At 38.4% G+C, this 59198-nt stretch overlaps 4 protein-coding genes, 2 long non-coding RNA genes and 2 other non-coding genes across 8 annotated transcripts; all 8 read right to left on the bottom strand.

Moving 5' to 3' along the window:
- Positions 1-11036: 11036 nt before the first annotated feature.
- Positions 11037-11404, bottom strand: LOC121992170. The gene is made up of 3 exons (XR_006114816.1): positions 11374-11404; positions 11239-11280; positions 11037-11166 (listed from the first exon to the last, which is right to left on the bottom strand). It is a non-coding gene; the product is annotated as an uncharacterized LOC121992170 (long non-coding RNA).
- Positions 11405-12930: 1526 nt separating this feature from the next.
- Positions 12931-13356, bottom strand: LOC121992166. Its single transcript, XR_006114815.1, has 3 exons — positions 13336-13356; positions 13142-13205; positions 12931-13065 (listed from the first exon to the last, which is right to left on the bottom strand). It is a non-coding gene; the product is annotated as an uncharacterized LOC121992166 (long non-coding RNA).
- A 12248-nt stretch (positions 13357-25604) lies between these two features.
- On the bottom strand, positions 25605-27561 carry LOC121992065 (transcription initiation factor IIF subunit beta-like). Its single transcript, XM_042546203.1, has 7 exons — positions 27346-27561; positions 27043-27148; positions 26789-26913; positions 26593-26670; positions 26325-26474; positions 26022-26147; positions 25605-25917 (listed from the first exon to the last, which is right to left on the bottom strand). Exons 1-6 carry the CDS (start codon positions 27535-27537, stop codon positions 26031-26033), a joined length of 768 nt encoding a protein of 255 aa, XP_042402137.1. The 5' UTR covers positions 27538-27561; the 3' UTR covers positions 25605-25917; positions 26022-26030.
- A 977-nt stretch (positions 27562-28538) lies between these two features.
- On the bottom strand, positions 28539-28612 carry TRNAN-GUU. Its single transcript has one exon. It is a non-coding gene; the product is annotated as a tRNA-Asn (tRNA).
- A 587-nt stretch (positions 28613-29199) lies between these two features.
- On the bottom strand, positions 29200-30006 carry LOC121992150 (cysteine-rich and transmembrane domain-containing protein WIH2-like). The gene is made up of 3 exons (XM_042546322.1): positions 29848-30006; positions 29579-29747; positions 29200-29415 (listed from the first exon to the last, which is right to left on the bottom strand). The coding sequence occupies exons 1-3, from the start codon at positions 29882-29884 to the stop codon at positions 29370-29372; spliced, it is 252 nt and encodes an 83-aa protein (XP_042402256.1). The 5' UTR covers positions 29885-30006; the 3' UTR covers positions 29200-29369.
- Positions 30007-32661: 2655 nt separating this feature from the next.
- On the bottom strand, positions 32662-34448 carry LOC121992074 (transcription initiation factor IIF subunit beta-like). The gene is made up of 7 exons (XM_042546214.1): positions 34257-34448; positions 33954-34059; positions 33688-33812; positions 33506-33571; positions 33240-33389; positions 32936-33062; positions 32662-32831 (listed from the first exon to the last, which is right to left on the bottom strand). The coding sequence occupies exons 1-6, from the start codon at positions 34446-34448 to the stop codon at positions 32949-32951; spliced, it is 753 nt and encodes a 250-aa protein (XP_042402148.1). The 3' UTR covers positions 32662-32831; positions 32936-32948.
- Positions 34449-38758: 4310 nt separating this feature from the next.
- Positions 38759-38832, bottom strand: TRNAN-GUU. Its single transcript has one exon. It is a non-coding gene; the product is annotated as a tRNA-Asn (tRNA).
- Positions 38833-39398: 566 nt separating this feature from the next.
- On the bottom strand, positions 39399-40201 carry LOC121992157 (cysteine-rich and transmembrane domain-containing protein WIH1-like). The gene is made up of 3 exons (XM_042546334.1): positions 40070-40201; positions 39795-39963; positions 39399-39622 (listed from the first exon to the last, which is right to left on the bottom strand). The coding sequence occupies exons 1-3, from the start codon at positions 40104-40106 to the stop codon at positions 39577-39579; spliced, it is 252 nt and encodes an 83-aa protein (XP_042402268.1). The 5' UTR covers positions 40107-40201; the 3' UTR covers positions 39399-39576.
- Between the last annotated feature and the right edge of the window lie 18997 nt (positions 40202-59198).

The following is a 59198-nucleotide window of genomic DNA, read 5'->3' as shown; positions in this document are numbered from 1 at the left end:
AATTACAAAAATTACTCGATATAATCGTAGAGGTCCCTCGGAATGTTGCTCAGAAGCTCCACCTGATCGCCGGCCGGAATATTGGTGGACTCCAGAAAAAGGCCCTTCAACTTCAGATAGGTCATAGTGGCAGTAATGGCCAAGTCAAAAGCGGAGTACATCCGCTCGCAAATTTTCTCCGAGAATTCGGGCGATCGGATGTGGCTTTGTCGTAGAGCGGCGACTCGGCTCGGCTCGGCATCCTGATATTCTTTGAAAGCCGCCTGGGAGCTTGTGAGGGCCTCATTCAGATGCTCAATCTTCTCCGCGTCGGCCGAGCGGCCCGCCTTCTCCCGGTCGAGCTGCTCCGTCAGCTCCTTTATCTTCAACTCCAGGCCCCGAGCCTCAACGTTCTTTTTCTCCAGATCGGAGATAGCTGTATTCTTCCGAGTGGTGGCCAGAGTTATTTTTGTGTCAAGCGACTTGACTTGTCGCTCGGACTCGGCCAGGGCGTGGGCCTGGTCAGCTGTCTTCTTCTGCTCGGCAGCCAGCAGAGTTTGAGCTTTCTTCAGCTCTTTTTGCAGCTCGGAATAGGAAGGGCCTTGAGAGCCGCTCGGACCACCTGCCGCCTGCAGTTGCCTTATCTCCTCGTCCGTCATAGCCAGGCGGTTGGAAACTGCTATCTCTTCCACCCATCTCTGAAGCAAAAAGGCGCAGTTGTTAAAAGCCGAGCGGAAAAAATACAAGCGAAAGTTCAGAAAAAACGAACTTACCCCCGTAGCCTCCTGCATGTGGCTATTGGCTAAGTTCCGGAGGGGGATCATTGCAGTGCGCGCCCGAGCGTCGGCCCACATCTCGGCTAGGGGCCCTTTCAAAGTAATGGTGTGCTCGGGCACGGTTGGTCGATCGGCTTCTGGTAGCAACTCTTCAGTCGGGAGATGAAGAGTGACCCGTATTGTGCGGCCGAGCGGAGGGACCGGCTAAGCGAACTTCGAAATCCTCGGGGATTTCGAAATTGTCTGTCAAGATATCGAAATCCCGCTGTTCGAATCGGGACCGCATGGTAGTGTACCATGGGCCGAGGGATTGTTCTTCGGGATGGGAAGAACTGGCCATGAGCTGGACGGAAGAAATCAAAAAAGGGCAAAAAGGCCAGAGGAAAACAACTGACAACGAAAAGAAGTTTCAAGGATTGAAGCTAGGGAAAGAAATGCGAATGAGACACTAGAAAAAAGGAGGGAAAGTGATAAAGCCTTACAGAAAGGAAAGGGATCGAGGAATGGGCACCGGAGAGCAGAAACAGGATCGCCGGAGCTCCAAAAGCGCAGGACGCAGTGGTGGAAATCGCGGAGGCGAGTGAGGGAGAGAAGGAAACGAAGAATTTATAGAGTGGAGGCCGGCCGGCCTCCACCGTCGGATTCAGGTCACGGGAATCAAAGCATGCATCTAGTCGTCCATTTCAAATTGCTTCGATCACATCAAAATACCATGTCACTACCACCGTACGTTGATGACAGCGCTCCACGTGGCATTCAATCATTCGGAGCATTTAATGAAAGCATGCTCAACCTTAATGTCGAAGATTGGTGCAGAACACGAGGGGATCCGGTGAATGCCGTTGTTGGTTCGCTCAAGGTTATCTCTATGGTTGACCGAGCGGAGGGTACTTGCACGAAGGAGCCGTTCGGCCATACTCGCAGTCCAGTCAGTCAGACTAATCGCCTCCTTCGACTAGACTTGAAGGGGAGGCAAGTGATCCGGCGATAAGAACAGGGGACCCTCGTCGTAAGGGGTCAACACCACGTGGAAGTTAAAGAGTCGGGCGGTCCATCGAAGAAGGTCAGACCAGCTAGGCTGACCGACCGGACGGCCAGATTGGACGACCGGAGAAAGGGGCTGACCGTCCAGGCGGCCGGACTGGAGAAAGGGGGCTGACCGTCCAGGCGGCCACCCGGTGTTTAGCTAGGTAAAAGGCACCCCTATGGAAGGGGTTCCGACGCTCATTGGGTAAGATCGTAGGGCCGAGCGTACAACACGCTCAGCCGAAGACATTAAGCATACTGCTAACAGTCACCACAAAATACTACCGATAGTTTCTCAAGTGCACTATCATACACGACCGGTCGGACAAAAGATGGACATGGGCCGGCCGGACTATCGGAGGTCGTCCGACCGAACGCTCGACGAGCGGCTGGTCGACGTCCGCTAGTTCAGGAATCGAGTGGAAAAGGACAAGGGATACCTTTTTCTGACAGCAGGTAAGTTTCACGTGTAGACCATGCTCCAAATCTTATGACAGGGGATTCTGCTGTCCCATCGAGGACATGCTGGGACTGTAGCAGTATGGGGTCAGGTAAGCTCACTGACAGGCCTTTACTATGGTATGGGCAGAGGACACATGTACACCTCGGTATGTGTGCACCTGCTTCTCCACAGCCCTATATAAAGCCTCTCATCTTTCACCGGAGGTACGTTTTTCTACGTATTCTGAGACTTTGGGAGCCACCTTTTTCATCGTTGCTTACCTGACTTGAGCGTCAGAGGGTCGCCGCCGGGAACCCCCTTCTCGGCCCGGCTTCTGTGCAGGTTCGCCGGAGCTTCGTTCCAGCAGTTGAAGATCCACGTCAGCAGTCGAAGAACGCCCGTGCCCAGCGTCCATTGATTCGGCCTTCGGACAGGATCAGTAGTACATTCTTTCAAGTTTCAAGTTCAGTAACACCAAATGATTCAATGAATACACTATAGCATCTTTATCTAAAATATTTTCACAGATACCATAGCAGTGTTCACAATGCTCTACTGCAGCAAGTTGTATATAAGACCTAAAATCTTATAATAAGATTTAAGCTAGTTGTATATAAAGAAATAACTTATAGTTCAGTATACCAACTATAATTCACTATGTTCATACTACTGCAGATTTTATCATTTTAATGAATTATAAGCTATTTTTGCAGCAAGTAATGCAAGAATCATTAGAAGCAGAAACAAAGTCAATTAAATCATTAGCTTGAGAATGAGACCTTGAGTAAAGAAAAACAACACCTTGAGAGTTGAGAAGCTCATTGCTCACAATTAAATCGTTAGCTTAGCTGCATACAACCAAGAGCAATTCTTCAATTTTTTCACAACGACAAATCGACAATAGACAACCAAAGCTCACAATTCACAATGAACATTCTAATTCAATGGGCTACTGTATTTATCATCTCTGTGGATACAAAAATAATAGTAAAAAAAAAAATCTTGAGAAGTGACATAGATGTGAAAGAAGAAGAAGAGATGTGACAGATAGTCGTTGAAGACGAGCCATGAGCGAAAGAAGAAGAAAATATACGATAGGGACATAAAATTTCAAATAGAAAAGGAGGAGAAGACATATCTTTGAGAGTTTGAGTCCTCTTTCTTGTAGGCGTGCAGGAAGCAGGCGGTGCCGGTGCCACAGCAAGTATTTCATTGCACAGGTGCAGGCGGCGGCAGAAGCAAAGCCCTAAATCTGATATTCATTCTTTCATTATAGATTTACACCTATTAATTATTAAACATAATATTTTAAAAAAAAAATTGGGGCCCCTTAAAAATCTGGGTCCAGGGCCATCGCCCAAGATGGCCCTCCTCCAGGGTTGGGCCTGTTTGCAAGGCAGCTTCCTCGCAGACAATGTTGATGCTTTCGCCGGTGTCGGCCGTTGAAGAGCGTTGTAAGAAGTCGATGCTGTCCTCCACGACCTTGCTCTAGACATAGTCAAAAGTCGACTGAAGAGCTGACGAGCAAGCGCCTCCTCTTGCGGCTCCTGCCATAGAAGCTTCCACGAGTTAGATTTATTGGACAATCTTTATTGCTATATTGAAATAGCTACATTGAAGATTGGATTGCCTTATATGCCGAGTGTCGAGTCAATCCAGTGTCGAGTCAATCGAGTGCCGAGTCGATGAGTCAGCCGAATGTTGAGTCAGTCAAGTCCGCCAAGTGTCGAGTCAACCAAGTGCTCTGATTAGAAGCCAAATAGTCCAGGTCCATGCAGCCTAAAACTACAATCAATTATTCTTTCCACTCAGTAAAATTTGAACCAGTTAGTGTGGAGATATTATTAATACTGATAGTAACAGATTGCACCAAAATTAAAAAGTTTTAATTATATATGTTTACGATTTAATTAAAGCCAAGAACATGAATAAAATTATACAAATAAAATAAATTTTTAAATTTACATAAATGGACTCTTTGTGAGATACCAAATACAACATTGTATTTTACTCTCTTGATTAGAAAATAATTTGTTGGCGAATTATCTAATATAACTCAAAATTGGATTGGTCACGTAATGAACCTTACTTTGGATTGACCAATTATGTGCGTAATTTGACACTCTATATGAGTTCAAAGTTGTTAAACGATTAGAAAAATTCTCAATCGATTGATATCATCAATCGATTAGGTTGATCGATTCCAATCAATTTTATCACAATTTTCTTCTGTTAATCAATTGGATAAAATTTTAATCAATTCTGATAATTTTAATTGATTGACCGATCGATTTCAATAGTTTCTTTGTTTGATTTTAAAATTTTAAATTAATTGGTAAAAATCATCAATCAATTAGGCAATTATGATCAAACATGTAATCAATTATGATCAAACAAAAATAACTTGGTACTTTTTTGGTGACATCTATTCTTGGAATTCACTACAAAATTACAAAGTCATTCTTTACCAATACATCTGAACTAATTTTTCTTTTCTTTACCAAACAACATGAGACCTACAGTATAATATATAGAAAATGTATATTAACTTTGAATTAATTTTAGGATGTATCATAATTAATAACATCAGATTACATATGATTAAGTGATTAAGATCAAATGATAGGTTAGCGATGTAAAAATTTATTGGTTGTAATGTAAAAATTTGCCAGCTTGATTGATTAATGTAATAACTTGTTTAATTGATATGAATTGCATGCATCACATAATCACATGTTTTGAAGAATGGATAAAAGTTGGATAATGGAGCGAAATAGAATTAGTCAAAGGTATAAGAATGGAGTTAAAGAATTTTTAAATTAAGGAGGGGTCATTAATTATTAGATGTCCTTGTATTTTATGTGGAAATTTAAAGTTTGAATATCTTGAAATGGGTAAGAGTCGTATTCATTTGCATGGATTTGATCAAACTTATTTGATATGGAATCTAGATGTAAGAATTAATGTTGAAAATGATAATGAGATAAATGATGTTGATAATGGAGCGTCATCATTCTCTATAATGATATGAAAATCTCATTTTATTTTATTTATTTTTTGTCCTTTTATGGTGATGTGGTGGTTAAAATATGAGGTGTTGTCATATTAGATTTTAGGGTCAAAACTCAACGTGTCCGTGCATGTCTTCTCCCATGCTTTGCTACTTGTATTAATAATTAATGACTAGTAGTCACCCGTAATTTAGCTCCATCATGTTAACCTATAGACGGGTTGGCGGGAGTACTGGAGGTGAGCGAATCATCTTTTGCAAAAAAAAAACCCTCATTTTTGACTAGAACGATAGAAGATGTTATTTCTCCACTCACCTCCGATGATTTTAAGAATTTAACATTTGAAAGCCCATGACATATAACTAGTAGCAAGTCTATTATATTTGTGAATTAGGATTGGGACCTAAACCATCACTAAAGACATACAAAATTTTGACATATGATTTTCCTACATCATCTAGTAAGAGATGGATTAGTAAGAGATAGATCAAATAAGAGAAGAAATTATTACAAATGAGGTATAAATATCTCAATTGAGATATGAAATAAAGATGGTGCAAGATAAGGATGTAAATGAACTAAATGGTTCGTGTGTTATTCGGAGCTTGATTCGATAAAAAGTTTGTTCGAGTTCATTCGTTTATCTTATCGAGCCGAACTAGAACTCGATTTCAAGCTCGACAGTTTTATCGAGTCAAGCTCGAGCTTAAGAATATTCGACTCGTGAGCTCGCGAACATGTTCATTTTTAGGTTCGCGAGCCAAAAAAAAAGTCTTAAACCGAGCCAAAAAATGAACTCTAAAATGAGTCAAAAAAACGAACTCTAAAATGAGAAGAAAAAAATGAGCTCTAAAACGAGCCTTAAAATGAGCCAAAAAATGAGCTCTAAAACGAGTCAAAAACGAGCTCTAAATAAGTCCGAAAACGAGCCAGAACTCGCTTAACGAGTTAGGCTTGTTAACTTTGATAATCGAGCTAACAACGAGTCGAGCTCGAACTATTCGCGAACTTGATAATTCTAAAACGAGCCGAGCTCAAGCATTGTGATAAAAGTCAAGACACATGCAAGAAACATGCGACGTCCGCCTAATAGATTACTTCAACAATTTGTACGTACCCTATTTAGATATTTTATTTCATTGTAGCACCCTTTTATTAACTATTTGATGCTTCCTTTTATATAACATGATATATATTTTGTCATTTTTGATAATTCACTATGTTTAAAATTTATTTTTTATCAGTTATTTAAATAGTTTTTTAAAATTTATCAACTAATATTTTATAGAAATAACTGATGAATTGATAAAAAAATACTTCGATATTTTTTTAAAAAAAAAATAGCACCCAAATGTATTTTGATTGGAAACTTAGTTTAAAATTTTATTGATCATTAATTTTTTTAAAAAAAAACTCATCAGTTAAATATATACTTTATTATTTTTTTAAAAAATAATATTAGTCATTTGTTTGGTCGGTTTTTTAAAACATACTGGTCAAATCTTGTGAAATTTTTTTTTTTGATAATCTCTAGCATGCCACTTGAGCCAAAAGTTCTTAGTACAATAAGAAAAGTTATAGCGCCAATGTTTTTTTGGTAATTCAATTCGGTTATATTAATCACAGAAATAATAGGTCCGATTTCATAAAAATTTGTCATCGGTCACAAAGTAAATTAAAAAAAATACAAACATCTCCTCATACCTAAGTGAGATTACAATCCTAATTACTCATTAAGTTTTGGTACGATGGAAGTAAGTAATGTTAAATTTCGCTATCAAAATGTACAAATCAATTCCACACATGAACTAATGCATAGAGATACAAGCATCACTATCAAAAGAATGATGATGCTGAGACGACCCACTTTTGTTCGATGGTGTTGTTGATCTTCTAGAGCAAATGCAGTATATCAGGTGCAATCAGTGCCTATGATGACAGTGGAGAGAGTCATACACCGATCAAATTGGGGTGAACCTCGACACGAGAGGGAATCAATCAAACGCAAAGAACACGAAGAACAGAACTTTTACATGTGGCATTCATTCATTGTTGGATCCCCCAAAATTCTTGTATTCCGCTTTGAGCTCATGGGTTGCTTGGTTTGGTCCTCTCTTGTTGTACACGCAAATCTCGCTCAATATCTGAAAACCTGAGAAAAACAAATCACCGAGAACAGCAAAATTCAGGCTATCTAGTTAGCATACTAAATAACTTTGAGCGAGGTATAAGGCAAACGATAGACATTAGCTATCGATTCATTTGTAGGTCTAGACTTAATTTTATCAATAATAGTTCATTCCACTAGAGAACTATTATTAAACTACCGCATCAATCCCAAATTACATTTTTGGGCTCCTTCTTATCATGAGTGTGTTAGTCTCCCTGTGTTTAAGATGTCGAATGTCCACTAATTAAGTGAGTTACTGACAACTCATTTAATTAATATCTTAGTCCAAGAATAGTACCACTCAACCTTATCGTCATGTCGGACTAAGTCCACCTGCAGGGTTTAACATGACAATCCTTATGAGCTCTTCTTGGGGACATTATCAACCTAGATCATTAGGACACAGTTTCCTTCTATAATCAACAACACACACTATAAGTGATATCATTTCCCAACTTATCGGATTTATTGATTTATCAAACTAAATCTCACCCATTGATAAATTAAAGAAATAAATATCAAATATATGTGTTTGTTATTATATTAGGATTAAGAGCACACACTTCCATAATAACTGATGTCTTTGTTCCTTTATAAAGTCAGTATAAAAGAAACGACCTCTGATGGTCCTACTCAATACACTCTAAGTGTACTAGTATAATTATATAGTTAAGATAAACTAATACCTAATTACACTATGACCTTCCAATGGTTTGTTCCTTTCCATTTTTGTCGTGAGCTACTATTTATAATTTATAAGGTACTGATAACATTATCTTCTGTATGTGACACCACATACTATGTTATCTACAATATAAATTAATTGAACAACTACAAACAAATATAGATAATTTGACCAAATGTGATTCTTTATTCAAAATAAATATTTACAAAAGCTTAGGCTTTCAGTATACACTCTAACATACCAATGCCGGAGCAGCGGGACCACTGCTGGCAAACAAAATTTTCCAAGTGCTAGCCCGTGTCGCACCGATTAGCATCACCCGCTTGCGCAATCCCCGATCGGATAGACACTAACATCGGTAGTCGAACGGCAGGCGTGTTGCCAAGCCAACGGTCCAGTCAGTCGGACTTGTCGCCTCCTTCGACTAGACTTGAAGAGAAGGCACGTGATCCGGTGGTAAGGAGGGGGCCCACGGAGGAAGGGGTCAACGACACGGGAGAGTCAAAAGTTCGGCTGAGTGGGGAGGAAGTCTCCTGGCCGACCGGCCTGAGTAGATCCCGGGCCGGCACGAAGACAGCTCGACCTTGGGTCAAGCTTCCGACGCTCACAAGCTCCCTTATAGAGGAACCTCTAGGCCGAGTAGTCAAGCTGCTCGGCCGAACTGCAGAACAACTAGCTGGTGCCCCATCCGAGTATGTGACCGAGCGGCCGTCTCGCCCGGTCCAAGGTGCGTGTATACCCGAGCGCCCGGGAGGCCGAGCGATCAGCCCGTCCGACCTAATTAGAGGCAAAGGGCTTAGAAGAGGACAAAAGGGGCAGCTAGTGATATCATTCTCGAGACACCTGTCGCCGACAAGCAGCATGGTCGACGGTCGGACCATACCAAGGATCGTACGGAAGAAGTTTCCGCTGCCGTGGCAGAGATATGCTCTGACAATTACGGTATAGCGTCAGGCATGCTTTTCTGACACAACCATTCTGAGGTATGATTTAAGGAATGTGCATGCCTTGGGAAGCGTGCACGCGCCTCTCCGGGGTCTTATATAAAGACCCTCGGACTTCGACAGAGGTATGATTTTTCTCCTCATTTACTGTAGCCACAGTCTCTATTCTGCCTCTGTTTCTTCTCGCCATCGCCTGACTTGAGCGTCGGAGGGTCGTCGCCGGGAACCCCTCCCCGACCCGGCTTTGTTGCAGGTTCATCGGAGGCTTATGTCGTTGCGGAGATCACCCGGGAACAGCAGAGGGCACCACGCCCCCGGTTTCTATCGACTCAGCGCACGGACAAGATCAATAGGGATGTAAATGAATCAAACGGTTCGCGAGCTATTCGGAGCTCGATTCGGTAAAAAGCTTATTTGAGTTCGTTTGTTTATCTAATCGAGCCGAGCTAGAGCTTGATTTCGAGCTCGACAGTTTTATCGAGTCGAGCTCGAGCTTAAGAATATTCGGCTCGTGAACTCGCGAACATGTTCGTTTATAAGCTCGCGAGCCAAAAAAAACGAGCCTTAAACTGAGCCAAAAAATAAGCTCTAAAATGAGCAAAAAAAACGAGCTCTAAAACGAGTCTTAAAATGAGCCAAACACTACAAAAAAACTGTCACTTAGGGACAAAATTTGCAACAAATTTTAGAAAAAAATTCGTTGGAAATTGGATTTGGGACGAAAAATGCAACAAAAAAAATTCGTTGGAAATCTGCCGTCCCAAAACTTTGCGACGAAAAATTAAGATTTCGTTGGAAATTTTGCAACGAAAATCATATTCGTTGCAAAATTCGTTAGAAACTTTGCGACAAAATTAAAATTCGTTGCAAAAATCGTTGGAAAACTGCAACGAAAATAAATATTCGTTGGAAATGTCAGCAGAAAAAATCTCCAACGAACCCTAAATTTGTTGCAAATTAGCAACTAAAAAACGTATTCGTTGCAAACAGATTTGCGACGAATAATTATTTGTTGGAAAAGTTTAAAAATGTAATATTACCAACGAAAATGTACATTCGTTGGCAATTGCCAACGATAATACAATTTCGTTGGAAATTTCCAACGAATCCATATTTTCGTTGGAAGTTTCCAACGAATCCATATTTTCGTTGGAAATATCCAACGAAATTTATATTAGTTGGAAATTTCCAACGAATTCATATTTTCGTTGGAAATTTCCAACGAAATTCATATTCGTTGGAAATCACCAACAAAATATAAATTCGTTGGAAATTTCCAACGAATTCATATTGTCGTTGGAAGTTTCCAACGAATTATAAATTCGTTGGAAACTTCCAACGAATCCATATTTTCGTTGGAAATTTACAACAAAAATCATAGTCGTTGAAAATTTCCAACGAATTTAGAATTCGTTGGAAACTTCCAACGAATTTATAATTCGTTGGAAACTTCCAACGAATTTATAATTCGTTGGAAACTTCCAACGAATTTATATTTCGTTGGAAATTTCCAACGAATTTATGGATTCGTTGGAAATTTCCAACGAATTTATATTTTTCGTTGCAGTATTCTGATAAAATACGATATTTCCAACGAATCTAAATTCGTTGCAAAATTTGTCCCAAAAATAAAAAAAAAAATATCCAGCCCTATTTAATTTCAATATTTTTTCCTATTACAATTTTTTTCAAACAGATTCAACATATATAACACACTAAACAGATTCAAACAGATTCAACATATCCAGCACTATAAACACATTAACAGATTCAACATATTCACCACTAAACACAATAACACAAATATAAATCATAAATCAACAAACATATTAGTGTACAACAAAATAAATTCAAACATCAATAATATAAACCCAAACACATGCACCATTAAAACATGTTGTTCCATATACAACCTAAACTAAGAGCATAAAACTAACAATACAACACATCATCATCCAACAATACAAACTACAACAATATACAACTACAACTAACACCCTAAACCAAACACTACAATAAAGTTATAACAAACATGTCATAGTATCCAAATTCCAATATCATACAAGAACATGAAAAAGATAGAGTTGAAGATAATCTTATGGAGATCCTTCTCAGTCCAAATCCTTCTTCTACCTACATCAAAAGATAAACAAAGAAAAAGAAAATCTTATAAACCAACACAAAAGTAAATAGGTAAAGACTTACATATTTTTACATCAATACCACCATCATCTTCACCTACCAACCCTGTTTGAAACAAAAATAAGAATACTAATCACAATACAAAAATTAAGAATTTATAAAAGCGATAAAATAAAAGAAGTAAAAAATTCTAATTACAAACACTCATGCATCATCATCAACATCATCGACGGCATCATCATCGACATCATCATCGTCATTAGCATCATCACCAATACCAGGAGGAATATAGCTTGAACCCGATCTAAATTGTTGAAATTGTTGTAAAAGAAAGGCTTGCTGTTTACGCATTTCAACCATATCTAGATCTCTTTGTGAATTTTGTTTTTGAATTTCTAAAATTTGCTGATCCCTTTGAGATATTATGTCTTTCAAATTGTCAACCTCTTCAGTTAAGCTATGAATCTGTGCTGTTACTGCGGGTCGGGTAGAAGAACATAAAGATCTTCGAGGAACATTATGGATTCTACTCATAGAACCCATACCTATTATCCTTCCCCCTTTGACTCCCCCACTGGCCTCTAACCATAAATCTAAATTATTAGTAACAGACGGCTCAGATCCCTCAGTATTATCACCATCACCTGAACTTCTTTGAGATAATGATAGCTCATCATATCTCTCCTATGAAAAATTAAAACCTTAATTAGAGCAAATAGATAAGTAATAAAATCTAAGTTAAAATTATGATTAAAGATTAAATCAAACCTTAATTATTCTAGCTCTATCTCCACTCCAAGTCTTGTCTTTTTTTTGAAAAGTGTGGACGAAAGTGTCTATAAAATCGGGCTCTTTTCCCAAATCCCTAGACTAAAAATAATACGATTAGAAATAATATAATAACAACAAATATATTAAAAATCTAATTGTAGAGTTGAAAATTTACCAATCTACGTGAATGCTCCTCGATATTTATAGATCCTCCTGCATATATTGCACGTGCGTCTCCAGAATTATAAGCTTGATTTATTTTATTCCGCAAACTCCTTTCTTTGCACTCATCAGTTTGCCAAAAATTGCAGATCCTAACCCAATTGTCCGTCGTGATAAAGGGAGGCTTTTTTCCAGTACTTTTGGCATGGTTTAATACATGCCGAATGTGATCACCACATTTCTTTTTGAAAATTCTTTTAACTTCCATCTCAAAATAAGGGTCCCAACTAAATAATCGCTGAAATGAAAAAAACAATAGATTATACATGAACGTAATTGTTTTATATATAAAATAAATTAACTATACCTTAAACTCGCACCACCAGAGTTCTTTTGTGGGTGCTGGAGTGCTTGAGTATGACATTGAGTCTCCTTTCCAAAAGTTATTCACAATTTGATTAATCTCACGAACAACAGTTACTGAATTTTCAAATCTATCATAAAATTACAATAAACAACGTTAAATAATTAAGATAGTTAAAATATAATAAATTTTAATACTTACGAGTCTCCAAGAGGGACTATATGCAGTCGAGCGTCGGCAATATCAACGGTTGAGTGTCTGGCAGGTATCGGCGACTCAAGTGGGGAAGGTGAATGGCCATGTGAAGGTCCTGCCGGTGACTGGCCACATGAAGGTCCTGCCGGTGACTGGCCATGTGAAGGTCCTGCCGGTGATTGGCCACATGAAGGTCCTGCCGGTGACTGGCCACATGAAGGTCCTGCCGGGGACGGTCCACGTGAGGGTCCTGTCGGCGACTAGCCATGAGAAGGTTCTGCTGGCGACTGCCCACGAGAAGGTCCTGCCTGAGGGGAGGGCGTAGGTACCATCCTATCAGATGGTGAATCAATCTGGCCAATGCTTGAATGGTGTCGTCTATGGCGTGCCCGTCGAAACTGTCAACCAAAAATCAAAATTAGAATAAAAGAAATAAAAAACTTAATGCTTGTTAAAGAAATATGAAAAACTTACAATATCCATAATATAAAAGTCAGAGAGCGAGAATCTGCAGTGATAATGTCTCACCTCTAATGACCTATAGAACAAAAAACAGCACAAATATAACATATATAAATTTAACAATGAGATATTATGTAGACAATTAATTAAACTATGAATTTTATAAATTTACAAATTAAAATTAAATATAAAAAAACTTATCGTACATGTTAAAAATCAAAGTTGTCTTCGTCCTCCTCGTCCTCGTCCTCGTCCTCGTCCTCGTCCTCTTCCTCCTCCTCCTCCTCCTCCTCCTCATCATCATCATCATCATCATCTTCATCATTATCATCAACCTCATGAAATTCACTGGCATCCACATTTATCACTACTCCGCTAGGATCTCGTAATGTTGGAATAATATATTCCTCGGTCTGAAATGTATTTACAACCTCCTCTTGTTGATATGCAATGTCTTCCCAATGTTCCTCTATTTTTTTCCTTGCTTTAGTTTTACAAACAGCCCACCAATCCATTTTATCACGTTTCAAGCTAGGGTATGAAGCATAAAACACTTGAATCGCTTGTTGTGCCAAAACAAAAGGTTCATATCTCTTATATAATCTTTTATGATTTATTTCAACCAAATTATAACATGGATGCACCTTCATCCCTCTGATAGGATCAAACCAGCGACACATAAATAAGATAACTCGCATTTCTGGACCAGGGTATTCTATCTCTATAATTTCATCCAGTAGACCATAAAAATCAGTACTTACACCTCCATCATTGGATGACTGAACACATACCCCACTATTCATTGTAGTCTTCCCTTTTCCATATTCTTGAGTATGAAAATTATATCCATTTATAAAATATGCTGGCCAAGTGCGTACCATTGCTTTTGGACCCCAAGATAGATGAAATAACATTTGATGTTCGAGATGAGCTTGATTATCATAAACCTAAACTCAAATGAATATGTTATTCAGTTAAAATATACTATACCAATACGGTAAATTAGAATACAAGGTAAAAATTACTTACATATGATTTGAACCAAGGTGCAAATTCTTGATCGCAGAAACGATCAAACTCTAGTGTTGGCATATCAGAATACAAGTTTTGAAAAATCCTATCATAAAAAATTGAATTATAATAACAAAAGTTTACGATAAAAAAATAGGAAAGATATACTAACTCGAAATATGGTGATACTTCGGACAATTAAGTAAAACATATGTCCGGGCTGCTCGCCATTCTTGATCAGTTAAATATCTTTGCTTACATTGTCCACTCGGTCGACCAAGATAATTAAAAATTGAGAATATGTTCGTATTGGGATCAATAGGACCTTCATCATTTCTTCCAGGTCTTCGTCTTTTGGTCTGAATGTGAGGCTCAAAATAATACGATGCAAAAGTTGTTACTTCCTCCACAATGTATGCATTAACAATAGAGGCTTCAACATGTGCCTTATTTTTTACTTTTTTCTTCAAATGATATAAAAATCTGATTGAAATATAACAATTTGTATTAGAGGAATATATATAAAAAAGTTATAAATTTACAATGCATTAATAACGAAGTATATAAGATAAAACAAAATATACCTTTCAAATGGATACATCCATCGAAAATGGACTGGTCCTCCAACTTTGGCCTCGTATGGCAAGTGAACCAAAAGATGTTCCATTGAATCAAAAAATGAAGGTGGAAAGATTCTTTCTAAATTACACAAAATAATTGGAATGTCTCTTTCTAACTTCTCCATCTGTGAATATCTCAAAACTGTTGAGGAAATATCATGAAGGAAAATGCTTAACTCCGTAATTGTATCCCATACAAAATTTGGTAAGAGTTCCTTAAAAGCAATTGGAATAAGTCTTTCCATAAATATATGACAATCATGACTTTTCAAACCAATCAATTTGAATTCCTTCATATCGACGCATCTCCCAAGATTAGAGACATACCCATCAGGAAATCTCAATGATTTCAACCATTCACAAACAACACGTCTCTGTTCTTTATTCAATGTATAAATTGCCTTTGGCTTTGGTCCCCTACTACTTTCATCCACATCAAGAGTGGGTCGTTTACAAATTAGTCGCATATCTTTTCTTGCATTCAAATTATCTTTTGTTTTTCCGGCGATATCCATCACTGTATTTATGAGATTATCAAAAACATTTTTCTCAATATGCATTACATCCAGATTATGATGAATTAAATTACTATACCAATAAGGTAAATCCCAAAATATACTCCGCTTAGTCCATTTATGAGTGCTTCCATATTCATATGTTGTACCATGTGGTTCTTCAATAACAGATGGAAAGTGACACACTCTATACCAAATATCTTGACCTGTCAATCTTAATGGCGGAGGTGTTCTTTCAATTCTATTCCTAGTGAACTCATCTTTATTCCTTCTGAAATTATGATTTAATGGTAAAAATTGCCTATGACAATCAAAATAACTCGGCTTTCTTCCATATTTCAATCTGATCGACTTTGATCTCTCCATACATATTGGGCAACCTAAGATTCCCGCAGTACTCCAACCAGATAGCATTCCATAAGCTGGAAAGTCATTAATGGTCCAAAGAAGAGCAGCCTTCATAACAAACATCTGATTAGTATGGACGTCATATGTAGGAAACCCTTCATCCCATAGTTGTTTTAGCTCTGCAATCAGTGGTTGCATATAAACATCTATTAACTTCTTTGGATTTTGCGGGCCAGGCACAACTAATGTTAAAAACATATACGGTGTTTTCATGCACATCCCAGGTGGAAGATTATATGGAGTTAATATAACTGGCCAACAAGAATACTGTCTTCCTGATTTACTAAATGGAGCAAAACCATCAGCACAAAGACCTAACCGAATGTTTCGAGTCTCCTTCGCAAATTCAGGATATGTTCTATCAAAATTTTTCCATGCCTCTGCATCTGATGGATGACACATTAATCCCTCCTCTGTTCGATGATTTGCATGCCAAGTCATGTGTTGAGCAGTGGTCTTTGATGCATAAAGTCTTTGTAACCTAGGAGTTAATGGCAAATAAAATAACTGACTGTATGATTTACGTCGTTGTTGACTCCTTCTAGAGATCTTGTACCTATCTTGATTACAGAATCTACAAACATTTGCATCTGCATCATCTCCCCAATATAGCATACAACCGTCTCTGCAAACGTCAATTCTTTCCACCGGAAGACCTAATTCTTTCGTAAGTTTTTTCATACTGTAAAAATCATTAGGCAGTATATTATCTTGGGGCAATGCCTCTTCAATAGCTTGAACAACCTTATTGAAATTATCTTCCGACAAATTGGACTCTGCCTTGATATTCAACAGTCTTGCAGTGAATGATAATTTAGTATGCTTGTCACAACCAGTCCATAAAGGTTCATCTGCAGCACTTAACACTTCCTGAAATTTAAGATATGTTTCATTATTCACAATTTCATCAACACCTGGCACTTGTACCTCTTCTAATGGTGATGCATATGTTGTAAACATTTGCTCAACTGTTGGAGGGCAGCTAGAACTGGCACCATGTGGTTCAGGAATTAAATTCGGAGCCGCTGCATCAAATATCATTCTTTGATATGGATTTAATTGATTATAATAACTTTGATCCCTAGAGACTTGTATGTTGTGTCCATAACAATCCTCATCAGATATGAATGGTTCACCATGACATGTCCAATTATAGTAATTCGGAGTAAAATCAAATCTACAAAGATGCTCTGAAACTTTATTAGATGGTAAAAATTTTCCATTATGACACTTTCTGCATGGACATCGTATCTGATTACCATCCATAAACTCAACATTACTAGATGCAAAATTTAAAAACTGTCTCAACCCAGTAATAAACTCATCAGTTAAACCCCCACGGTCAGGTAAATTTTTATTATACATCCAACTTCTTTCATTCTGCATGTTGCCTGTTTCAAATAAAATATAGTAATAAAAACTCCTAGAACACAAATACTAATGGTCAATATTATTTAGCTCAGATACAACTGCAAATAACATATAATAGAGGAAAATAAAAACATGCAATCATTATTAAAATATCATGTGTAAAAAAATATACCTAACAAAGGTAAATAAAATCGAACGTCTCTCCCAGCCATGTCAAATCCAAACCTGCACAAACAATAATATTAAATTTACAATAAAATAAAAAAGTCTAGAAATTATCAAATATAATCTTGGCCCCAACGGCAAGGCACTGACCCCCGGACAGCTGTGCCGCTGTAAGGCACAGACAGCCCACGACCAACTAAGGTCGAGAACAACTAGTCGACATCAAACAATGACCTGCCGATTTACAAACAGAGGTCACCCAATGTTGTCAGAGGCCAGCCTACGCTGCCAGCTGCCAGCATCAGTCGCCAGTGGCCAGCCTACGCCGCCAGCGGGATCACCAACGCTAAACAGCAGCTAGGCGAGGCCACCATCAGCCATCCTATGCCGTCAGTGGACAGGGGAGGCTGCCAGTGGCCAACCTCGGCGCCGTTGAGAGCAGCCAGGAAGCTGCGAGGTCGCGGCCGGTCGCGGTCAGGCGCGGCCGGTCGCGGCCAGGCGCGGCAGGTCGCGGCCGGTCGCGGTCAGGCGCGGCCGGTCGCGGTCAGGCGCGGCCGATCGCGGCCAGGCGCGGCCGGTCGCGGCCAGGCGCGGCCGGTCGCGGCCAGGCGCGGCTGCTCGCGGCCAGTAGCTGCCGCTCGCGTCCAAGCGCGGCCGCTCGCGTCCAGGCGCGGCCGCTCGCGACCAGTAGCGGCCGCTCGCGTCCAGGCGCGACTGCGACCGGCCACGCGACGCCGCGAGCCGCCACGCGACGCCGCGAGCCGCAAGGCGACGCCGTGAGATCGGGAAAAAAGGAGACGCCGGGAGAACGGGAAAAAAAGAAGGGCAAGAACGAGAGTGGCTTACCAGTCCAGAGAAGGTGAAAAAATTGCCGCAGCCGCCGTAAGGAAAATTAGGTCAAGAGAAGATGTGAGGAGAAGAAATCGGGCCGGGTAAGGATATGTAATTAGGGATCTTCCAATAAATTTCCATCAAAAATATTATTTGTTGGATATTCGCAACGAATCCACAATTCGTTGGAGATTTCCAACGAATTGGCAGATTCGTTGGAAACGTTTCCAACGAATCTGCCATTTTGTTGGAAATCTCCAACGAATTTCAGATTCGTTGGAAACTCTTCCTATTCTTAAAATCACGGTTGACTGACCTAGAGACCTCCGAATTGGATGAAACCGGTTCCTGTGTGCTCCTCTATTTATCCTGACTTCATATGTGCCCTCAAATATTTTTTTTACTTTATATATTTTTTCTTTTATTTTTTCAACCCCAATGTGTTTGAAAAATTAAATTTAAGTTTAAAAATTCACAAATCAAAATAAATTAGCTCCGTAATTATTTTTAATTCATGGATATAATCACGAGAACCTTACGCTCCCAAACAAACTAATTTCCTCTCGTTCTGAGCACTCAAACATCATTTTTTAAATCCACCAAGTTCAACTAAACTCCATTTTGATTTAAAGCACTAACACATTCATGATCAAATTCGAATTCATCCAATTGACCTTGATGTAAAAATTTATCTTAAGTCAAAAAAAATATTTGAGGTCATCTATAGAATCAGGAGACCAAGAGGAGCACATAGAAACTTGTTTCATCCGATTCCGAGGTCTCTAGGTCGGTCAAATGAGTTTTTAAATCATAACATACTTTCCAACGAATCTGCGATTCGTTGGAAATTTCCAACGAATTAGCAAATTCGTTGGAAACATTTCCAACGAATCTGCCATTTTGTTGGAAATCTCCAACGAATTTCAGATTCGTTGGAAACCCTTCCTATTCTTAAAATCACGGTTGACCGACCTAGAGACCTCCGAATTGGATGAAACCGGTTCCTGTGTGTTCCTCTATTTATCCTGACTTCATATGTGCCCTCAAATATTTTTTTTACTTTATATATTTTTTATTTTATATTTTCAACCTCCAATGTGTTTGAAAAATTAAATTTAAGTTTAAAAATTCACAAATCAAAATAAATTAGCTCCGTAATTATTTTTAATTCATGGATATAATCACGAGAACCTTACGCTCCCAAACAAACTAATTTCCTCTCGTTCTGAGCACTCGAACATCATTTTTTAAATCCACCAAGTTTAACTAAACTCCATTTTGATTTAAAACACTAACACATTCATGATCAAATTCGAATTCATCCAATTGACCTTGATGTAAAAATTTATCTTAATTCAAAAAAAATATTTGAGGTCATCTATAGAATCAGGAGACCAAGAGGAGCACATAGAAACTTGTTTCATCCGATTCCGAGGTCTCTAGGTCGGTGAAATGGGTTTTTAAATCATAGCATACTTTCCAACGAATCTGAGATTCGTTGGAAACGTTTCCAACGAATCTGACGTTTTGTTAGAAATCTCCAACGAATTTCAGATTCGTTGGAAACCCTTCCTATTCTTAAAATCACGGTTGACCGACCTAGAGACCTCCGAATTGGATGAAACCGGTTCCTGTGTGTTCCTCTATTTATCCTGACTTCATATGTGCCCTCAAATATTTTTTTTTACTTTATATATTTTTTCTTTTATTTTTTCAACCCCAATGTGTTTGAAAAATTAAATTTAAGTTTAAAAATTCACAAATCAAAATAAATTAGCTCCGTAATTATTTTTAATTCATGGATATAATCACGAGAACCTTACGCTCCCAAACAAACTAATTTCCTCTCGTTCTGAGCACTCAAACATCATTTTTTAAATCCACCAAGTTCAACTAAACTCCATTTTGATTTAAAACTCTAACACATTCATGATCAAATTCGAATTCATCCAATTGACCTTGATGTAAAAATTTATCTTAATTAAAAAAAAATATTTGAGGTCATCTATAGAATCAGGAGACCAAGAGGAGCACATAGAAACTTGTTTCATCCGATTCCGAGGTCTCTAGGTCGGTCAAATGGGTTTTTAAATCATAGCATACTTTCCAACGAATCTGAGATTCGTTGGAAATTTCCAACGAATTGGCAGATTCGTTGGAAACGTTTCCAACGAATCTGACGTTTTGTTGGAAATCTCCAACGAATTTCAGATTCGTTGGAAACCCTTCCTATTCTTAAAATCACGGTTGACCGACCTAGAGACCTCCGAATTGGATGAAACCGGTTCCTGTGTGTTCCTCTATTTATCCTGACTTCATATGTGCCCTCAAATATTTTTTTTACTTTATATATTTTTTCTTTTATTTTTCAACCCCAATGTGTTTGAAAAATTAAATTTAAGTTTAAAAATTCACAAATCAAAATAAATTAGCTCCGTAATTATTTTTAATTCATGGATATAATCACGAGAACCTTACGCTCCCAAACAAACTAATTTCCTCTCGTTCTGAGCACTCAAACATCATTTTTTAAATCCACCAAGTTCAACTAAACTCCATTTTGATTTAAAACTCTAACACATTCATGATCAAATTCGAATTCATCCAATTGACCTTGATGTAAAAATTTATCTTAATTCAAAAAAAAATATTTGAGGTCATCTATAGAATCAGGAGACCAAGAGGAGCACATAGAAACTTGTTTCATCCGATTCCGAGGTCTCTAGATCGGTCAAATGAGTTTTTAAATCATAGCATACTTTCCAACGAATCTGCGATTCGTTGGAAATTTCCAACGAATTAGCAAATTCGTTGGAAACTTTTCCAACGAATCTGCCATTTTGTTGGAAATCTCCAACGAATTTCAGATTCGTTGGAAACCCTTCCTATTCTTAAAATCACGGTTGACCGACCTAGAGACCTCCGAATTGGATGAAACCGGTTTCTGTGTGTTCCTCTACTTATCCTGACTTCATATGTGCCCTCAAATATTTTTTTTACTTTATATATTTTTTCTTTTATTTTTTCAACCCCCAATGTGTTTGAAAAATTAAATTTAAGTTTAAAAATTCAAAAATCAAAATAAATTAGCTCCGTAATTATTTTTAATTCATGGATATAATCACGAGAACCTTACGCTCCCTAACAAACTGATTTCCTCTCGTTCTGAGCACTCGAACATCATTTTTTAAATCCACCAAGTTTAACTAAACTCCATTTTGATTTAAAACACTAACACATTCATGATCAAATTCGAATTCATCCAATTGACCTTGATGTAAAAATTTATCTTAATTAAAAAAAAATATTTGAGGTCATCTCTAGAATCAGGAGACCAAGAAGAGCACATAGAAACTTGTTTCATCCGATTCCGAGGTCTCTAGGTCGGTCAAATGGGTTTTTAAATCATAGCATACTTTCCAACGAATCTGAGATTCGTTGGAAATTTCCAACGAATTGGCAGATTCGTTGGAAACGTTTCCAACGAATCTGCCGTTTTGTTGGAAATCTCCAACGAATTTCAGATTCGTTGGAAACCCTTCCTATTCTTAAAATCACGGTTGACCGACCTAGAGACCTCCAAATTGGATGAAACCGGTTCCTGTGTGCTCCTCTATTTATCCTGACTTCATATGTGCCCTCAAATATTTTTTTTACTTTATATATTTTTTCTTTTATTTTTTCAACCCCAATGTGTTTGAAAAATTAAATTTAAGTTTAAAAATTCACAAATCAAAATAAATTAGCTCCGTAATTATTTTTAATTCATGGATATAATCACGAGAACCTTACGCTCCCAAACAAACTAATTTCCTCTCGTTCTGAGCACTCAAACATCATTTTTTAAATCCACCAAGTTCAACTAAACTCCATTTTGATTTAAAACACTAACACATTCATGATCAAATTCGAATTCATCCAATTGACCTTGATGTAAAAATTTATATTAATTCAAAAAAAATATTTGAGGTCATCTATAGAATCAGGAGACCAAGAGGAGCACATAGAAACTTGTTTCATCCGATTCCGAGGTCTCTAGGTCGGTCAAATGAGTTTTTAAATCATAGCATACTTTCCAACGAATCTGCGATTCGTTGGAAATTTCCAACGAATTAGCAAATTCGTTGGAAACGTTTCCAATGAATCTGCCATTTTGTTGGAAATCTCCAACGAATTTCAGATTCGTTGGAAACCCTTCCTATTCTTAAAATCACGGTTGACCGACCTAGAGACCTCCGAATTGGATGAAACCGGTTCCTGTGTGTTCCTCTATTTATCCTGACTTCATATGTGCCCTCAAATATTTTTTTTTACTTTATATATTTTTTTTTTATTTTTTCAACCCCCAATGTGTTTGAAAAATTAAATTTAAGTTTAAAAATTCACAAATCAAAATAAATTAGCTCCGTAATTATTTTTAATTCATGGATATAATCACGAGAACCTTACGCTCCCTAACAAACTGATTTCCTCTCGTTCTGAGCACTCGAACATCATTTTTTAAATCCACCAAGTTTAACTAAACTCCATTTTGATTTAAAACACTAACACATTCATGATCAAATTCGAATTCATCCAATTGACCTTGATGTAAAAATTTATCTTAATTCAAAAAAAATATTTGAGGTCGTCTATAGAATCAGGAGACCAAGAGGAGCACATAGAAACTTGTTTCATCCGATTCCGAGGTCTCTAGGTCGGTCAAATGGGTTTTTAAATCATAGCATACTTTCCAACGAATCTGCGATTTGGAAATTTCAACAATTGGCAGATTCGTTGGAAGCGTTCAACAATTGGCAGATTCGTTGGAAACGTTTCCAACGAATCTGCCGTTTTGTTAAATCTCCAACAATTTCGATTAGATTGAAACCCTTCCTATTCTTAAAATCACGGTTGGTCGACCTAGAGACATCCGAATTGGATGAAACCGGTTCTGTGTGCTCCTCTATTTATCCTGACTTCATATGTGCCCTCAAATATTTTTTTACTTTATATATTTTTTCTTTTATTTTTCAACCCCAATGTGTTGGAAAAATTAAATTTAAGTTTAAAAATTCACAAATCAAAATAAATTAGCTCCGTAATTATTTTTAATTCATGGATATAATCACGAGAACCTTACGCTCCCCAACAAACTAATTTCCTCTCGTTCTGAGCACTCGAACATCATTTATTAAATCCACCAAGTTCAACTAAACTCCATTTTGATTTAAAACACTAACACATTCATGATCAAATTCGAATTCATCCAATTGACCTTGATGTAAAAAATTTATCTTAATTCAAAAAAAATATTTGAGGTCATCTATAGAATCAGGAGACCAAGAGGAGCACATAGGAACTTGTTTCATCCGATTCCGAGGTCTCTAGGTCGGTCAAATGGATTTTTAAATCATAGCATATTTTCCAACGAATCTGGGATTCGTTGGAAATTTCCAACGAATTGGCAGATTCGTTAGAAATGTTTCCAACGAATCTGCCATTTCGTTGGAAATCTCCAACGAATTTCAGATTCGTTGGAAACCCTTCCTATTCTTAAAATCACGGTTGACCAACCTAGAGACCTCCGAATTGGATGAAACCAGTTCCTGTGTGCTCCTCTATTTATCCTGACTTCATATGTGCCCTCAAATATTTTTTTTACTTTATATATTTTTTCTTTTATTTTTTCAACTCCCAATGTGTTTGAAAAATTAAATTTAAGTTTAAAAATTCACAAATCAAAATAAATTAGCTCCGTAATTATTTTTAATTCATGGATATAAACACGAGAACCTTACGCTCCCCAACAAACTGATTTCTCCTCGTTCTGAGCACTCGAAAATCATTTTTTAAATCCACCAAGTTCAACTAAACTCCATTTTGATTTAAAACACTAACACATTTATGATCAAATTCAAATTCATCCAATTGACCTTGATGTAAAAAATTTATCTTAATTCAAAAAAAATATTTGAGGACATCTATAGAATCAGGAGACCAAGAGGAGCATATAGGAACTTGTTTCATCCGATTCCGAGGTCTCTAGGTCGGTCAAACGTGTTTTTAAATCATAGCATACTTTCCAACGAATCTGTGATTCGTTGGAAATGTTTCCAACGAATTGGCAGATTCGTTGGAAATGTTTCCAACGAATCCTAAATTTGTTGGAAATCTCCAATGAATTAGCAGATTTGTTGGAAACATTTCCAACGAATCTGCCTTTTTGTTGGAAACATTTCCAACGAATTTAAGATTTGTTGGAAACTCTACCCTCAAATTTTTGCTATAAACTTGCGATGAATTATATATTTGTCGGGAATTTCCAACAAATAATACTTTCGTTGCTATATTTGCGACGGATATACTATTCGTTGCAAAAATTTGCAACGAATAAAATATTCGTTGCAAAAATTTGCAACAAACTAATATTCGTTGGAAAATTTGCAACAAACTTTATTTTTTTTTGTTAACTTGCAACAAAATTAGCGACAAATTATCTTTTGTTGCTAATTTGCAACGAATTTATTTTGTTGGTAAATTTGTTGCTAATTCGGAACAATTTATTATTTTGTTGAAAATTTTGTTGGAAAGTTTGGAACAAATTTTAAATTCGTTGCAAACCGTCGTCCCTAATAGACTGTTTTTTTGTAGTGAAAAAAACGAGCTCTAAAACGAACTTTAAAATGAGCTTTAAAATGAGCCAAAAAATGAGCTCTAAAACGAGCTCTAAACGAGCCCGAAAACGAGCCCGAGCTCGCTTAACGAGTTAGGCTCGTTAACTTTGATAATCAAACTAACAACGAGCCGAGCTCGAACTGTTCGTGAGCTTGATAATTCTAAAACGAGCCGAGCTCGAGCCTTGTGATAAAAGCTCGATTCGAACTCGAGCCGAGTTCGAATCCGAATATAACTTAAACGAGCCGAGCTCAAACTTAATATAGTTCAGCTCGATTCAACTCGTTTACATCCCTAGTGCAAGAAACACAAGTCCAACAAAAAGTCAAGAAACAAGAAACAAGAAACATGCGACGTCAGCCTAATAGATTACTTCAACAATTTGTACGTACCCTATTTAGATATTTTATGTCATTGTAGCACCCTTTTATTAACTATTTGATGCTTCCTTTTATATAACATGATGTATATTTTGTCATTTTTGATAATTCACTATGTTTAAAATTTATTTTTTATCAGTTATTTAAATAGTTTTTTAAAATTTATCAACTAATATTTTATAGAAATAACTGATGAATTGATAAAAAAATACTTCGATATTTTTTTAAAAAAAAAAATAGCACCCAAATGTATTTTGATTGGAAACTTAGTTAAAAAGTTTATTGATCATTAATTTTTTTTTAAAAAAAACTCATCAGTTAAATATATACTTTATTATTTTTTTAAAAAATAATATTAGTCATTTGTTTGGTCGATTTTTTAAAACATACTGGTCAAATCTTGTGAATTTTTTTTTTTTTTTTGATAATCTCTAGCATGCCACTTGAGCCAAAAGTTCTTTGTACAATAAGAAAAGTTATAGTGCCAATGTTTGTTTGGTAATTTAATTCGGTTATATTAATCACAGAAATAATAGGTCCGATTCCATAAAAATTTGTCATTGGTCACAAAGTAAATTAAAAAAAATACAAACATCTCCTCATACCTAAGTGAGATTACAATCCTAATTACTCATTAAGTTTTGATACGATGAAAGTAAGTAATGTTAAATTTCGCTATCAAAATGTGCAAATCAATTCCACACATGAACTAATGCATAGAGATACAAGCATCACTATCAAAAGAATGATGATGCTGAGACGATCCACTTTTGTTCGATGGTCTTGTTGATCTTCTAGAGCAAATGCAGTATACCAGGTGTACTCAGTGCCTGTGATGACAGTGGAGAGAGTTATACACCGACCAAATTGGGGTGAACCTCGACACGAGAGGGAATCATTCAAACGCAAAGAACACGAAGAACAGAACTTTTACCTATGGCATTCATTCATTGTTGGATCCCCCCAAATTCTTGTATTCCGCTTTGAGCTCATGGGTTGCTTGGTTTGGTCCTCTCTTGTTGTACACGCAAATCTCGCTCAATATCTCTTTCAGAAATTGCTGCTCAAAAATAAAATAAAAATAATTAAACCTGAGAAAAACAAATCACCGAGAACATCAAAATTCAGGCTATCTAGTTAGCATACTAAATAACTTTGAGCGAGGTATAAGGCAAACGATAGACATTAGCTATCGATTCATTTGTAGGTCTAGACAATTTGAAGTAGTAGTTAGTACCTGAGGTTGGTTAGTCTCTAGGACCAGTTGCTTCAACCCCCAATTGGGTTGCCTTTCGAAGAGTCTAAAGAGAACGTTCAACATTTCTCCTTTGTCCATTCGTACTCGTTTGGCATCCTGCCGCTTAGACTGGGCTAATTTTCTCTTCTCCTGTCAAAACAAGAGTTTCGAAGATAAAAACTAGAGGATCTAACAATTGCAGTGCAAATATGTGTGGCAATGCAATAAAGGAATAACGATCGACGTATTATACAAAAGAAAATGCTACCTTCAAACTAGATGGAAGTTGGCCAACAACTATGCCGGGCATTGGCCTCATGAACATGCCATGATCATTCTCGAGAACCTAAAATTGTGTAAGGAAAAATTAAAACAAACAAACAAACAAGGGTTTAGCTTTTCAACAAAAACAATGGAATAATAGAATGAGTCAACAAATTAAAAATAAAATAAAATGTATCGACCTGGACTTTTCTGGTCTTGACCGCAGCCTTGTTCGTTCTGTCGCGGCATAAATTACTATAAGCCCTTAAATTTTGAGGTTCCATGTCAAATTTACACTCTACCTTCCCCTCCACCGAGATCTTTCCTACATTAGCAATTACTTTTGTGATCATGAAAAGCAAGCAATGATTTTATATGGGATAATAATAAATATTATGAGTTAGGGTTTACGATTTAAAGGTATGTTCGAAAACAAATGAAAGTAAATGCTTACCTTGGTTAGATTTGGAAAAAACACACATTGGTGCAACATCTTTAGACATGTTCAACTTGTAACTCCTGGGTGTATTAGGATTAGTTTGAATCATTTCCAGTGTAAACTGCGAATCAAGAAACATAATGTTATTAATTAAACAACTTGAAAAATATAATCAAATTGAAACATGTTAATTAATTTCAAATTTCTTTGATAAACTAATTCTGAATCCTAATTTCAAACGGTGAGCTAAGCAATTGCACCAAGATGATAAATAAAAAATAAAAAGAAGGGATATATAAAGAGAAAAATTGTATTTACTTGTTCAGAGGAGGGATCGTCAAGGTGGAGGAGATCAACAGTATGGACGATCTTGGCAATGACCGGACTAGTTGTGGAGAAAGAGTTAGAGGTGACCAATTGAAACACCCTCGAGATGGCCGGCGGACACTTCAATAGCCACACCGGTAGTTCCGCTCTAGTTGTATCTAGAAAAATTCTATCATCCTCCATTGATCTGTCACGCCAATTGATAGGAAGTCCCTTCAAATAAAACGATAACAAAGATGAAATTGTATCTCATCATCATGTTAATTTATAGCATAAACGCCAAAATCAAGAAAAAATAAACAGATTAGTTAGTTAGAAAAATTATGATAAATTTAGTAACAAATCGGGGGAAAATAAACAGATTAGTTAGTTAGAAAAATTATGATAAATTTAGTAACAAATTCTAAAAGGAATATGAATGGGTCTATCCGAAAATCATATCAACTGCAATTAATATTATCTCAACATATTAAAATCTATGCTTTTATGGAATAAAAAATATATCACATTTATATTAAAAAATTGATATGGAATTAAAAGAGTCGTGATGTGATATGCAAAATATATCACTTTTAAATTTTAAAAAAAAAAGTGGCCCTCCGTAGGATTCTGTTCGTTAAATTTGGCTCGTTTTTTATGGAAAAAAATAGATACATTCGATTTGATTTGAGAAATTTAAGAAATAATTACGAACCGGTCGTAAAAGTAAATTTTGGACGGTTTTTATGGAAAAAAAAAAGTAAGAAAATTTCAAATTAATTATGAAGCGAATAAAAAGTTAAAAATTGGGATATCTTTTTATGGATAAAGCGTTTGGATCCGATTTTATTTAAATTGACATCTGGGTTCTGTTTTATGGAAGAAAAAAAACTAGTCGGATCTGATTTGATTTAAGAAGATTTTTTAATATTATTATCAATTTATGAACCTAACTAACATAAATGTGTCGAAATGCCAAATCAGAGCTGTTTTTTTTTTAATTAAAAAAAAGATTTTTTTAATTATTTGAGTGTATAAGATAAAAATAATATAAAATATGTATTTATTTATGAAAAATATAAGGATAAAATTAATTACATTGTATTATAACTAATTATTACTATAATAAACCAATTATTACTTTTAAAAAAATAAAAATAAATATTTATTTATATAATCTGGGGCAAAATTCAAAATTAATCAATCGCTAGAAGGAGGGCTTGAACCTCCGACCTTGTGGTTAACAGCCACACGCTCTAACCAACTGAGCTATTCCAGCTTGTTGAGACAAACAAAGGAGTAGTCTATCTTTCCTTTTCATCTTCCTGATTCCATTAGATTTATTATTAGCAGAGGAGTTCATTTACTTTTTTTACTTTCGACCTACTGTCGATTTGAACATTAAATTAACTAGCGATCCAGATTTCAGAACATTAATTAAAATCATTCTCCGATCACATGCACTTTGGGTCAAAAGATTCCATCACTCATCACATTTTCCTTTATTTTACTTCTTACTAAGTAAATAAACAATAAATGAATTAATTAAGGTGACTCCGACACCAAGTAAAACTCCAATTAAATCACCTGCTGGAACTACCCCCACAGTTCAGTTATTAACTCACATACAATTATTAAAATAAGGGGAAATGCTTTGAAAAATCTCTGCTTTTATATATATATATATATATAATTTTGATATCTCAGATGATGAATGAAATAGAAAGGTTTAACTGAAGAAGCTAGTGAGAAGTCAGTTTCTCGCTTTTATTTTTACATGTAGCCATTATTTTAGAAATAATTGGATCATTCTGCAATAATTCCCTATGGTTTTTTTAATTTAAAAAAAAAATAACGATTCTCAACTGGATACAATAAATCAAATTGATCAGCCAAGATTCATCAAGAACAATCCAGTCGCTATAGAACATAAATCAAGTAGAATAGAATAGGATGATAAGACAGTAGCAGTCACACCCTCACACCGATCTGAACACATACATAACACTAGGCAGAAAATGAATCCTCCTCAGATTTCAGAAGCACATATCCAGAACGCAGCAGCAACACAAGGCAGCACAGCTGCAAATCCAACAAATTAACAAACTATTTAAATCTTTGCTAACCGTACCCCAACACAATTTATCAAGTGCCAGAAACAGATTATTTTATCTTTAATTTGTTGCCTTGGTCAGGAAAATAAATAAATAACTAAAATTAAAATAATTTTCGGTTTCGTTCTCACCATCCTTTCCAGAATCCATCGCCGCGGCTGCTCGTCTCGACGGGAACCTGCTGCTGATCATTCACCTTCCCGTCTCTAGTCGGATACCCCGGAGGCGGCGGCGGGGCCGTCGTCGGTGGGTAGGCCTGCTCCGCTGGTGCTGGGTAAGAAGTAGGCGGTGGTGGATAAGCTGCAAGATTTACAGAGATATGGATATTCATGTTAGCAAAATAATAAAACAAAAAAAAATGTTTTTGAGGGTATATAATCGAATAAATTGAATTAAATACCTTGAGGAGGAACTTGTTGCTGGGAGTAGTAACTCATGGTCTTGAAAGATCAAATACAGAATGAGAAGCTGATTAATGAATGGCAAATCTGAATGATACACATAACACAGAGTGGAAAAATGAGTTGAGGGATATATATAACTTTTTTTTCTTGTTAAATTATTTAATTGAATTCTGGGACCGACAGGAACGTGTTAGTCAGCACACGTTTCGATCGACGGGTCAAACTTGAAGACAAGCTAAAAGGTTCAGCCAATAACTGAAAGACAGGTGGGCAAAAGTTTATATCGAAATGATACAAAAAAATTGATTGATTCCTGGGTGAAGTAACGCACAAGGGAAGCACTGTTAACGCGGTTCAGATTTCAAACCGCGTCAGAATCGGAATCAGATTCATCAACCATTTTTCAAAGCCGCTCGCACGCATTTCAAGATGCTACTTTAATTCATTTCACAATTGGCAATTTACACTACTTTGATATTTATAAAAAAATAATTAATTAATTAATTAAAAAAATACGTATTTTTTTAAATGTATTTCTTATTTTATCATTAATTTGATTTTTTTTACCATTTTCTTTTTTTTTCACTATATTTCTCTCACTCCTCTTTTTTTATCAGCAGAACATATGGATAATATTAGTAAATTTTTTATAATATTTTAATACATTTGAAGAAGTAAAAATAAACAACGAATAACATATTTGAACTCCTTACAATTTCAGAAATTCACTGGAATTAAATAAGTATAATCAGAGCTCTCTAGGTCGATAATTGGGTTTCGGTCAAAATCCACTGATTGACCTAAAGAGCTCCGATTGTACTTATTTCAATTTTTATGGATTTCTAAAATTGCAAGGAGTTTAAATATGATGTTCATTATTTATTTCGGCTTCTTATAGATGTTAACTTGTAAAATCAAAGAATCGGCAAAAACGCTCACGTTGGGTCTAATATGAGTCCATATCAGGCCCAACGTGAGGTTTTTTCGCCGATTCTTTGATTTTACATGTTAATAGCTATGAAAATCCGAAATAAATAATGGGCATCATATTTGAACTCCTTGAGACATCAGAAATCCATAGGAACTGAAATAGGTTCAATCGAAATTCTCTATGTCCATAAGTCGGTTCTAGTTAAAACTCACTGATGGACCTAGATAGCTCCGATTGAACTCATTTCAATTCCTATGGATTTCTGAGGCTGTAAGTAGTTCAAATTTGGTGTCTCTTATTTATTTCGACTTTTCATAGTTGTTAACATGTAAAATCAAAGAATCGACAAAAAAATACACGTTGGGCCTGATATGGAATCATATCAGGCTCAACATGGACCTGATATGATTCCATATCAAGCCCAACTTCCATGTTGCAAAAATTTAATATTTTTATTATTGTAGATTTCAGTTTCTACTATGTTTCCTTCCGCACAGGAAAATATTGATATGTAAGATTCATATGTTTCATTCTGAATGAATTAGTAAGATTAGGAAAATATTCATATGTAAGATTCATTAGTTTGGTTGTTAACATGCAAAATAAAAAAATCGACGAAAAAATCCCACGTTGGGCCTGATATGGACTCATATCAGGCCCAGCGTGGGCCTGATATGGAATGATATAAGGCCCACGTTGAGCCTGATATGATTCCATATCAGGCCCAACGTTAGCGTTTTTGTCGATTCTTTAATTTTGCATGTTATCATCTATAAGAAGTCGAAATAAATAATGGACACCATATTTGAATTCCTTGCAATTTTAGAAATCCATAGAAACTGAAATGGGTGCAATCGGAGCTCTCTAGGTCCATTAGTTGGTTTTGACCGAAACTCACTGATTGACCTAGAGAGTTCCGATTGCACTCATTTTAGTTCCAGTGGATTTCTGAAATTACAAGGAGTTCAAATATGCTATTCATTGTTTATTTTTGCTTCTTCAAATGTATTAAAATGTTATGAAAAAATTGATTAATGTTATCCATATGTTCTGCTTATAAAAAAAAAGAAGAGAGAGAAATATAATGAAGAAAAGAAAACGGTAAAAAAAATCAAATTGTCAGAAGGGTAAAATAGTAAATGCACTTAAAAAAAAATACGTTCTTTGATAAATACTAAAGTAACATATGCTTTTTGATAAATTTAAATCTCTACCTACATCTTTTGATAAATTGTTGTTTCACAATGGATGAGTTACTCGTATTTTCCAAAGTTAGCTAACTTATTTAAATATCTATTTTAATGGTAAATAAGTGCTTAAATTTACTGATTAAAATAACAATTTTAATCTATTATTAAGTGGGCGCGATTGTATACTCAACATATCCATTGCTGTTCTTCGTCATTAATGCGGTGGAGTCCATCAATGAGTTAAAGTAGAAAAAAATGGTAAACATAGATGTTAAAATCAAAATAGTCAAAAATTTATGTCTTTGAAATAAATCAATTAAGTCCAGCGACGACTTCATCTGTCTGATCGGGCGTGACAACCTGGTCAGCCCAGTCATGCCCAAATTGACGCTCCGAGAAAGTCCACGATTAAGACTAGTAGTCAAGCAGCAATTTCCCGGACCACTACCTTGAGCAGGAGACATGTTCGATTGTACAAAGAGCGGCCCTCCAACAACAATACAGTTGAACGGAAAACAAGATCATTCTGTGTATTACATCCGGACAAGGACTACTCGACCGAGCAACTGTCGGTCGGTCGCAGATGTACCTACTAACTATCTCATCATATCCTTTTAGAAGTTTGTGTCGCTGACAACAGAGCATATTCAATTGATAAATCGTATTTTAAAAACTTCCAGACTGTCACATCAACAAATTACAACAGAGCATATTCAATTGTTCAATTCCACACATGAACTAATGCAAAGAAATACAACCACCACCATCAAAAGAATGATGATGCTGAGACGGTCCACTTTTGTTCGATGGTCTTGTTGATCTTCTAGAGCAAATGCAGTATACCATGTGCACTCTGTGCCTGTGATGACAGTGGAGAGAGTCATGCACCGACCAAATTGGGGTGAACCTCGACACGAGAGGGAATCAATCAAACGCAAAGAACACGAAGAACAAAACTTTTACCTATGGCATTCATTCATTGTTGATTCCCCCCAAAATTCTTGTATTCCCCTTTGAGCTCATGGGTTGCTTGGTTTGGTCCTCTCTTGTTGTACACGCAAATCTCGCTCAACACCTCTTTCAGAAATTGCTGCTCAAAAACAAAATAAAAATAATTAAACCTGAGAAAAACAAATCACCGAGAACAGCAAAATTCAGGCTATCTAGTTAGCATACTAAATAACTTTGAGCGAGGTATAAGGCAAACGATAGACATTAGCTATCGATTCATTTGTAGGTCTAGACAGTTTGAAGCAGTAGTTAGTACCTGAGGTTGGTTAGTCTCTAGGACCAGTTGCTTCAGCCCCCAATTGGGTTGCCTTTCGAAGAGTCTAAAGAGAATGTTCAACATTTCTCCTTTGTCCATTCGTACTCGTTTGGCATCCTGCCGCTTAGACTGGGTTAATTTTCTCTTCTCCTGTCAAAACAAGAGTTTTGAAGATAAAAACTAGAGGATCTAACAATTGCAGTGCAAATGTGTGGCAATGCAATAAAGGAATAACGATCGATGTATTATACAAAAGAAAATGCTACCTTCGAACTAGATGGAAGTTGGCCGGGCATTGGCGTCATGAACATGCCATGATCATTCTCGAGAACCTAAAATTGTGTGAGGAAAAATTAAAACAAACAAACAAGGGTTTAGTTTTTTAACAAAAAACAAAGGAATAATAGAATGAGTCGACAAAGTAAAAAATAAAATAAAATGTATCGACCTGTACTTTTCTGGTCTTGACCGCAGCCTTGTTCGTTCTGTCGCGGCATAAATTACTATAAGCCCTTAAATTTTGAGGTTCCATGTCAAATTTACACTCTACCTTCCCCTCCACCGACATCTTTCCTACATTAGCAATTACTTTTGTGATCAGACTTAATCCCGTTGAAAAGCACGCAATGATTTTATATGGGACAATAATAAATATTATGAGTTAGGGTTTACGATTTAAGGTCTGTTCGAAAAGAAATGAAAGTAAATGCTTACCTTGTTTAGATTTGGAAAAAACACACATTGGTGCAACATCTTTCGACATGTTCAACTTGTAACTCCTGGGTGTATTAGGATTAGTTTGAATCATTTCCAGTGTAAACTAAGAATCAAGAAACATAATGTTATTAATTAAACAACTTGAAAATATAATCAAATTGAAACATAATGTTAATTAATTTCAAATTTCTTTGATAAACTAATTCTGAATCCTAATTTCAAACGTGAGCTAAGTAATTGCACCAAGATGAAAAATAAAAATAAAAAGAAGGGATATATAAAAAGAAAAATTGTATTTACTTGTTCAGAGGAGGGATCGTCAAGATGGAGGAGATCAACAGTACGGACGATCTTGACAATGATCGGACTAGTTGCGGAGAAAGAGTTAGAGGCGACCGATTGAAACACCCTCGAGATGGCCGGCGGACACTTCAATAGCCACACCGGTAGTTCCGCTCTAGTTGTATCTAGAAAAATTATATCATCCTCCATTGATCTGTCACGCCAATTGATAGGAAGTCCCTTCAAAGAAAACGATAACAAAGATGAAATTTTATTTCATCATCATGTTAATTTATAGCATAAACGTCAAAATCGGGGAAAAATAAACAGATTAGTTAGTTAGAAAAATTATGATAACTTTAGTAATAAATCGGGGAAAAATAAACAGATTAGTTAGTTAGAAAAAATCATATCAACTGCAATTAATATTATCTCAACACATTACAATCTATGCTTTTATGGAATAAAAAATATATCACATTTATATTAAAAAATTGATATGGAATTAAGAGCCGTGATGTGATATGCTACGCGCCGCGCGCGCCATATCCCGACCTTTTTTTTTTCAATTATTTTTTTAAGATTTTAATTAAAAAATCAATATTTCTTTATATAAATCTCTAATACATAAATATATATCCTAAATACATTAGGATACTCCATAAATACTTAAATTTATTTCATTATTAATTTTTCTTTTACTAAACACTATAACTCAATTGGGAAGGTTGAACCCTAGGAATAAAAAAATATTTTAATTCAAATTTTTAAAAAAATAAAAATAATTGACGAAATCTATTATTTTTTAATTTTAAATTTTAAAAAATCAATATTTCCTTATATAAATTCTTAATCCATGAATATATCCCCTAAACACATTACAATACTCTGTAAATACTTAAATTTATTTTATTTTTATTTTTTTTTACTAAATACTACAACCCAATTAGGAAATCTGAACCCTATAAGTAATATTTTTTTAAAAAAAATAGCTTATAAATTATAACTCAATTGGGAAACATGAACCTAAAAATAATATCTTAAAAAAATAATTTAATTATTTTTTAATTCAAAATTTAAAAAATAATCAAAATAAAAAAACAAAACTGATACCCCGTTGACACGCACAGTGCGGATATCATATTCGTGGAATTAAAATATTATGTTAACATATTAATTTATGCTTTTATAGCATAAACAAACAATATGATTTAAACTAACGTAAGGTTATTATTTGCCTTTTTAAATAGTTTTATAAAATTTATCAACTAATATTTTATAGAAATAACTGATGAATTGATAAAAACATACTCCGGTATTTTTTTTAAAAAAAAAATAGCACCCAAATATATTTTGATGGTAAACTTAGTTAAAAAATTTATTGATCATTATTTTTTTTAAAAAAACATCAGTTAAATATATATTTTATTATTTTTTTAAAAAATAATTTTGGTCATTTGTTTGGTCGGTTTTTAAAAACATACTGGTCAAATCTTGTGATTTTTTTTTTAAAATAATCTCTAGCATGTCACTTGAGCCAAAAGTTCTTAGTATAATAAGAAAAGATATACTGCCAATGTTTTTTCGGTAATTCAATTCCATTATATTAATCACATAAATAATAGGTCTGATTCCATAAAAATTTGTCATCGGACACAAAGTAAATAAAAAAATCTAAGGAAAAATTCAAAGATAGACATATAAAGTCATGAGCCACCATTTTATTTTTTGTAACCCTCATCACTTTATGTACTTTTCCTTGAATTTTTTTTATTGAGTATATCATTTTTCTTAAAAAAAAAATACAAATATCTCCTCATACCTAAGTGAGATTACAATGCTCATTACTCATTTAAGTTTTGGATACCTAAGTGAGGTTATAATGCTCATTAGTCATTTAAGTTTTGGTACGATAGAAATAAGTAATATTAAATTTTGCTATCAAAATGTACAATTCAATTCCACACATGAACTAATGCATAGAGATACAACCACCACCATCAAAAGAATGATGATGCTGAGACGGTTCACTTTTGTTCGATGGCTTTATTGATCTTCTAGAGCAAATGCAGTATACCAGGTGCACTCTGTGCCTATGATGATAGTGTAGAGAGTCATACACCGATCAAATTGGGGTGAATCTCGTGTCGAGAGGGAATCAATCAAACGCAAAGAACACGAAGAACAGAACTTTTACCTAGGGCATTCATTCATTGTTGATTCCCCCCAAAATTCTTGTATTCCCCTTTGAGCTCATGGGTTCCTTGGTTTGGTCCTCTCTTGTTGTACACACAAATCTCGCTCAACATCTTTGTCAGAAATGACTATATCTGGTACGGAATGCTGTCTTCTGAATATCAGATTCTCTGATTCTCAACTGATGGTATCCGGACGATAGATCAATCTTAGAATACACTGAGGTATCTCTGAGCTGATCAAATAAATCCTCGATCCGCGGTAAGACGTACTTATTTCTGACGGTCACTGCATTCAGCTGTCTGTAATCGATGCACAACCTCAGAGTACCATTATTTTTCTTGACAAATAATACCGGAGAACCCCATGGAGAAGCACTAGGGCGCATAAATCCCCTGTCTAAAAGTTCCTGGAGTTGAACCTTCAGTTTGTTCAACTCTTTTGGTGTCATACGGTAAGGAGCTTTTGATGACGGTGCGGTTCTCAGAATTAACTCAATAGCAAACTCCACTTGCCTTCTGGGAGGCAAATCTGATAGCTCCTCTGAAAATACATTCGGATACTCTCGGACTACTGGAACGTCGGAGAATTGAGAACTACTGTCGTCTTCAATATGAATTAAAGATAACAGAAAACCCTGACAGCTATGTGACAGCAGCTTCTGAGCCTGAATCGTCGAAATGGTTGATATGTCGTCGTCTCTAATGCCAGTGAAATCCCACGAGGGTTGGTTCGGAAGCCAGAATGTGACGACCCTCGTCTGGCAATCAACAATGACATGATATACTTACAAACAATCCATGTCAAGAATAATATCAAAGTCAACCATTTCCAGTACTAAAAGATCTACCGTGAGTATCATGTTGTTAAAGTCTAACGGGCAACCTCTGACATCCTGGGTGACGTCTAAGGTATCACTGGACGGTAGAGAGACGGTCAGTCGATGCGGTTTGAAAGTGGGTAATCTACCAATTTCCCGCATAAAGGTACGGGATATAAAAGAATGTGAGCTACCAGTATCAGTATATCAATAGATAAGGCATAAATAGAAATCGTACCACGGAAAATGGATCCGTTGGCCCGCTGCGCATCCTCTCTGGTCACCGCATGAATATGTCCAGTCTCTAGCGGTGGAGGAGGTGGTAGTGCTGCGAAAGGCTACTGCGCTTGAGTCTGAACCTGCCACTGTGACGGTCTCGGGTACTGAGCCAGAGACGGATAGGTAGGCTGAGACTGATACTGGACTGACGGCTGGGGCGGTGACTGGTACTGGACCAGTGGCTGTGGTTGATACTGTACTAGGGACTGAGGCGGTGACTGGTACTGAATCAGTGGCTGGGGCTGCGGTTGATATTGCCCCTGAGTCAGATACTGTGGTCGCGGAACAGAGCTCTGTGGTACTATGAGAGCACTGGGGGACTCCTATCCGATCATGTCAAATGCAGCTGCTGCAGGGGGAGCTGTCCTCTGTTGACGATGTGAGGATTGGGTTCTGTGCCCTCCTCGCTGAGTCCCTGTCTGACTGAGCTGAACTCCATGATACGAAACTTCGGAAGCAACATGCTGAGCCTTCGGCGAATAATCTCGGCTCATGTGCCCAGACAATTTACAATAATAATAAATTGACTGTCCCAAAATGTAAATTGATGTGATATGCTCTCTGGATCCACACCTGGCCCAATTGATTTTGAAAAATTTGACCCTCCGTAGGATTCTGTTCGTTAAATTTGGCTCGTTTTTTATGGGAAAAAATAGATACATTCGATTTGATTTGAGAAATTTAAGAAATAATTACGAACCGGTCGTAAAAGTAAATTTTGGACGATTTTTATGGAAAAAAGTAAGAAAATTTTCAAATTAATTATGAAGCGAATAAAAAGTTAAAAATTGGGATATCTTTTTGTGGATAAGAGTTTGGATCCGATTTTATTTAAATTGACATCTGGGTTCTGTTTTATGGAAGAAAAAAAAACAAGTCGGATCTGATTTGATTTAAGAAGATTTTATTATTATTATTATTATCAATTTATGAACCTAACTAACATAAATGTGTCGAAATGCCAAATCAGAGCTGTTCTTTTTTTTTAATTAATTTTTTTAAAAAATTATTTGAGTGTATGAGATAAATCTAATATAAAATATGTATTTATTTATGAAAAAATATACATTGCATTATAACCAATTATTACTATAATAAACCAATTATTACTTTTAAAAAAATAAAAATGAATATTTCTTTATATAATCGGGGTCATATATAATTTTGAGGCGAGTGATTTGAATGGTGGGACACAATTATGCTGACGGCAAAATCCGAAATTAATCGCTAGAAGGAGGGCTTGAACCTCCGACCTTGTGGTTAACAGCCACACGCTCTAACCAACTGAGCTATTCCAGCTTGTTTATAGAAGTATAGGAGTAATCTATCTTTCCTTTTTATCTTGCTGATTCCATTAGATTTATTATTAGCAGACGAGTTCATTTACTTTTTTTACTTTCGACCTACTGTCGATTTGAACATTAAATTAACTATTTCAGAACATTAATTAAAATCATTCTCCGATCACATGCACTTTGGGTCAAAAGATTCCATCACTCATCACATTTTCCTTTATTTTACTTCTTACTAAGTAAATAAACAATAAATAAATTAATTCAGGTGACTCCGACACCAAGTAAAACTCCAATTAAATCACCTGCTGGAACTACCCCCACAGTTCAGTTATTAACTCACATACAGTTATTAAAATAAGGGGAAATGCTTTGAAAAATCTCTGCTTTTATATATATATATATATATATAATTTTTACATCTCAGATGATGAATGAAATAGAAAGGTTTAACTGAAGAAGCTAGTGAGAAGTCAGTTTCTCGCTTTTATTTTTACATGTAGCCATTATCATTCTGCAATAATTCCCTATGGTTTTTTTAATTAAAAAAAAAAGTTATAACAATTCTCAAACTGGATACAAAAATCAAATTGATCAGCCAAGATTCATCAAGAACAATCCAGTCGCTATAGAACATAAATCAAGTAGAATAGAATAGGATGATAAGACAGTAGCAGTCACACCCCCTCACACCGATCTGAACACAAACATAACAGTAGCTAGCTAGCAGAAAATGAATCCTCCTCAGATTTCAGAAGCACATATCCAGAACGCAGCAGCAACACAAGGCAGCACAGCTGCAAATCCAACAAATTATACAAATTAACAAACTATTTAAATCTTTGCTAACCGTACCCCAACACAATTTATCAAGTGCCAGAAACAGATTATTTTATCTTTAATTTGTTGCCTTGGTCAGGAAAATAAATAAATAACTAAAATTAAAATAATTCTCGGTTTCGTTCTCACCATCCTTTCCAGAATCCATCGCCGCGGCTGCTAGTCTCGACGGGAACCTGCTGCTGATCATTCACCTTCCCGCCTCTAGTCGGATACCCCGGCGGCGGCGGCGGAGCCGTCGTCGGTGGGTAGGCCTGCTCCGCTGGTGGCGGGTAAGAAGTAGGCGGTGGTGGATAAGCTGCAGGATTTACAGAGATATGGATATTCATGTTAACAAATTAATAAAATAAAAAAAAAAAAGAAGCTTTTTGAGGGTATATAATCGAATAAATTGAGTTAAATACCTTGAGAAGGAACTTGTTGCTGGGAGTAGTAACTCATGGTCTTGAAAGATCAAATACAGAATGAGAAGCTGATTAATGAATGGCAAATCTGAATGATACACATAACACATATAGTGGAAAAATGAGTCGAGGGATATATATAACTTTGTTAAATTATTTAATTGAATTCTGGGACCGACAGGAACGTGTTTGTCAGCACACGTTTCGATCGACGGGTCAAACTTGATGACAAGCTAGAAGCTTCAGCCAATAACTGAAAGGCAGGTGGGCAAAATTTTATATCGAAATGATACAATAAATTGACTGATACCTGGATGAAGTAACGCACAAGGGAAGCATTGTTAACGCGGTTCAGATTTCAAACCGCGTCAGAATCAGAATCAGATTCATCAACCATTTTTCAAAGCCGCTCGCACGCATTAAGATGCTACTTTAATTCATTTCACAATGGATGAGCTACTCGTATTTTCCAACATTAGCTAACTTATTTAAATATCTATTTTAATGGTAAATCAGTGCTTAAATTTACTGATTAAAATTACAAGTTTAATCTATTATTAAGTGGGTGCGATTGTATATAGGGGTATAAATGAACCAAATCATTCGTGAGCTATAGGAATCTTTACCTGAATCCGAAGCGTGAAGATGGAGGATATATGCTGGACGACTCACTACGGTAACACTAATGTAAAAAGACTTAGAGTTGTTAATACAAGCTCGAGCAGCGAAGATGATGGAGCAGCAGCAGATAGCGGTCGGACGTCGAGCGGACGACCCCACTGTGTCAAGAACGGGCCAATACGCTGAACCCAAAGCCCGAGCAGAAGATCAAGCTGGCCGGAAGCAAGGAACAGGCCGACCGGCATCACTCGAGATGCGCCCATCCCTTACGACTGCAGGTTGTTCCGCACGTCGTTAGAAGAAGAGGGTCGAGCGGAGCGGACACCTAGCTCCTCGTCAGATGACGCACCCGTCTGAGATGAGCGAAAAGATAAAGCACCTCAGCTCGATACCTCTCCCAAGCGGATTAATCGGTAGTTCTCCCAGGAGATCTTCAACGACCAGCTACCACGCCATTATAGGCCTTTGACGACCGAGGAATACACGGGGGCAATCGACCCCCGAAGATCACCTCATCAAAATGTGGCAACGCTCCACCAGTACACTGATGGAGTCAAATGTCGTGTATTCCTCACCATGCTCTCCGGATCAGTGCAGAGGTGGTTCAAGATGTTGCTAATCAGATCCATTCAAAACTTCAAAGATTTCTGATCGACGTTCCTACAACACTTTGCAAGCAGTCACCGCCATTAGAAGACAAATGTCAACCTATTTGCGGTCAAGCAAGGGCCCAAGGAAGCACTGCGGGTGTATATTAAAAGGTTTAACCAAGTGGCTATGAAAGTTTCATCAACTACGTTGGAAATCTTGATAAGCTCTTTCTCCCAAGGACTTACAGAAGGCGAGTTCTTTGGTCACTCATCCAGAGACCTCCGAGAGACTTTGATCATTTACTCGGGCGGGCTACAGAGTGCATCAACGTCAAAGAAGCTCAAGCGGCTTAGAGGAAGAAAGTAATCCCTGAGCCAATCAATGTCCCGAAGCACCGATCGACCCATGCACATCAACCACCAAGGTGGTCTCAAGTAGCACAAGAACACCGGGAACCGCGGACCCATGCGGTCCAACATGCGGATGCCCAACATGGGAGGCCCACTGAGCCCCGACCGTGGACCCCACTTTTCTGCTCTTATCATTGTTGGTGCAGCGGGGCTGGAAAGAGGGGAGAGGTGAATTGCCTGCAAATAAAAAATACTCTTCTCAAACTTTCAACTCTAAAATAATAGCAACAATAATAAAAGAATTAACAGGAATAAACAGTAAGAGAAAAGACCTAGACTTTTGACTTGGTTACAACCAAAAAAGTTGTTAATCCAAGGCGGTTGAAAAGAGCACACTAGAAAAGTCTCATTCTCTGAAGGCGGAGAAGCCTTTTACACACTAGAAGCTCAAACAATTGCTAGGAAGTTGATACTGAGTTGAATGATAAATTTCCTAGCTCCATGGGCCTTTATATAGCTCTTGGAAAACTTATTTCGAGCCTTGAGGGCGCCTCCAATGAGGTTGAGGGCGCCTCCAGCCGAGTAGAGAGATAAAACTTTATCCATATGTGAAAACGATCACTAGATTGGGTCTGAGACGCCTCTAATGGCCTTCAGGGCACCTCAGACATGGTTGAAGGTGCCCTCAAGGCCATGAGAGCGCCTCCAGCACTGCAGGCAGTGCAGGCGCCTTCAACACTTTGTTGAAGGCGCCTCAAGCTAGCTTTTCCAGCTCCTTTTGCCTTATTTTCGTCTTCCGAAGCTCTGATTGCATGGGTGATTGCGACCAACCGAAATAGGGCTCACCCGAACTCAATTTCCGACCTTCTCCTCGAGCAGGCTTCCGACCCGACTTCTCATCCCTCGAACGCCGCACACGTTCTTCTCGTCCACCGGTGTACTATTCCGCAGCTCTTTCGTTCTTCGGACGCACCGAGCCCGTCGGCTCCCTTCCCGTGCTGTCCTTCTCTCTAGCTGTATCTTCCGTTCGACTTCTTGCACACTTAGACATAGGGATCAAATAACAAACAGAGCCTAACCTAACTTGGTTGATCACATCAAAACAATCACGGGGTCCAACAATCTCTCCATTTTTGATGTGCATCAACCCAAGTTCAAGTTAGGGAAAAAAACAGACAAGTAGTAATTTAAAGAAATTACTAAACTAACATTTTAAACAGAAAGATTGCAATAATAGAATTTGCAATACTAAGAAAAAGAAATTTTTTATTTTTTAACTCTCCCTAAACTAACTCTCCCTAAACTTGTTCCTCTCTCTCCCCCTTTGATCACAGAAGAAATTTTTATTTCAAAAAAAATATTATTTGAGATTTTTTCTAAGTAAAAATTTTATGCATGAAATATTTTTCCAAGTATAAAAGTATTTTTTAAAAATGTTTGAAAAACTTTTTAAAATATTATTTATTTTAATTTTAATACTTTACCAGAAAGTTAATTAAATATTTTATTTCAATATTTTGGCTTCCAGGTCGTGGCAAGGCACTAGGCCTTCTTGGTTATTGGAGCAACAACCACTTCCTTAGACAAAACCTCATAAAGAAATTTTAATGTTTAATTTTCTCGCTGAAAGTTTTAATTTAAAATTTTTAGTCTAGAAAAGATTTTGGAACCCAGTAAAGGTTCCTTCCTACTGGATTAATCAAGAACTTAGGGGGTACATAACTTTTGAGAACTTTCCTAAGTTGTCCCTGATGCTTTATAATATACCAGTTTAATTTTTCATATAATTTTAGTTTTGATTTGGGAAATTTATTTAAGCATGCATAATCATTTTTCAATTTCTCATTCTCTAATTTTAAATTATCATACATTTCTGTAGGTGCAGGCTGTGCAGCGGAGCCGGCAAGAGGGGGGTGAATTGCCTGCAAATAAAAATTATACCCTCCTCAAACTTTTAATTCAAAAATAGCAACACTAAAATAAAACAATTAAGCAAAAAGAAATAGAGAAGACCTGGAATTAATTTAGTTACAACGAAGACGGTTGTTAATCTAAGACGATGAAAAGCGCAGTAAGAAAACTCATTCTCTGAAGGAGGAGAAGCTTTTTACACACTTAGAAAGCTCAACAGTTGCTAGGAAATCTAATGCGGAGTTGAATAAATAATTCCTAGCTCTAGGGGCCTTTCTATAGCTCCTGGAAATTCTATCCCGAGGGTCCAAGGTGCCTCCAACAAGGTTCAAGGCGCCTCCAATTTGATCAGCTGATAGAACTCTATCGGCAGCTCAATGGTAGTTTTGACCAGCTTGGAGGCGCCTCCAACCAGATTGAAGGCGCCTTCAAGCTGGAGGCGCCTCCAAGCTGGCTGGCAGCTTTTCCAACTTAGTTGCTTCTTTTGCTTCGTCTTCTGAAGTCCCGTTCTTTTGGGTGATTCCAGCCAACCGAAATAGGACTCACCCGAACCTAATTTCTGGCCTTCTCCTCGAGCAGCCTTCCTCCCCGGCTTAACGTCCCTCGAACGTCGCGCACGTTTGTTACCGATTCTCCGAGGTTGTTCAATTGCGTTATCAGCTCCTTAATTCTCACTTGAAGTTGCGCTACCTTTTCGCCGTTATTCATCCGGAGATTAGTCAGCTGAGTCTGGAGGATGTCGCGCCTTGCTAATTTCGCTTCTGATGTGCCTTCGTGGAGCTCTAGGAATTTTTCCCAGAGGTCTTTGCGGAGTCGTAGCTTCCGATCCGACTTACCTCCTGGGGTGACAGAACGCTGACCAGGTGAAATTCCGCCTTTCCGTTGGCCACAAAATCGGCTTACTCTTTTTTTGTCTATTGGTACTCTTCTTTATCTTTTGGGGGCTGAAAAACCAAATTTCATAGTTAGAAGAATGTCAAAATCTGTTTTAAAAAATACCTTCATTCTTCGTCTCCATGTAGCGAAGTCTCCGTCGAACTTCGGGGGATGAATGCTTGTTCTGGCCATCGTCTTGATCCTTGTGCTTCAGTTGGCGGTCAGTCCTTCTGAGGCGGTCTGGCTCTGATACCACTTGTTGGTGCAGCGGGGCCGGCAAGTGGGGAGGGTGAATTGCCTGCAAATAAAAAATACTCTCCTCAAACTTTCAACTCTAAAATAATAGCAACAATAATAAAAGAATTAACATAAATAAACAGTAAGAAAAAAGACCCAGATTTTTGACTTAGTTATAACCAAGAAGGTTGTTAATCCAAGGCAGTTGAAAAGAGCGCACTAGAAAAGTCTCCTTCTCTAAAGGCGGAGAAGCTTTTTACACACTAGAAGATCAAACAGTTGCTAGGAAGTTGATACTGAGCTGAATGATAAATTTCCTAGCTCCAGGGGCCTTTATATAGCTCTTGGAAAACTTATCTCGAGCCTTGAGGGCGCCTCCAACGAGGTTGAGGGTGCGTCCAGCCGAGTAGATGGATAAAACTTTATCCATATATGAAAACGATCACTAGACTGGGTCTGAGGCGCCTCCAATGGACTTGAGGGCGCCTCGGACATGGTTGAAGGTGCCCTCAAGGCCATGAGAGCGCCTCCAGCACTGCAGGCAGCGCAGGCGCCTTCAACACTTCGTTGAAGGCGCCTCAAGCTAGCTTTTCCAGCTCCTTTTGCCTTCTTTTCGTCTTCCGAAGCTCTGATTGCTTGGGTGATTGCGACCAACCGAAATAGGGCTCACTCGAACTCAATTTCTGACCTTCTCCTCGAGCAGACTTCCGACCCGGCTTCTCGTCCCTCGAACGCCGCACACATTCTTCTCGTCCACCGGTGTACTATTCCGCATCTCTTTCGTCCTTCGGACGCATCGAGCCCGTCGGCTCCCTTCCCGTGTCGTCCTTCTCGCTAGCTGCATCTTCCGCTCGACTTCTTGTGCTCATAAGCTCCTACACACTTAGACACAAGGATCAAATAACAAATAGGATCTAACCTAACTTGGTTGATTACATCAAAATAACCATGGGATCCAACAATCATCGGACAACCACGCACAAGACTAGAGATTGCTATAGTTACAAACCAAAGCCCCACCACTGGCTTCATCCAGATTTTACTGCCAATCCCCCTAGGTTGATATACACCATCACCAACGAGTAGGAGGGCGGCATGAAGAGAGGAGGCCAGCGACTGAAGAGCACCGATAGACACATTAACACGGAGACTATCAAAGGCCTACCTGAGCATCTGTCAAACAAGAACGTCCGTCGGCTCGGGAGGAAGAAAACAAAAGCAACACCGCTCAGGGTGACATTGGGATGATTGCAGGAGGACCAGCCGGTCGTGACTTTAATCTGGCTCGGAAATTACATGCTCTGCAGTTAGAAATCCACGCCCTTGGATGCACCAAAGCAGCCGCAGAAAAACCAGAAATCAGTTTAGGTCCTCAAGACTTGGAGGGAGTGGAGGTCCCGCACGACAACACCCTAATTATCAAAGCAAAAATCGTTGATTACAATATTCACCATACTTTTGTAGATACAGGCAGTTCGGCGTATATCATTTTCAAGAAAGCTTTCGATCAACTGTAAATCAATCAGAATGAGCTCCAGCCTATGACGACTCCCTTATACAGGTTCACAGGCAATGAGGTATTGTTGATCGACCAAGTTCGTCTGGCTATGTCCCTCAGAGAGGAGTCGCTCGAAAGGATGAGGACGATGAACTTCATCGTGGTGGATGCCCCGTCCGCCTATAATGTTATTTTGGGATGACTGTCGTTGAACGAGTTCTAAGCAGTTGTGTCCACGTTCTGCAAGAAGATCAAGTTCCCTGCGAATAACTTGGTCGGAGAAGTCAAGGGCGACCAGCTGGCGGCTTGGTGGTGCTACGTCAAGATGGTAAAAGTAGACTTACGGGCCGCGCGGAAGGCTCCATGACTCAAGGTAAACACAATTTTGGAAGAGCCTCCCGCCCTGGTATATGATGAGAAAGAAGAAGCTCAGGTGCACCCCAGCCAGCCAGAAGCCACATTTTCATCGCAGCCAACCTAGGTGCGGAACAGAAGAAGGAGCTCGTTGCCTGTCTAAGGCAGAATCACGATGTGTTCGCATGGGTGACACATGAGCTCTAGGGCATCTCACCGACCATTGCCTAGCATGAGCTGCAATGTTCGTCCGAATGCAAGGCCGGTGAAACAGAAGACAAAAGAAAATAGACTTCAGCTCTGAGCAAAATCAGATAATCCGAGTGAAAGTAGAAAAGATGTTGAAGGTCGGCCACATATGCGAAGTACAATTTCGAGTTGGTTAGCTAATGTGGTGCTAGTCTCCAAACCAAACAATAAATGGTGAGTCTACATTAACTTTCGAGACTTGAACAAGGCCTGCCCAATGAACTATTATCCACTGTCATGCATTGATCAGATGGTGAATTCGACAGCAAGCTGCGAGCTGATTTGCATGTTGGATGTGTACTAGGGATACCACCAGGTCCCGCTCGCTAGAGAAGATCAGGAGAAGGTCAGTTTTATCACGGTCGACGGGACCTTTTGTTACAATGTGATGTCATTCAAATTGAAGAACGTAGGAGCTACCTATCAGAGGCTAATGAATAAGGTATTCTGAGGATAGATCAGTCAGAACATTGAGGTATACGTTGATGACATTCTAATAAAATCCCTCCGAGCCACTGATCTCTGTGCAGATATTGAGGAGACATGCCGAACGCTGAGGAGGTATGGAATCAAGCTTAATCCAAACAAGTGCCTATTCAGGGCAATGAGCGGACGCTTCCTCGGTTACATCGTGACCGAGTGGAGGATCGAGGCGAATCCAAGCAAAGTGAAGGCGCTCCAAGATATGCCTCCTTCCCATAACCTCAAGGAGGATCAATGGCTGACGGGACGAATCACAACATTATCAAGGTTCATCTCCAAGTCATCTGATCAAAGCCACCTGTTCTTTAAGGTTCTACACCGAGCTATAAAATTTCAATGGGACACTGAGTGCGATAAAGCACTGGAGGAGCTCAAGAGTTATCTAACCTCCTTACCAGTAATGGCAAAATCTATCGTTGGCGAGCCACTCGGGATGTACTTATCATCTATAGAGCGGGCAGTTGGCTCAGTGTTGGTGTGACAAAATGGTGTTGAACAACAACCGATGTATTTTTTGAGTTATATATTGAAAGATGCTGAATGTCGCTACACTTGTCTCAAGAAGCTAGTGTACGGTTTGGTCCTCGCCGTCGGAGGTTACACCCATACTTTTTGTTGCATCCTATAATTACATTGACCAACAACACTCTAGGGCAGGTTCTCTTTAACCCTAAAGCATTCGACCGACTCATCAAGTGGAGTACTGAGCTGAGCGAATTTGGCATATAGCATCATCCCAGATCAGTAATCAAGGCGCAAGCCTTAGCCAATTTTGTGACGGAGGTATAGAATACCGAGTCGGAGGCAACTTGAAAAATCTATGTAGGCGAATCATCCACCAGGCAGATCAGCGACGTGGGCATGTTTTTGATATCACCACGTAAAGATCGAGTGCAGCTCTCCATTCGACTGGACTATCGTGCCACGAACAACGAGGCAGAGTACGAAGCTTTGATCGTCGGGTTACAAGCAGCTCGACATATAAGAGTCACTCAAGTCCTTATGCACTCAGACTCTCAATTGGCAGCACGGCAACTGTCAGGGACTTTTGAAATAAGCAATGCAAGGCTAAGATTGTATGCTGAGGTGTTCAAAAAGTTGAAGGCCAGATTTCAAGAAGTAATTATCCAAAAAATCCCCCAAGCAGAGAATCAGTATGCAGACAAACTAGCAAAATTAGCCAGTTCCTTAACCCCTAAAGTGCTAGATGGGCCAATCTAGAAGGTACTATTGGTGGCTCATATCGAGAGGTCGGTTGAAGGAGGGACTTCAAATGACTGGAGGATACCTTTGATCGAGTTCCTCCGGTCGGGCAATACACCAAATCGGGAGTCGGCTTGGGTAATCAAGAAGAGGGTCGGACGGTTCACACTAATTGGAGACCACCTATATAAAAGAGCCTTCTCGAGATCACTACTCAAGTGTTTCAGAACGGAAGTATATTTTTAGTGACATTAAAGCTATAGTGACATTACTGAAAAATGTATTGAAATGCAATATCACCTTAGGCTCTCTGGTATTCTTGACATTTGTATAATGTCATAATAAAATATCTATGCAAACTTAAAAAATGTCTTAATTCTAGAGATATACTGACAATCGAAAATGTCAGGAAAGATAATTTATAAGGTCATTTTAAAATATCACCTTAACTAATCTATAATGATACTATTAAATGTCAATTATAATAATTTATAAATACATTAATAATTGTCACTAATATTTATTCAAAATATATCATTTTAATTTAAAATTTATACATGATCACAATTCACCCATCATATAAAAAATTTATATCCAATTCATCCACCACATCATCACAATTCATTACAATTTATCAAATCATAACAATTCATCTACCACATCACTGAACTTTTATTTATCTAATAATTATTTGAGTCAAATTTACAAATGTAATACTAATGTAAAAGTATTGATTCCAAAACTAGCAAAAACTAGGTAAAAGTATTTACAAATACACTCAAAACATTAAGTTCCTCCAATTGCATTTTGTTTAGAAAAGCATATATCAGTTCATCTTCTTTTGATGATACTACATCCAGTCCCTCCAACTCCATTTATTTTCCTGACAAGCTTGACAAGCTTGCTGCATTGCATGTTTTGTCAAAGAAAATCAAACGAGAAAAATAAATCAATTCTTTACTCATTGAAAAATAAGTCTATCAAAACACAATGTTATTTAGTATCTATGAAATGAATACAATATTTCAAACAAGAAATAATCAAACGAGAACTAATGAATCAATTCTTTACTCATCTGGATACTTAGCTATCTGCCATATACACGTGTCTTTTAGTGGTGGTTGAATTAGTGAGGTTTTTACCCACATTAAATAGCTAAGTCCTGAACAACAACTGACTTTGTGCAATCTACATGATATTTAACTTGCAATCATGGTATTAGACTATACTCTTAATGATCAAGTGCAATCAATTATTGTAGGAAAGCATGAATCCAATTTCTGCATAACACAAAAGTTCTTAGTGGCTTCTTCAAGTATAAATCATGATTTTTCAAGATGCCTACTAGCCATCTCAACACCATGTGTTACTTTGGCCATAGTAAGTCCCACTCACTTTCATGCCTTCTTGTTGCAAATGATTTGAATCAAGTTTTTTATGGTAAAGGACTCATTCAATACCAGTTGGTATTTCAATGTGGATTTTCTTGGTAAAGTAAGTCAATTAAGGAGTTTCTCAAAATCAAAAGAATTGTTATTTTTTCTCAAGGAAGTGTTACTAAATGTCAAACTGATAGCAATTGAACATACTAAAGGAAAATTAGAAATAATTGTCATGGCACCAACAATGAGTAGTTTTACCTGTATCCCAAACTGCAAGCTTCAACATTTTACCCCCACTGTTTGACAATCTTTACTATAAAATAAACACCTAGATAACATAGACAGAAGGATTCTTAAGTGCAAATTCAACTAAGAAAATAAATTAACCAAATCGTGCAAAAGATAGCTGAGCAGATTCTTGATTCAAACAAAGAGCAAGTATAATATTTGAAATACAATTTATTAAAATTTATCAAAGTGAATACATACCACAAAGATTGAAGACAAATTATTTAGAAAACCAAGATATTTTTTTCAAAATGTCTCTACTTTCCAATTCTATTCACGTGAAACTTTTGCCCACTCCAACAAGCAAACAACATTAGCAGTCCTAGTTTAGATAATGAATAAATCCTCAAGAAAGAGGGGAATTGTTGTAAAGTGATGTCACATAGTCCCTATATATATCGACAAACAATGAATGCAATAGCAAAATGTCAATGCAACAACAATAAATTTTATCCCATTCCAGGATAAAAGGCTAAAAACGACTCGATTTCTCATTAATTATCAAAGAGGGGAAAAGGATTAGAGGCAAGAACCGAAGCGCACCAATTGTAGGGAAAATATCTTCGAAGGAGTTTGAAGTGAATCTGAGAAGATAATTGCTTTTAACAACACTAGAATCGCCAATAAACAACAACTTAAACAAATAATCGAACTTCAGATGGTTCAGAGATGTAGAATCCATCGTAGTGAATGATTCCAAAAACCCTAACAAACAAGATGACAACCCAAAAAGGAATATGAGAAAATTAGAGAAGGAATATATATAGTTAATTTTCCATGAAATCAAAGTTTTGATATAAAAAACATGTATATTTAAGTATATAACTACTACGAGCAGTGATTCAAGTAAATGAGCTAAATGATGCCACTTGCACAGCGCTTGGTAGCTCTTAGCTACTAAAAAATCGGGCATCCACACATTTTTAGATCATCTAAGAATTTGCCCCAGCTGTTCGAGACAAAGTCCAAAGAGCGCACAGGTAAAAACAATCCTATCTTTACGAAAGAAGCATTCAAGAAATCGTTCATCAACAGGGGAAGCTTTCATGAAAACATAAATTATCCACCCAAATCAAGATAAAAATCCCGTAGAAACGAGTGCAAAAATGTGAAAAGATCGAACCTTTTTACAGATCCATGATCCGCAATGCTGCGATTACAGAGGTGGGCAAGTGATACTTGATTTAAACCAGTGGCTTCTGTTGGATCGAGACCGCGCTAGAGGGGGGGTGAATAGCGCTCGCGGAAGTTTCGTTCGTATCGGAATAAAAACAAACAAAACGCAGCGGAATAGATAAAGAAAACAACACAAAAGACACATGTCGATTTTACTTTGTTCGGAGCCTAAGGCGACTCCTACTCGAAGGCCCACGATCCTTGATCGCTTCCGGTGAGCAACAACTATAAATTCGAAAGTATACAAAGATGATTTACAAGTAATGCAGTAAATAATCTTATACCGACAATGGAAAATACTAAATTGAAGCTTCGGGTTGTCGGTGTCGAGTTGCAGCACTTCGGGACGAGTTCGTTAGCAGCTAAATGCAGAAGGAAGACTTGAATGTTGTATATTAAAGCTGCTGGTCGAATCCCCTTTATAAACAGTATTCAAGGCGCCTTAAACCCCTCCAAGGCGCCTCCAGGCTGGCCGTATCACCCGCGTGGATCAGAATCGACCTGGTCGAATTCTATCCTGTTCAAGGCGCCTCCAACCTCTCCAAGGCGCCTTAAGCCTATCCAAGGCGCCTTGAAGCTTGCTTCGCAGCCAGCTTAGGTTTTGCACCCGAGGCGCCTCCAAGCTCCATGGAGGCGCCTCGGACACTGTTCATCCGAGGTTAATCTTTGCACTTTGGTCCCTGCAAGATACATTAATCCCAAATATACCCTGCAGCACAAAGTTAGCACATAAAACATAATAGAAGTGATAATGACAGTCTCTGACTTCGGGTTTCCAACCGGAAACCCTAGGTCGACCCGACGCCTACTGTTCCCTCTGCGGGGAACGCGTCCTCACCTACTCCACTCAGGAGATTTACCTGTTGCCAGTGCGATCCTTCAGATCGACTGGACTTTTGCTCAGCACTCGACGCTTCCGGACTTTCTGCTGGACATCCGCTTCCCGGCTAGTCCAGTCTTTCACCTGGTTCGCGACACCAGGACTTTCCACCTAGGGTTACCACCCCTAGGACTTTTGCCTGAAGCCATCGACCTGTCAAGACTTTCCGCATAGGGTTACCACCCCCTATGACCTAGGGTTACCGCCCCCTAGGGTTTTCCCTTTGCCTAACCGCAGCTAGGACTTTTCTCCACCTAGGGTTACCACCCCCTAGGACCTAGGGTTACCACCCCCTAGGGTTTTCACTTGCCTAACCGCAGTTAGGACTTTCCTGAAACACTCATTCAACATGTTAGATAACAACACACCTTAACTTTGAATCTTTTGCCATTATCAAAACTCAGGTTCGATCGTCGGATGCTTCCCTCACCAACAGCTTCCACCAGTAGTCTATGAATCCCTAATGCAGAGAAGAAGTCAAAGAGGGATAGCAGTTCAACTTCAAAGTAGAATGTGTAGAATTCTTCTACCGGTTTAGTAGAGCGAGCCACAATTGAAGACTTCGTCGCCTCTGTAAATAGTCTCCGACGCTGTCGACGTCGTGAAATATATTCTGTTGATTTAAATGACACCGACTGCTTGCTCCCCGTCATTCCCCGTCGTCAGATCAGCGACTTCCGCGTGGTCTAGGAAGTCCGAAGTGAATCTAAGAAGATGACTGCTTTTAACAACGCTAGAATCGTCAATGAGCAACAACTTAAACAAATAATCAAACTCCAGATGATTCGGAGATGCCGAATCCATCGTAGTGAATGATTCCAAAAACCCTAACAAACAATATTACAACCCCCAAAACAAAGGCATTATAGAATAGGGAGAAATCAGGATCAAATGAGACATCAATCCACTATAAGAAAAGCTTCATCTAAACCTTAAAAGTACAGAATCGGGAGGAGGAACTTGATATCTCGGGCTTCCCTCTTCCTTCCTTGCTGTAGAGAGGGAAGAAACCTTATTGCTATAGAGAGGAAAGAAAGAAGGTGGTGCTGTGGAGAGGGAAGAACCCTTGCTGTCGTGGATAGGAAAGAAAGAAGGAGGTCTTATGGAGAGGGAAGAAATCATGTTGCTATGTAGAGGGAGAGGCAAGGAAAGGATCTGCATTGAGAAGATAAAGTTTATGTTATAAAAGTTAAACAAGTTGATAAATAGGTTTATACACGTGTAATTGTGTAATATAATGACATTTATAAACTATGTCTTTATAAGGGTCTAATATGACATTTGTTTTAAAAAATTAATCATTTTTAATTAATATCCTTATAGAATGTTTATAACTACACTTTAATTTTAAAATGTCATTAAGGAAGTGTCATTATAGACTTTTTTTCTAGTAGTGTCTCCATTCGACTGGACTATCGTGCCACGAACAACGAGGAAGAGTACGAAGCTTTGATCGTCGGGTTACAAGCGGCTCGACATATAAGAGTCACTCGAGTCCTTATGCACTCAGACTCTCAATTGGCAGCACAGCAACTGTCAGGGACTTTTGAAATAAGCAATGCAAGACTAAGGTTGTATGCTGAGGTGTTCAAAAAGTTGAAGGCCTGATTTCAAGAAGTAATTATCCAAAAAATCCTCCAAGCAGAGAATCAGTATGCAGACAAACTAGCAAAATTAGCCAGTTCCTTAACCCCTAAAGTGCTAGATGGGCCAATCTAGAAGGTACTGTTGGTGGCTCATATCGAGAGGTCGGTTGAAGGAGGGACTTCAAGTGACTGGAGGATACCTTTGATCGAGTTCCTCCGGTCGGGCAATACACCAGATCGGGAGCCGGCTTAGGTAATCAAGAAGAGGGTCGGACGGTTCGCACTAATTGGAGACCATCTATATAAAAGAGCCTTCTCGAGATCACTACTCAAGTGTTTCAGAACGGAAGGCATCCAGTATATCTTACAAGAAGTTTATCAAGGCTCCTGCAACAGTCATCTGGGCGCCCGTTCATTGACAAGAAAAATACTCCTAGTGGGGTACTTTTGGCCTACCTTGCAAGTGGATGTCTCCCGGACAGTGCCCACCTGTCTCTCTTGCCATAAATACCAGAACATATTGCACCGGCCGATGGAAGAACTGAAGACATTCATCGTGTCATGTCCATTCGACCAGTGAGGCATAAATATTATAGGGCCCTTCCCTATGACGATCAGCTAAAGGAGATTTCTGCTTGTGATGGTAGAATATTTTTCAAAATGGGTAGAAGCCGAACCACTCATCAAGATAAGGGAACAGATAGTAATCAAATTTAGTTAGTAAAATATCGTATGTCGGTTTGGTGTCCCTCACAAATTAGTCTCTGACAATGGAAGACAATTTTAATGACGAAGTCTCAAAGAGTGGTGGGTCTTTACTTCAGTGGCTTATCGCCAAAGCAATGGCCAAGTGAAAGTCACCAACAGAGAAATTCTCAGGGAACTCAGGGTCCGACTCAACCACATGGGAGGAAGTTGGGTGGATGAACTGCCAAGCGTACTATGGTCTTATCGCACTACACCTCGGGAGGCCACTGACATTACTCCATTCCACTTGGTGTACAGAGGAAAAGCAGTGGTCCCAGTTGAGGTTAGCATAGAATCTTATCAGTAACGGTTGTATGATGAAGATAATCCTGATCAACGACTTATGGAGCTAGATCTGATAGATGAGGTCAGAGATAAAGCTATCATCCGGTTGATGGCGCATTGACAGAGAATGAAGCAAAACTATAACAGATGAGTTATTCTCTGATCGTTCCAGGTCAACGACTTAGTCTAGAAAAGAGTGAAACTGGTCGGCAACGTGACCAAACTGAAGGAGTCATGGGGAGGACTTTACAAAGTGATACAGAAGCTCAACTCGAGGTCGTACTATCTACAAGACAAGATCGGAAGGACGCTCTATCGTCCATAGAGCGCGAACCATCAACAGCCCTATCGGGTAGGATAGTAAGCGTACAGTAGAATTGATGTAAATTGTAAAACCAATTATCTTATGAATGCAAGAAGGTTTAAAACAAAGTTTCGCCAAGTGTCAAAGACTCAAGAGTCGTTCGGCCGTGTTATAAGAGAGTGAATCTCTCGCATAAATTGTCAAAGACTCTTGACCCAGTTGGATGAGTTATAAGTGAGTGGTGCTCTCACGCCTCCAGACGCACAAGTTGTTCAACCGTGTTATAAGCGAGCGAAGCACTTGCGCTAAATGTCAAAGACTTACGAGTCGTTCGGTCGTATTATAAGTGAGCAAATCTCTCGGGCCAAGTGTTAAAGACTCTCGGCCTGGTCGAGAGAATTATAAGTGAGCAGTACTTTCACGCCTCCAGACTCACGAGCCTGTTGGACAAGTTAAAAGTGAGCGGTGTTCTCACACCTCTAGACTCACGAGTCGTTCGACCGTATTATAAGCGAACGAAGCTCTTGTGCTAAGTGTCAAAGACTCACGATCTATTCGGCCATGTTATAAACGAGCAAAACTCTCGCGCCAAGTGTAAAAAACTCTTGGCTTGGTCGGGCGAGTTATAAGTGAGCGGTGCTCTCACGCCTCCAGACTCATGAGCTGTTTAGCTGTGTTATAAGTGAGTAGTGCTCTCACACCTCCAGGCTCACGGGCGCCATTCGACCGTGTTATAAGCGAGTGAAGCTCTCGCACCAAGTGTCAAAAATTCACAAGCCATCCAACCGTGTTATAAGTGAGCTTGCACTTGCGCTCAAGTGTCAAAGACTCTCGACTCGATCGGGCAAGTTATAAGTGAGCATGCTCTCGCACCTTAAGATTAATAGCCACGGTGTCCAAACCGGGCGTGTCAAAGACTCACGAGTCATTCGACCGTGTTATAGCATAGCCCTCGTGCTAAGTGTCAAAGACTCTCGACTCGATCGAGCAAGTTATAAGCGAGCATGTTCTTGCATCTCAAGTTTATTTGCCGTGGGATTTAGACCGGGCGTGTCAAAGAGTCACGAGCTGTTCGGCCATGTTATAAGCGAACTTGCAGTCGCACCCAAGTGTCAAAGACTCTCGACCCAATCGGACGAGTTATGAGCGAGCATGTTCTCACGCCTCAAGATTAATAGCCGTTATATCCAAGCTGGGCTTGTCAAAGACTCAAGAGTTGTTCGGCCATGTTATAAGTGAGCGTAGCCCTTGTGGTAAGTATCAAAGACTCTCAACCCGATCGGGTGAGCGAGCATGCTCTCGTGTCTCAAGTTTATTAGTCATGGGGTTCAGCTCAGATGTGTCGAAGACTGACGAGCCGTTCGGCCATGTTATAAGCGAATGTAGCCCTCATGCTAAGAGTCAAAGACTCACGAGTCGTTCAGCTGTATTGTAAGTGAGTGAAGCACTAGCGTTAAGTATTCGGAGAATCATAGGTCGTCCGATCGTGCTAGAAGCAAGCCCGACCCACGTTTTACCTGTTGCTTAAACAAATATGAAAGTCCAAAGCTCATACACTAAGGATGGGCTAAAAAAACTACAAGATGGTAGAATGGAGAAATATAAAGTGCCGAATAAACAGGTATTCATTGATACTTAGAAATTTTTACAAGGACTTGATAGAGTATACAAAAAATTGATGAGGGGCAGAAAAGGAAGCTAGGCGAGATAATCAAGCACATCATCAGGAAGTGACTCGGTGATCTACTCCATCTTTACAATTTTACTAGGTAGATCAGGGGAGAGGTAGCCATCATACTTCAGTTGTCGAAGGGTGTCATCGATGCCATAGTTGAAAAGACCATAGTCTGGTTGATGAGCATATCGTTAAAAGCATCAGAGAGAAGGTAATTTACTCTGAAGGATTCCAACCAACCAAATTCCTCCTCCTTGAACTTGTGGAAAGTTGCCTTGGATGCCTCCAACTTGACCTTTAGGGCCACTAGATCAGCATCTTTTTCATCAATCGACTGCTCGGTCATTCGGCTAGCCCGCTTAGCCTTTAAAGCAGCTTATGCCTTTTTAAGATTCTGGGTCAAGACTCGAGCCTCTTTGTTTTTGATGTCAAGGTCTTTGATGGCTCAGAGTTTCCTGGTATTGGCCGAATTTATCTTCGATTCAAAGTTATGAGCCTGCTTGATTAGCAAGTCAAGTTGGAGGGTCTGCTCGTGATTCTTGCTCTTCTCCACATTGACCGCCCGTTCAGAGCCCAACAATTGCCCGAAACTCTGCTCCAAGTCTTTTTTTAGTTGATTAACCTCCGTAGTGAGCTGCTCAACCCGAGCCCTCGAGGTGTGTGCTTGGCTAGACAGAGTTTGTAGTTGTTGGTTTTCATGCTCCAAAAATACTAGTTGCTAACAGATTGCCAAACTTTCCACCCAAAACTGTAAGACAAAAGATCCAATTAGTTCCGATCGGGAAATGTAGAGAAATAACTTAGTTAAAACTTATCCCAGTGAATTTCTGAGTAAAGTCATCTAGTAGCTCCCCGAGCAGAAGAGTTGTCGCCTTAGCCCTGGCATCTGCCCATGTTTGGGAAAGGGGACCTTAGATGGTTATTTGGTGTCGAGGGGAGTGTGGCTCGACATCATTTGGGTGATGCCACTTGTCAATGGGCAAGCGAAGGATGACCTTGATGCTTCGTTGGCCGCTCGGGGCTGATGGCTCTGAAGTGGCTAGGCCCTTAGACTTGGACATGATGGAGGAGTGAATTATGGATATTTAATCGGCCGAGCTTGTGGACGGAGGTGGCAAGAAGGCAACCGACAATGCACATATCGTCCTGGCTAGGATCGCGGATAAAAAAGGTGTCCGATCAAAGAATGGAGGGGTAGGTAAGGTAGCCTCCCTCTTAGGGACTGCCGAAGATAAAGTTTCGCCTCGCTTGGATGGATTATGTAAGGTTAAAGGAGAAGAGGGATAGATGGCTGAAATTGTAGAGCAGGAAGAAGCCTTCGCTCAGTGCCTCTTGCGGCGTTGAATTAACTGCTCACCTGAAGTGGCTGACTCCGAGGGCACTACGATCAGTGCCATAGAATATCATTCGGGGGTAGCTCCCAAGTTGTGTCCACAACATTACTAGCCGCCACCTGGCTTCTGCTTGCTATGCCAGTCGGCTCTTCTGAGTGCTCGACCGACAACAAGCCTCAACTCTCCATCTCGACGACGCCTTTGGCATTGATTTCCGTGTCAACAAGCCTGCTCTTGTTGCTCAGTCGTGCCCTTAATATGATTTGGGTTGCAAGAAAGAACAAAAAATTAGTTAGATTCAAGGACAAAAGGAAGGAAAAGGACATACCTAGGGGAGGGGTAGCCGTGTCCGAATAGGGCTTAGCCCAAATACATACATGACTCCCTCCAATAATAGCAGGTGTATGTGATACTTCTAACCGACCGAGCTTGTGGTTGCTTGAAGGTAGTACGACCGGCCTCGATACCGACCGACCGGAGGAGACTTTGCCAACTCTATCTACCAGTCGATTGGGAATTCAGGCCGAACAGGGAGACGAATGTAGAAGTAATGCTCCCTCCAATGTTTATTTAAGGAAGACATTTTATCAAAGTAGACGGCGCCCACTCGGACTTGAAATAAACAGGTGCCCGGCTCGGATAGCTTAGGGTAGTAGAAATAGTGAAACACACAAGGTACCAAAGGGATGCCGTATAGGCGGAATAGTATGACTACTCTGCACAGCAGTCTAAAAGAGTTGGGTACTAATTGATGCAAAGAAATATGAAAGTATTTACAAACTTCGGAAAAAAGGATGAATGAGAAAGCGCATGCCGGCTAGAAATTGATCCTTAAAAATAGGGTAGAAACCCGTCAGGGGGTGCATGGGGGCAGTCGTAGGCAGATGGGATGGCCAGGGGAAACGATATGTTAGCTGCATCTAGTCGACCTCGGGGCTGTTGACCTAAGATTCGGTGGAGGTGTACCAGAACCCGGGGATGACTAGGGGAGGACGAGGAGATTCAGCCATGAAGTAGAAGTGAGAGAGTAAGATCAAGGATGCAGAAAAAAAGAAGGGCCTTACTGCAGAGAAAATCGTCGGCGAAGAGGAAGAGAAGA

This window comes from Zingiber officinale, chromosome 1B, assembly GCF_018446385.1.
Source record: "Zingiber officinale cultivar Zhangliang chromosome 1B, Zo_v1.1, whole genome shotgun sequence".
NCBI classification, from domain to species: domain Eukaryota; kingdom Viridiplantae; phylum Streptophyta; class Magnoliopsida; order Zingiberales; family Zingiberaceae; genus Zingiber; species Zingiber officinale.
This window is presented reverse-complemented; position numbering and strand designations above follow the sequence as displayed.

Bases quoted from the DNA above. Each gene is read 5' to 3' on its own strand.
- LOC121992157 (XM_042546334.1), bottom strand. From the start codon at position 40,106: ATGAGTTACTACTCCCAGCAACAAGTTCCTTCTCAAG. The intron at 39,964-40,069 runs GTATTTAACTCA...TAAATCCTGCAG, and splicing joins GCAACAAGTTCCTTCTCAAG to CTTATCCACCACCGCCTACT. The intron at 39,623-39,794 runs GTGAGAACGAAA...TTGGATTTGCAG, and splicing joins GATGGATTCTGGAAAGGATG to CTGTGCTGCCTTGTGTTGCT.
- LOC121992150 (XM_042546322.1), bottom strand. From the start codon at position 29,884: ATGAGTTACTACTCCCAGCAACAAGTTCCTCCTCAAG. The intron at 29,748-29,847 runs GTATTTAATTCA...TAAATCTTGCAG, and splicing joins GCAACAAGTTCCTCCTCAAG to CTTATCCACCACCGCCTACT. The intron at 29,416-29,578 runs GTGAGAACGAAA...TTGGATTTGCAG, and splicing joins GATGGATTCTGGAAAGGATG to CTGTGCTGCCTTGTGTTGCT.
- LOC121992065 (XM_042546203.1), bottom strand. From the start codon at position 27,537: ATGGAGGATGATAGAATTTTTCTAGATACAACTAGAGCGGAACTACCG. The intron at 26,914-27,042 runs GTAAGCATTTAC...TTGCTAATGTAG, and splicing joins TTTTTCCAAATCTAACCAAG to GAAAGATCTCGGTGGAGGGG. The intron at 26,475-26,592 runs GTAGCATTTTCT...TTGTTTTGACAG, and splicing joins AACTTCCATCTAGTTTGAAG to GAGAAGAGAAAATTAGCCCA.
- LOC121992074 (XM_042546214.1), bottom strand. From the start codon at position 34,448: ATGGAGGATGATATAATTTTTCTAGATACAACTAGAGCGGAACTACCG. The intron at 33,813-33,953 runs GTAAGCATTTAC...TTGCTAATGTAG, and splicing joins TTTTTCCAAATCTAAACAAG to GAAAGATGTCGGTGGAGGGG. The intron at 33,572-33,687 runs GTCGATACATTT...ACACAATTTTAG, and splicing joins TCAAGACCAGAAAAGTACAG to GTTCTCGAGAATGATCATGG.